Here is a 72,089-nt window from a genome sequence, read left to right as displayed (position 1 = left end):
TGCGATTGCAGGCCGGGATACAATAATTTTCGGAATATTACAACCGCTGCTTGTCTTGATCCATGTAAAAATGCTAATCCCATTTTATTTCATTCATGTTCAATTGCAATTACTGAGATTAATTCTAATTAGAAGCTGATTACTCTATTATAGTAAGTAATTGTGGCCATGGAAGGAGATGGGTTACCCAAGCCATTGATCCGGTGGCCCTCATCATGGATAGACCATACGCCATAAATCTCTCAAATTGAAAGATCCTAACCACCCAACTTCTTTTTTTTTTTTAACAGAATGTGGATTGTTGGTGTGGTGTATTTGTATGCCAACAATTGAAAAGTTTTGAGCTGTCCAATTTACAAGATTTTTTGGGCATGGTCCATCTATGATGGGATCCACCAGCTCAACGGTTTGGATCACCAAACCATGGGATTGTATAAACGCCATCCAGGGCGTGTCTTAAAAAAAAAAAAAAAAAAAAAAAAAAAAGCTGAAGCCAGGAAGCGGGTTAAGTGCAGCTCGGCCTCACCTAACACGGACAATGGAACTCACCTTGATGTATATTGTGTATATCCACACCGTCCATCCATTTCTCCAGGTCATTTTAGTGTAAGATCCTAAAAATTAAGGAGATCCAAAGCAGAAGTGGACCAAACCAAAGGAAACAGTGGTGATTGACCATTAAAAACTTCTTGTGGGCTCCAAAGGTCTTGGATCAAGCTGATATTTGTTTTTTCCCTTCGTCCATGTCTGTGACCTTAACAATGAGTTGAATGGAAAATAATAAGATAGGCATTTTGGTGGGCCCTTGGGGGTTTTTAACCGTGGGTGTTCAATCATCACTGCTTCCTATGGTGTGTTCCACCTGAGATTTGGGTCTGATTCATTTTTACGGTGTGGATATAGAAAATACACATCAAGGTGGGCCCCAACGTCAGGCCCGCACTGTGTTGGGTGAGGCTGGGGCCGCACGTAATCCGTTCCCGCATGCACGGGGTACATCTGACCATTGCCTAATGCGGACCCACACATTCGTGGGCCACTCCTACCAGAAATGATGGACGGTGTAAAACAAATGATGGTCTGGATGCAACGTACCGTGTAGCCCATCTGATAAGTAGACGATCATGATTGGATATAGTAATCTTCACGGTGGGGACCACCTTATTCACAGCTAACATGACAGGTTGGCACGTGTGCTGCATGCGAAAGTGCTTGTGGGACTACTCATACCTCTTTATATGCTATTCTTACACGTGATTGTTTTTTTTTTCCAATCACTTATCAGGCTCTCTTGGAGGGGACTGCTCTAACCTTGCGCTTGATGTTCCATCACCTCCGTCTGCTCCTAATCACCTTTAAAAAAATGGTAAGATATTATTATAAATTTAGGAGGTCCCACAAGCAACTACTTGAACGAAATCCAACCCGTTCAAAATGTTGACTCCACCATGATGATCTGCTAATAATAAATTGGGCTGCTCTATTCATCAATTGATCCAGACCATAGAAAAACAATGCGCAACTAGCGATCCGATGCAAAGTATACCTGATGGCTGATCGGCCTGACTTTTGAACTAGGTGATCTTCATTTTGGGTCAAACTTTTTGGACGGTTTAGATGTCATACAGGCGTGAACATTGGGTGAGTCCTTATTTTGGAGTATTTATTAAGCTTCTTAGGAGAAAAATCAAAACATTGATATTGTGATAGAGTTTGATGTACATGTCATTCAAATTAACCGTCCAAATCGTGGGACCCTCACCAACCAGAAATTACACCTAGAGCTGTACACGAACCGAGTTAGTTCGGTTAACTTGCTCGATTCAACTCGGTTTGAAACTGAGTTCGAGCCAAGTCGAGCTGATTTTTGGAGCTCGAAAAAATTTTGCACAAAGTTTGAGCTTGGCCTAGCTCGAATCAACTTAGATCGAACCTCAACTCAAATGTAACTAATTCGGTGACTGGATTATTTTGATATTGATATTGCTCACCAAGTGTTTGATGAAATGACTCAACCAAGTATTGTTTTGGGTGGATACATTTTCCGTGGGATCGGCCGGAAGCGAGGAAGATATGGATATGAAACAAATCACTAACAAAAAAATAAACATTACATGATAAAACTATCATTAGATCTTGATTTTGATGTTGACTGCTAAGTTTTTGATGAAACACCTGTAAATTACCGTGGTTGTTTTGCAAATTGCGAGAAATTGAAAATGCACTTCATTTGTTTAGAAAAATTGCACAGGCTCAAACTTGGCTTGGACTGGCTCGAGTTGAGTCAAGTTCGAGCTACGGTCATCCAGTGGCCGAGCCGAGTCGAGTTGTGCCAAGCTCGACTTGGTTTGACTCGTTTACAACTCTAATTACACCATGTTGATATTTTGACTGGTTGATGGGTGGTCATCTAATGGATATATATAGGCCAACATTCCTTTCTCTCTCTCTAGTACCTTTGCACACGTGTCATGGGCACAAAATCTAAACCGTCCATGTGATGTGGGACCCATTGAAACCTCACAAACCCAACTTTCAGCCTGATATGAAAACTCTGGTGGGCCATGGCAAAAGGAAACAATTTCCTCCCTTGATTTGCATTTCTCTTTTCTATGGTCCACTAGAGTTTGGAATTAGTCTGAAAATTGAGCTCATAAAGTTTCAAGGCGTGCCTCATCACGTGGACCGTTCAGATTCTGTGCCTATGACACGAGTACAAAGGTGATCACGAGTGCTCACGTAAGTAGGTGCTAAGGTGAGCAGTCCTCTCTCTCTCAGGTCCAGCTGTGTGGGCCCCACCGTGATGCGTGTCGAACATCAACACTGTGCATTTGATGGGTCCCCTTTAAATTATGGGATATCCCAAAAAGTAGCCATATACGAAACTCAGGTGGGCCATACCATCTAAAATCATGTGAAGACATGCCTAAAACATATAAAATCACTTGGTGGGGCCCACCTAAAATTTGTATGCATCTGAAACTTGGTCTGACCCCTCATCCAAGTGGGACACACATAATGGATGGGCTGGATTTGTGAACCACATCTCGGTGGACCCAACAAATGATTATGAATGTTTTAATGGGAGGGTAATCCCTCTTAACTTTTGCACGTGGTGTGGCCTACCCAAGTAATGGATTGACTTGATTTTTAAGCTCGTGGCCCACCATAGGATGGTGCATCTGAGTGATGGGGTAGATGTTCGACACGCATCACAGTGGGGCCCACACAGCTCGACCTCATGGGAAGTTTCCATGAGCTTGTGTGTGTGTGTGTGTGCGCATTTCAAATTTGTGAAGCTGATTTCAAATTTGTGAAAATGCCAACACTCAGTCAACAATCTGATCTTTGGGTCATGACCTATCTATAAAGGATCAGTAATTTGGACCGTTCAAATGGAGATAGTGTATCCATGTACGATTGCTGAGTGAATGAATATGTATGGCTGCAGTGGTCTGGTGGTGTATCAGATAGGTCTTGATTATATATTGTATACGCACATACACAAATTCATGCGTACATATACCATTAACTGATGACCTTCTGCATTATATGTAGTACGTATGGGTGGTAATGGGCCAGGTCTATAGCCCTAGCCTTACAGGGTAGCTGGGCCAGAGCTGAGCCATTAGGAATTTTATGCACTGTCCACTTTTTCAATGATAAATTCCATTATATAAATTGTTGTTTTTTTTTTGGTTATCCTAGAAACATGATCGGAATGCAAAATTACTTCTTGACTACTTAATAGATTGAATGGGATTATTTACAAGTGTCCTTGAATCTTTCATCTTTTTATAACAATTTATAATGACTTACTTGGTTATTGGATCAGTCCAATGAGCTGGGCCATTCATCATGTCAAACAACTACTTTATAACCAACCCCTATTTTTTTTCCTTTTATATAATTTATATAATATATGCCCATACTATTCTTCCTACATTAATTGTTTCGATAGATCTCGGGATCCATATTGAAAATAATCAGAAACTAGCTCAAACTGCCTAAGGATGCTGTGTGTGTGTGTGTATATATATATATATATATATATATATAAAAGGACTTTAACACTTCAATGCATCATTAGCTCTAGCTCAGCAAAGACCAAATGCTGGGCGATTTCTATATAAAACAATGTAGAAAGTGGGTACTCCCACTGTACAAAGTTTGGAGCTGTGAATCTTACCAAAAATTTCTAATCACATAAAAATGATTTGGTTTTTATGCCCTATGAAAGCATCACTGGCCACACATGATGGATGGATATGATGTCCCGCACCATCATAGTGTACCCCACAAACGATTAAGAAGATTTTTATAGTGGATATCTCATCCAAACAGTTTCCAATCTAATGAATCAATTGACCTATTTTATGGGGTCGTAGGAGAACATCAAGGGATGCACATGATTTATGGACATACATGATTAATGGACTGGATGTACTATCCACATCACAGTGGGCCTCACAAACAGTGCATGTGTATCAACCATTCTGCTGTGCTGTGTATAATATCATTGCAGGTGTATAAGTGATATTTTGTGGGTAATCTATTGAAAGTTTAGGATATTTCGATATTGAAAACTTTCAATGTAAATCAGCTATCGGTCATATCTCTTCATCATATCAATAGTTTTGATCACAAAAAATGACCCTTAAAACACATAGGGATATATTAAAGCACACCTCTCCTTTGGATGTTATCTACTATAGAGGTTCACCTGATGATCTAAAGACGTTTCTTTATTTAAAAACCATCTCATCTTGTGATATTTCATGCTTTAATAATCTCAAATAACTTATTGTCATAAAAATTTCCTCTAACTAAACTTCTAGTTTTAATTAAAATTCAGTTATTAAGCTTGGAACTTGAATCGCACTCTTTTGTTTATGTTCCAAATGTGCAGGGTCCCGTGTGGAGAGGAATATTTCAAGTGATCATCTATTGCTAGCTATTCTCTTATTTATATCCATATTTCTTGGATGGGCTTAGACAAGTTTTGGAGAACCATTGACTTATGTATGGAGATGTACTTTTATTCATAGCCAAATGGCTTTAAAATTTCTTTTGAGAATGATTGATTTACAATGGTGGACGGTTATATTATTAAAATTTATTAATTTAGGGCAAGCAAACCATTGGATGGCCACCACATGAATTTTAAGGTTTCTGGATGGTTGTTCATTATTTTTATAGGTGGGACTCATCTCATAATTTAGCCCATCAAGTGAACGATCTAAATCACCAGTGGACTAGCTTTGCCAGAATAAATTGTTATTCTTGTCTAAAAGGTAATTGTAAAGCAGTTTGAATCACTCATGAGAGCTTGTTTACACACGAGGAATTCATAGTATGAAAATGGATAAATGTAATGATTACTTTTCTAATACTAGCAGGTGATTAGGTGGATTAAAAAAGGGAATTTTACCCCAAAGTTTCTCAAGTATTTAGATTTTACTAAATAATGCCTCCAGGAATTTATTTCCCCGGGTAATGCTTTTTTGAGGGAGAAATTACATTATTGCCTTCTATTTTTCCTTACAACAAAGTAGACAATCGAGGTTACAAGGCTCATGTGGTTATGGCCGCTGGATCACGGGCAAATCACGTTCATGGGTGCCTTTTTTAAGCTTTCTTGTATATTTGTGGTTTGGGGTGTGTAATATATATGTTTGGCTTGAGTCACCACTAGCTAGTTATACCGATTTCCATAGTCAACTAAACCTTTTTAGAAACATTAAGCTGGAGAATTAGAAGATTCCCTACCTTAAAATGACTCTTGATCTACTATATGAGGTAAGGGATCACTATGACAAAAAGGGAAGGTGTTAAGTTACCATATTTGTCCATATTAATATATTATATCTACTTCTTAGCACACGGCGAAATTTAAGAGATTGAGTTAGTTCTTGTGCATAAATAGTATAAGATAGTGTGCGAAATGTAGTGTGGCAATGCGATGAATCAAGAAAGACTTTTCTACCCAAACTCACCCACGTGAAGAAGTGGTCGAGATCTAGTTAACCCTTTTTTTTTATTGGGCAAGATCTGAAATTCCGACAAGCTGCATAGCATACACTTGAATCGACTGGATGAATGGAGAGTTGAGAGTTGAGATAATGATGCATAATGTAGATGTAAGTATGAATGAAACTGATTAGAGTTTGGCAAGTGGGTGAACAGGTTGTCGCAAGGATTGATTTGGGTGGATTTGATCGGCCTTTTGGCGGCTCAAGTGGTATTATGACTTAGATAACCTAAGGCTAGTGGCTTTCTCTCTTTCTCTCTTCTTCTCTCCTTGGTAGATGGGTGGCTTAGGCCCTACTCTCATTCTCTCACTCTTCTCCTTCTTAGAGCTTTCTTAGTAATGGTGAGTAATGGAAGATAAGAGAGATGAGAAAGGGTTTGAAAATGATGAGAGGGGAGAGCATTAATTTATAGATGTTTTGGGTAGCATTTTGGTGATTTCTGAAAATTTTAGGGCCTCTATACGGTTCTAAGGGTTGTGATTGGCTAATAGCATGGGTGTGCTATGTTGCACGCTATGGTTGGTTGGATCGGACAATAAGAGGTGTAACTTTAAGCAAAACTAAGGTAGATGGGTCATTTCACCCTAAGCGGGCTTCACAAGGCACCTGTTAGCTTTTTCCCCTACCCACCTAACCCATGATAAAATATCGCGAGATTCTATGTGGAAGGTGACGTATCATGCCACGTGGATTCATCCTTTTTTTTGAAAAAACCGAGGGCCTCGATGGAGTGCCAATATACCTTTGGTCCCGTCCTTTCTATCTTATTGTAGTCCTAAAGCTAATGGGCTTGGGCTTTAGTAGTTAGGTTTTAGGTGTCCTGCAATCCTCTGACCAGCTTGTCAACCCTCAGTGGAGTGCTTACAGTTGTATGCGTTTCCCATCCAACAACGCATACTAACATTGTCATTAGACAAACCTAAAATATAGCAAATCCAATCATCAAGTGGGTCAATTCATAAAAAAATAATCTACACCGTTCAAAAGATCATAATTCAAGTGTAGCCCGTATGATCATGTAACTAGCCAGATGTTTTATTTTGGTTATCACCATGGTGGAGTTCATATAATGGATGGGTTGGATTTTATACATTTACGTTGTGGACCTGACAATCCCTGACTTTCACTACTTTTTAAAGAAAATATTTAAATAAGGTAATTTTGTAATTTCCTTCCTCAAAAAGCACTCAAATATACCTTCCCATCATCTTGGCATTATTTTGTAAGATAAGATTGCTCAAGAATTTTCTAGTTAGGGGGCATTTGAATCATAAGTTACTTATGCTTTAAGTAGCTTATCTTGATTTATACTTATTAAACTGAAGTGATTAAGTACCTTTAACTAAAAAAGCTGCTTATAATTGATCATAAAGCAAACTTACTTGTCCCAAATAAATTACTTATCTACTATTGTAATAGGGCTGAAAGTCGGGAGGGTCGGGTTGGGTTGGTGCTCAACCCTAACCCAACCCAAGGTTCTTATACCTCAACCCTAAGCCAACTCAACCCAATCTCGGGTTGGGAATTCTCAACCCAAGCGGGCTCGGTCGGGTTGGTCGGGTATATACGTGCTAATATTTTTGTTATTACATTAGTTTATTATATTTCAATATATGGCTTATTTTTTGTATCTATAATTTTATTAATTATATATGTGATTTATTTATTTTTTTACACACGCTCACACACCCCACACACTCACGTTGGTGGAATTTCACCACCTATGGATACTCGAACCCTTGACCGGGTGTTGAAACTCCTAAGAGTCTACCACCCGAGCAAGAGTAAGGATCCTAGGGCATGTGAGTGTGTGTAAAAAAAAAAAGAGTAAGGATCCTATATGTGATTAATCATTATAAAGAACTTCGTTTTTTTTCTTTAAAAAAACAAGCTAAAATATAAGACAACTACTCCTTTAAAAGTCATATAGCATAGCACGAAGTCTATTTGGGAGAGAGAAATCTAGCAAATCTTGTTAACATGAGTCCTTGGAAATGACATGGACAAATGAGACTTGACGTCACTAGTGTGCCTTCGACACAAATGATCCACACTCAATTATAATTTATAAGTAACTTATATATTGATCGGGTTCGGGTTGGGTCGGGCAACCCGAGACCTCAACCCGAGCCCAACCCAAGTTTTGTCAGGTTGGTGTTTGTATAGCCCAAGCTTAAGATCGGACCCGATATATCCTGCCCAACCCCAACCCAATGTCGGGTTGGTCACGGGTCAGTGGGGTTGAGCCCAACTTTCAGCCCTATGCTATAAGTAGAAAAAGTAATTTATTGGTGGCATCCAAACGGGCCCTAAAATCCCTAAAAAAAGGTGTTTTTGGATGAGAAGCTTTGCCATGCTGATCTCAGCAAAGGCGATGCAATTGAAGAATCAAGCCTAGTCTTAGCATCCCCCGCAATCTCCCTAGTGGGAGTGTAGAGGGCAGTTACCGGTGCTGGTGGAGTTGGTTCATTACCCCTTTCCGGTGGGCTTGGTGTGGTAACTGCAACAGATTGCTCCCCTGACCTCCTCAGTTCATCCAAGGGAGTCCCATAAGTAGTCCAGCATTCCAAAGTGTTGGCAGACTTTACTTGTCGAATGGGTTCTTCTAAGGAGATTTGCAGCCAGACTTGGCCGGGGGTAGGAGCATAGTCTCTCTCCACCATGTAGTCAATCCCTTGCTCAGGCCTATAGTTCTTCAATCTCGGATGAGCACCCAAACTGGATAATTTACTAAATGACGATGATGAATAAGATAGAATTGGTGAATCCACCATCGCATCCAGCAATAAGAATCTTGGACTGAGTGATTGTAGCCTGGCAAGATGAAGTGGGAGCCCATGAGTACGATTAGAAGTTGTTTCCAGATGAGCGCTCATTTATAAGGCTCGACATCATAGCTCCTCATCACACGGGTTACAACTCCGCAATTCTTAGGAACCGTCTGGTCATTGTTGAACTAGTGTGGCTGTTAGACCTGATGAAAATGAAGAATATACGCTCGCTCAGAGATAACGAGTTATCATCCATGGTGTCTATGTCCTCAGAAACGTTGGAGAGTGAAAATTGGAACAAGTAAATGGAATCGATTTTCTCAATTTTGTCCATTATCCAGTCGTAGGTTTTCTTGATAATCTTCCATTGTTGATAATGCCAGAGAGGGAGATGGTCTGGATTCACGTATGCCTTCTTAGATTCATTGTACGTCCAGGAAAAGTATATACCTAGCCATCCTGCAAAGTAATGCCAGGGTGCATAGGCCGAAGATGCTCCAACTATCGGGCTCTTGTAGTGTGTAGCCACGTCACCAAAAGTGTGGTACAATAAACAGAGAATGGGAGGAGCTAAAAAGTACTTCATGACTTTATCTAGTGCTCTCGCAACCACAAATAGGGTTAGTCTAATAGCATTGGCCCATTTCGAGCCGGGGAGTACTATAAGGCTGAGCCAATAAGCCAAGAAGGAAGTCGGCTCATCAGATTCACCATACTCAATAGGGCTTTTGATCTTTCGCCTAAGGTCGTCGAGTTCCTACGAGTGATTTTTCGTAAAGTTGCAAAACCGAAAGGAGTGATAGGGTTATTGAAAAGGGTGGTATGCAAAAATATTTAAGTAGGGCAAAAGGAGATAGAATGCATTATGCAAATCCCTGGTGAAATGAGCAAGCCAGGTGAGGTGTAGGATTTTACGAATATTTAGGAACTTTGCCATTTCCCTGAAGAGTTCGATGGCAGTTTCAAAAACTTTTGGCTGGCGGTTGGTGGGTGAGAAGTGTGCAAGCTCCTCGTTCGTGGACACGTACTCATAAAAAAAGCGACCTGTTATGGAAAGGCCCTCTATCCTGTAAAGTCCCATAGAGTGATATGCTGACTTCGCCCACAGGAAGGTGGAAGGAATTGGTCGTCGGGCACCAATAATTGAGGAAGTCCTTGAACACGGTCACATCTTTACAGAAATGGTCTGATGTAACATCGATTGCATTAAGAAGATGAATCTTGATTAGAATGTTTGAATGCTTCTTGATTATCACCTTGGCCTAGACGTTGTAGTAATTGCGAGTAGACAGGAAGCCGCGAGTTCAGAATTCTTCAGTGCCCATAGAGAATCCTGAGTGCGGAAGAGCTGCTGCATTGTCTCGAAAAAATGTATGCGGAAGAGGGTATGAGGGTTGTAACATGGCAACAAAAATCTCATTGGAGAGATTATACCAGTCCTCTATTTTGAGCCCTGGTCTAGCAAGAAACCTTCTGGAAGCTATGGCTCCTTTATAGCCCAGTTGGCGGTGTAAAGAATCCTATTATTAGTCATCCGATCTGTAGCCTTGTTATACAGGATTGAGAAATGACAATGCAAATTCATTGGGATGATGACCATCTGATCCTTATAAGGACTATTGAACTTGATCATCTCCAGATGAATTTTTATGCTGTCGCAGGAGTTCTGGAGATGCTTCTTGGTGAAATCTTTAATCTTCTCCTGGAGTTGTTGATCTCTACTCTTCAACTGTTTCTTTTTCTTATGAAAGATGCAAGTGGAATTGGTTCTTTGTCGGACGACCAAGAACTGTCCATTTGTATATTGGAGGTGGCCTTTAACCAGTTTTCCCAGTCTGTCTCTTGAACCTCTCGAGGAGGTCTTTTTATGTCAACCATGATTATGACATGATGAATAGGATTGGCCAGGAGGGCTATACAATCGAAAAAGTATATGATTGGAAGATTGGGCTCCTTAAAGAGGGTGGGATACTGTTTGGTTGTGGTCTTCACCCTCTTACTGGGACGATCCTCGGCTTCGGAGGATTGAGGGTTCTCAGGTTCAGAGACCTCTGAGGAGGGGTTGTGTGCTCTTGGAAAGTGTCAGACGGTCTTTTACCCCTTGCCATAAGATTGAAATGTGAGGGAAGAATGGGTTAAAATTTTGGCAGAGTCCGAGTACTTAGGAAAATTTCCGTCAAAGCAGAGGGGTGTTGCGTGGTCGCGCAAAGCGGAGTAGTTGCGCAGTCGTGCAGGAGAAGTCTTTTGCACAGTCGCACAATGAAGAGGCAGAGTCTCGGGTGTGTTTAAAAGCAAAGTGAATCAAATGAAAGAAGGGTTGCCTTATATAGCCGGTAGGACCTAATAGCCTCTTGTGTGGACCGGATCGCACAACACAGTTTGTACGGTCACACAACGGGGAAAGAAAGAATTTTTATGCGAAAAATGGTTGATCTCCCACTTGATTCACGGTAACTATCAAAGGAGGATCGAGGGGGCATTTGTTTGAGCACAAAAATTATTGACATTTTGCCTATGATAACCCTATTATGTGACTGCACAACAAAGGTGAGTTGCATGGCCGTGTAATGACTAAAAGGGAGTGTTAGAGAAGGAACATTAGGCAACCCGCCCAGTATAGACAAAGGCCTATTGTGTGCCTGCGCAATAACATTTAGTTGTGCGGATATGGTAGTTCATATGTGTGGAGGCTTATAAATACTTACCCCCTCTCTCATTTTAGGCATTAATAAGTGAGGAGCTCTAGAGAGAAAAGAGGAATCTTCGAGAGTCTTCAGAACCAAGAGTTGCAATATTCAAGTATCCTGTGGTGTGGCACGGGAGGAGAGAAGGAAGAAGATGCAAGGAGCAGAAGACCAGCCTGTTGCGCGACCACGCAAAAGGAATCGCAATATGTTCTATAATTAATCATGCATCTTTGTAGATTCATCCAGGATTCGATCCCTTATGGACATATTCTATGCATATTGGTGTAAAGTAAGGGTTTCAAACCCGCACAACTCTTCTGTCATTGTAATGAACGCGTATAAGCTAAGATGCTGTCGAAATTATTATTAAACTATTCTCAATTACATCAAATAAATGTACTTTATTTTAGAATCAAGGAAAATGCAAGAGATATAATAAGAATTCATATTAATGAAATAAAATGATGATGATTGTTCAGTAATTTTTCTTTGTTATTATTAAATGTGAATATTCCAATCCCTTATACTTATTTCTGGTCAAAACAACAGCCTCAACCCGTAGCTCCCTGCCTAACCTAGCATTTACTCAATATACTTCTGGTCATTTCCAAAAGAGTCATATTCATACGTTTAGTCACACCATTTTGCTCTGGTGTATACCTCACTGTGTTGTGCCTCACTATCCCTTCATTCTTGCAGTATTGATTAAATTCCCTAAAAGTAAATTCTCCGCCGTTATTTATCCTCAGAATTTTCACCTTTCACTTTGTCTGCTTTTCAACCATTGCATTCCATGCCTTAAAAGTGACAAAAACATCAGATTTATGCCTCATAAAGTAAACTCAAACCTTTCTAGAGAAATCGACAATGAATGTAACAAAGAATGATGCGACCCTCCTCCAGGAACAACAGGTAACGACCCCACACATCCGAATGCACATAATCTAACTGGCCTTTACTAATATTTTTTTCAGTTTTAAAACTCAACCTTAATTTTTACCATATATGCAATTCTCACATATATCCAAATTAAAACTTTTAAAGTTAGGAATCAAATTATGATTAAAAAGTATCTTCATACCGCGTTTGCTCATGCGGCCTAGCTAGGTGTGCATGCCACATACATATTGGCTGGAATCTGCTACAAACGTTGTAGCTCCACTCAATATGGTGTTTTCAATCAACTAGTAAAGATTTTCGCTCTTTTATGCTTTCATAATTGTGAGTGCCCCTTTTGAAACCTTTAGGACACCTTCATAATCGACGAACTTACACTCCCAGAGAGATCAAGTTCTTCTTTAGATTCGGAACATGCCTCACATCGGTCAAAGTAAGCTCCACCCCATCAAATATTTTGATGCGAACCGAACCAATTCTTATCATCTTGTAGGCATGATTATTGCCCATAAGAACCAGACCACCATCATACTTGCTAGATGTAGTGAACCAACTCCGATGAGGACACATATAATATGATGCCCTTATCCAAAATTCACTTATGATAAAAGTGACCGACTTTGGACACTGACAACATGTCACAACCACTCCTTCCTTCACCCGATTCCGGTGAATTGACTTCCTTCAGGGAATCATCTAATCTATTCTCCTTCAGAATTTTAGATATGTACAGTCCTTCTTCATATATTTCATCTTTCCATAATTCCAACACCTCAACTTGCTTTTGCCCTTTAATTTGGATCTCGATCGCGACTTTCCACTCTCTTGCTTAGACGGTCTTCCTTGAGCAAATAGTGCGCCTGTAGAAGTATATTCGCTTTTGCTATTCCTTCTCAATTGCTTCAACTGAAGGCTTGAGATAACGGTCTCGACATCCAAAGTATTCCTACCATAGTACAGAGTATCGACCAAATTTTTGTAGGATTCCATGAGAAACATGAACAAAATTAGGGCTTTATCTTCTTCATTGATCTTTACCTTTATGTTTGTCAGTTTGTAAATCAATTTGTTAAATGTGTTAATATGCTCAGAGAGATTTGACCCTTTTGTCATCCTCAGAGTATAAAAATGTCTTTTTGGATATAGTCGATTGGTGACTGATTTCGTCATGTAGATGCTCTCCAACTTTGCCCATAATCGTCTCATTGGTAATATTATAAAGGACTTCATCAGCGAAGTATAATTGAATTGTGCTAATCGTCCTCTGATCAAGTTCATCCCAATCCTCTTCTTTCATCGATTTCGGATATTTCACTTTTCCAAATAGTATGTGCTGTAACTTTTGATGATTTAGGAGAGCTTTCATCTTTAACTTCCATAATTCAAAATTATTTTTACATGTGAACTTCTTTGTCTCGAATTTCATATTTGATCCACTCGATGCTATGTTTTTAGATTCAATCTTATAACTTAAACCCTACGCTCTGATACCACATGTAGCGTCGCGACACTCTCCGATAACGCTTGTTGGGTGTAGAAGCAATATCAGAAATGAATCAAATAAGCAATAGAGAAAGAAAAATCCAAGCACACATAGAAAACAAAAAAAAATAAATTTATGTAAAAAACCCTTGCAGGTAAAAACCATAGTATAAAGCAACGAACAATCCACTATAATAAGAAAGTTAGAAGAGATGGAATAATTTACAAATGGAAAACCCTATAATTCCCTTTCAAAACCCCTTTGGCTCTCAAGCTTTAGGTATTACATGCCCTAATCTCAATTAGTGGACCTTATTTATACTCACATACTTGATTAGAAACAAAACCCGTACTTATGCAAAACTTGTGCAAACTGTCGATCGAATTGACAAGATTGAAGCACCATTTATCAAATCGACAAATCTATCAATCAAATCGATAGGTTGAAAAATCTCTAACGAGCGATCTAAAGTTTTTGGGATTATTTTGACGGAATCGACAAGCCTATTGAATCAAAAGCTCTGCTATTTCACCAAATTAAATGCACTCGATCAAGAAGATCTCGGCCTGACTTCTAGGGCCGATGAGAAATGGTCATGAGCCCGTGCTTGTTGCACCTTGCCGCCTGCCCGGAAGTATGATCCGGGCTGATAAGCAGGCCTCGCGAGCAAGTGAGCACGGTTCGTCAGCTAAAGGGTTTCGCTGGCCCTTTACTCAGCTTCTTAGTTCATGGGAACCATTTTCCGCCCTTGTTGCGTTGCCTGGGCCGGCTGGATAAAAACCAAAATAAAAAAATAAAAAAATCCATACACGAAGTTGACCCATTGTCCGCCCTTGTTAGTTGCTGCGTTGCATGGGCCGGCTGGATTAAAAATAAAAATAAAAATCCATACGCGAAGTTACCTCCCTCTCTCTCTCCGTCTCTCATAGCTTCCACCACCCAAGTCCGTCGTTTTTTCCTTCAACAATGCAAAAGCCTTATAAAGTTCTAGACCAACCATTCCTCTCTATCTCAGAGCCATGAGGAACTTGAACCCCAATCTCCTGCCTCTCTATTTTCTTCTCTTCGTCTCGCTCACTGGTAGCCTGAGAGCTGACGAAGGTGAAGTTACTTAGAAAAACTCCTGCTGTTGTCGTGTTTCTACTCGTTGTTGTTGTTGATGATGACGGCCGTGGTGGTCCTGTTTGTAGGTTTAGTGTGTTCATTTGTAAGTTGCGGACACGGAAAGTGTAAGGCGACGGAGGATAGCCCCTTCGCTTTTGACTGCGAGTGCAAGCCTGGACGGAAGCAGTACCCGCTCAAGGTCGAGTCCTGGACATATCCCCCATGCACCATCCCCGACTGTCAGTCTCTCTCTCTCTTTCTCTCACTCTCTCTTCGTGGTTTGACAATATTACCTTCGATTATAGGGCAACAACAAAATAAGAGATCAAGGAGAATATAAGTACTCTTTCCTACGTGGTTTGGCAATATTACCCACGATTATAGGGCAACAACAAAATAAGAGAGATCAAGGAGAAAATAATCTCCTCTCTCTCACCCACGCCATATGCAAAGAACTCTCTTGCAAAAAAAAAAAAAAAAGAAGAAAGGAAAATGAAAAAAGTTTGGTGATCTTGAATTTGTTGGATTTGCAGGTACAATTAACTATGACTGCGGCGTCAGCGCTGCTCCTTCAGGATCACCATGGACTCCACCGAACATAGACCTATCAGAAAATAAGGGCGCCGTAGTGGAATTTCACCACCTATGGAAACTCGAACCCAACACCTCGTGTTGAAACTCCTAAAGAGTCTACCACCAAGGCAAGGACACTTGTTAGAAAGGTTGAGGCCATAAAACACTACCCCACTAAGTAAATGGTTTGAGCTTTGGCTGGCCCCATTAACTGACCTGATGAGCTCATAAAAAGCTTAAACTTATTATATAGTTTCAGTGGTGGGCTTGAAAATGAGCTCCCTAGCTAAATGCATGGTAATTAATTTGTATTGAGTTGGGCCATGAGCTTAATTTCTGGACTTGTTTAATAGTTGAATTCTTGGCCTTCTTAGTAGATGGGTTTGAGCTTTGAATCAATTGCTTGGTGTTGGGACTCGGGAAACCACCTACAAATATTCAGATGACACGTTGGCACGTGTGGTATATTTGTGTTTAGCACTGTATAAAATGTTATATTCGATTGTATCAAACTCATGGGTATTTTCCTAATCTAAATTTTCTAGCTTAAGATAATTAAACATGAGAAACGCTCTAAATGCTTCCTAATCTAACTTTTCTAGCTTAAGATAATTAAACATGAGAAATGCTCTAAATGCTCTCAAAGCACTATATGTAATAGTGCCGGTTAGAACACATGGCCGTGGGGCCTCATTGTGTAATGCATGAAAATCCTCTCATTTAGTAACTTACCGAAATTGTTGGAAATGGTAAAAAAGAGGAATATTCCTTGATGAAAAAAAAAAAAATTCCAAAATGGTAGGGAATTCATGGGTTCTAAAAATCCAATGGATCTCTGGTTCAAGAAATATGAAAATCGAAACATTACCTAAACACGAAGAAAAGCATTGCTGTCAGCAATTCATAATCAAACGACATATCGCAACCCTTTGTTCTCCGGCGCCCTTAGTTCCATTTAGTTGCACTTAGATACTTGGAAATGGATCCATCATATGAACTGTCCACTAAGTTTAGAACACATTTCTCAGGCAATGATGCAAAAATCACACTGACTGGATTTCCTTGTTCCAAGCCATGGATGTTACCTAACAACAGTGATTCTTTAGAATCATAAGCAATCCATATAATGGTCTCCAACAAGTAGATGAATTAAATTATTGATTGACTAGACCAATATTTGTGTAAATTATTTTAACTATTCATATGGGCTCGTTTGGGAGCTTATAAATGGAGGTAAATGGGAAATGAAATTGGAGGTAAATGAATTGGGAGTAGATATTAACTTAGTTGTGTTTGGATGGGAGAAAATAAAATACATTTGAAATCCAAATATTATGTTTAAATGAGAGTAAATGGGAGGAATTGAAATGGCATTGAAAATTTTCAAGGAACTTATGTTCCCAAATCAGTTTTAATGTTTCAATTTATTGTGTAATTTTATTTATTTATATATTTACTAGAATGATTGTAATACATCCATTGAAATATATACCTTACCTAAAAATGAGGAAATTAATAGCATCAAGTGGGCTACAAATGTAAGGATCACAAACAAGTAATTTACCAATATTTTATAACCATCCATTTAGATAGCCGACTTTTGAACGGTTTGGATCATTTTATTAGTGTGATTTTATTGATGTAGTCAATAATTAAATTCTTTTGAAGTATCATCATCATGCCACAGGTATGTGTGTAGCAACACCTTTGTTTACTCCCACTACTCCTTAAGGAAGCTCTAAAGGATATTTCATCCCATTTACTTTCAAATCCTCCCTCATGGAGTTGATTTCTTTTACATGCCCATTTATTTTTCATTTAATTTCATTTTTTCCATGCATTTACTCCCATCCAGATATATCTCAAATGTCATTTACCTCCATTCACCTCCTTTTACTCTCATCCAAATGGTCCCTCAAAGACGACTAATCAAATGGTTAATATTTATCACATCGGCATAATGCTGTAAATGGTAGCTCATGAACTGTGAGCTGAACCAAATGTACAGTCTAGATTAATGGATTGGTCCGTCGAAGTGTCCCAAGCACTATAACTCATAGTGAGCACTGGACCATATCTATATCAATCATGATATATATATATATATATATATATATATATATATATATAATCCATAGATAACTAGATATATAAAACAATGCTCGTTTTGCAGCTTGTAGATACGTTTTCTGTGGTGATGGATCCTGCGTAGAAACCTCCGATGGATACGGGTAAAGATGCGATTGCAGCCCGGGATCGACTAATTTTGGGAATAGTAATGCCTCTGCGTGTCTTAAGCAATGTAAAAATGCTAATCCTATTTCATTTCATTCATGTTAAATTGCAATTCCTGAGATTATTGGTAATTAGAGGTTGATTACTGTATTAGTCAGTAATCGGGAACTCCCATGTTGTGCACCAAGTTCGTTAATGGGGGCCATGGATGTGGATGGGTTACCCAAGCCATTGGTCTGGTGGCCCTCATTGCTCCAGAAATCTCTAAAATTGGATGATCACAACCACCCAATTACCTTTGTTTTTTCCCCCAGAAAATGTAGATTGTTGGTGTGGTGTATATGTATGCCAACAATTGAAAAGTTTTGAGTTATCCAATTTACGGGATTCTTTAGGCATGGTCCATCCATGATGGGAGCCACAAGCTCAATGGTCTAGATTATCAAACCATCGGATAGTACAAATTCCATGCACAAACGAAAAGTTCACCATTAATCATTAATAGAGAACTCGGAGCTGTGCTATTTATATTAGTTGAATCAGTATTATTAATTAACCCCACATCTATTTTTACATGCGAAACACATGCAAAGGCATACATGGGGTACATGTGACCCAGGGGCGGCTCAAAGGGGTACGCATGTGCGGCAATCGCCTAAGGCCCCCTAATTATAAAGGGCCTATATCATAGCAAAATTAAAATTTCTTATTTACGAAGGTCCTATATGATAGCAAAATTAAAATTAAGAAGAAGAAAAAGAGCCTAAAATTTTTAAAATAAAACTCATTGAAAGGCTTATAAAATAGGAACATATAAAAATTAGTTTACAAATTTGAAATTGAAAATAAAAAACAAATCCTATAAACTAGCACCATCAATAATAATAATCTGACTCTTTCATATCTTTTCAAAATAATAGCATCATTCCCAATAAATTCTTCTCCTAAAACCTAGAACTACAACTATCTATTTTATTACTAATTAAGTTATTCAAAAATTAAATTCTAACATTATTTTTTAAAATTAAATTCTAATTTCATTTTTCTAATGGTTTGGATTTATTTTTAAAATTAAAAGTTTTAAAAGAAGTTGCAAAAACAAAAATTAATACTTCAATTGAAATACTTAATTTAATAAAAGAACTAGATTGTTTTCCAAATTGTTTTATTGCATATAGAATACCACTTACCATATCTATTACAGTTGCATTTGTAGAAAGAAGTTTTTTAAAACTAAAGATTATAAAAAATTATTTACGAACAATTATGTCTCAAGATGGGTTAAACGGTCTAGCAATTTTATCTATTAAAACTAATTTATTGGGTAAACTTGAATACAAAAGTTTAATTAGTAATTTTGCATCTAAAAAGGTAAGAAGCAAATTTATAATTTAATTTTGAATTTGTTAATTTTTTTTATTTTTTAAAAATAAAACCTCATTTTTATGACTTGCCTAAGAGCCCAAAAATGTTGAGCCGCCCCTGATCTGACCGGGCCACTCATGGACGGTGTAGAAAAAAATGGTGGTCTAGATGCAATTTACGGTGTAGGCCCACCCGATGAGTAGACGGTCATGATTAGATATAGTCATCTTCACGATGGGGACCGCCTTATACACAGCTAACATGAGAGGTTGGCACGTGTGCTGCATGCAAAAGTGCTTGTGGGACTACCCATACCTCTTTATATGCTACTTTGACGTGTGATTTTTTTTTTATTTTTTTTTATTTTTTTAAATCATTTATCAGGCTCTCTTGGAAGGGACTGTTCTAACCTTGGATCGCCTTCCGGAAAAAATGGTAAGATATTATGATAAATTTTAGAGGTCCCACGTGCAACTAATTGGACGATGAGGTACTAATTAGTGCAGAAGTGTCAATATGCCAACCGTTCACGAAATCCAACCCGTTCAAAATGTTGACTACACCATGACGATCTCCTGATAATAAAATTGGGCCGCTCTATTCATCAATTGATCCGGACCATAGAAAAACAATGTGCAACTACCGATCTAATACAAAATATGCCTGATGGCTAATCGGCCTGGGTTTTGAACTAGGTGATCTTCATTTTGGGTCAAACTTTTTGGACGGTTTAGATTTCATACAGGCGTGAACATTGGTTATCCGAAGATGGTTGGATGGTGGAATTAGAGGTCCAACTAGTAGCACGTAAGTCCTTATTTTGGAGTATTTATAAACCTTATTATGAGAAAAATCAAAACATTGATATTGTGGTAGAGTTTGATGTACATGTTATTCAAATTAACCGTCCAAATCATGGGGCCCTCACGAACCAGAAATTACACCAGGTTGATATTTTGACTGGCTAGTTGATGAGTGATCATCTAATCGACAGTTAAAAAATATATTTGCAGCATTTCAAATTTGTCAATCTGCCAACACTCAGTGGTTAGAACAGTCAACAATCTGATTTTTGGGTCATGACCTATCTATAGAGGATCAGTGATTTGGACCGTTCAAATGGAGTTAGTGTACCACGTGTACGATTGAGTGCATGAATATGGCTGCAGTGGTCTGGTGGTGTATCGGATAAGTCTTGATTATATAAGTCTAGATTATATATTGTATACGCACATACACAAATTCATCCGTACATGTATCATTAACTGATGACCTTCTGCATTATATGTAGCACGTAGGGGTGGCAATGGGCTGGGTCTATGGTCCTCGCTCAGCCCTGGCCGCTAACCTTACAGGGCAGCTGGGCCAGAGCTGACCCATTAGGAATTTTATGCACTGACCACTTTATCAACGATAAATTCTGTTATATAAATGGGTTTTTTATATTTATTTATTGGTTATCGTAGAAACATGATCGGAATCTAAAATTGCTTCCAGACTACATAATAGATTGAATGGGGCTATTCACAAGTGTCCTTAAATCTTCTTTCTTTTTATAACGGTGACCTACTATATCAAACAGCCACTTTCTTTGAAAGTTTGAGTCATTAGATAAATCAATGAATATCAAGAGACTTTAACACAACAACACATCATTGGCTCTAGTGCAGCAAAGACCAAATGCTGGGCCTGGCCAGGCAAACACTTAAAGTGATTACACTTTACATTTATAAAGAGTTTCATATATAAACTACTTACATTATGTTGGGTTCGACTTTAAGTGCTAAAGTGTTTACAGATATATATATATATATATATATATATATATATATATATATATATATATATATATATATATATATATATATATATATATATATATATATATATATATATATAAAACTAACAATTATAAGGTGTTTTCTATATAAAACCAAAAGTGGGTACTCCCATTATACAAAGTTTGGAGACGTAAATCTCGCCAAAATTTTCTATTCACGTAAAAATGGTTTGATTTTTGTGCTTTATGAAAGCATCACTGGCCAAATATGATGGATGTGTGAGAATTTTATAAGGTGAGCCTTTTTTTATCAACAACCTGGATTAATTGTCTTAAGGATTGGATGGAATGATCGGGAGTAATAGTGGACCCCACTTAGTTGTAATTAATTTAAAATCATGGAAGGGGTGGTGCGCTATAATTGTGTCACACGCACAATGCTCTAGTTGAATTAGGATACACAAAATTGTCTGGAGCCTAATTCCGTAAACATTTCCTCTCTAACTAAACTTCTTGGTTTTAATTAAAAATCAGTTATTAAAGCTCGGAACTCGAACTTAGCACTCTTTTATTTTTGTTCCAAACGTGCAGGATCCGGTGTGGAGAAGAATATATCAAGTGATCATCTATTGCTAGCTATACTCTTATTTATTGCCATCTTTCTTGGATGGGTTTAGACAAGTTTCGAAGAAACCATTGCCTTATGTATGGAGATATACTTTTATTCCTAGACATATGGCCTTAATTGTTTTTATTTTTATTTTTAGGATGATTGATTTATGATGATGGACGGTTATATAATTAATTTAGGGCAAGCAAACCATCGGATGGCCACCACATGAATTTTAAGGTTTATTATTATTATTATTATTATTATTATTATTATTATTTAATGGTAGTTCATTATTTTCTTAGGTGGGACTCATCTCATAATTTAGCCCACCAGATGAACGATGAATCACCATGGACTAGCATTGCCTGAATAAATTGTTATTCTTGTCTGAAAGGTAATTGTAAAGCAGTTTGAATCACTCATGAGAGCTTGTTTACACACCACGAATTCATGGCGTGAAAATGGATTAACGTAATGATTACTTATAACACTATAGCAGGTGAATAGGTGGATTAAAAAAGGAACTTTTACCCCAATGTTTCTCAAGGATTTGGATGTTACTAAATAATGCTTTGAAAAATTTATACGCCGGGGCAATGCTTTTCAGACTGAGAAATTACATTACTGCCCTTTATTTTTCCTTACAACAAAGTAGAGAATTGAGATCATGAGGCTCACGTGGTTGTGGCTGCTAGATCTCAGACAAATTATGCTAACGTGGGCCTTTTTAAGGCTTTCTTGTATATTTGTAGTTTGTAGTGTAATGTGTTTGACTTGGAATCACCGCTAGCTAGATATACCGATTTTCATAGTTAGCTAGACCTTTTAGAAAACTTAAGTTGGAGAATCAATGAATTTCCTACCTTAAAATGATTCTTGATTTGCGATATGAGATTCTGGGTAAGGGACCAATGCGATAAAGAGAAAAGGTGTTAGGCACCATCTCTACTCGTATAAATGTACCATCTCTACTTCTTAGGACAATGAAATTCAAGGAGTTGGACTAGTTTTTACGTATAAACAATATACGGTAGTGTGCGAAATTCAATGTGGAAATGCGATGCCTATTTCAAGTAATGAATTGGGAAATACTTTTCTACCCAGACTCACCCACTTGATACAGCGGTCGAGTTCTAGTTAACCTGAGTTTTTTATGGGCAGATTTGAAATTCTGACAAGCTATAGAGCATAAACTTGAATCAACTAGATGAATGGGGAGTTGAGAGTTGAGATAATGATGCATAATGCAGATGCAAGTATGAATGAAGCTTATCAGAGTTTGGCAAGTGAGTGAACGGGTTGTCGTAAGGATTGATGGAGGATTTGATCGGCCTTTTGACGGCTTAAGTGGTTAGTATTATGACTTGGTGAGGCTAACCTAAGGCTGGTTGGCTTTCTCTCTTTCACTCTTCTTCTCTCCTTGGTAGATGGGTGGCTTAGACCCCAGTCTCATTCTCTCACTCCTCCTTAAAGCTCTCTTAGTAATGCTAAGTAATAGAAGATAAGAGATGAGAAATAGTTTGAAAATTATCAGAGGGGAGTATTTATAATCGTTTTGGGTAGCATTTTGGTGATTGATGAAGAGTTTAGGGGCTACAAAGGGCTTTAAGGATTGTGATTGGCTAATAGAATGGGTGTACCACACGGCGTGCTATAGTTGATTGGATTGGATGGCAAGATATGTAATTTTAGGCAAATCTAGGAGGGGTCATTTCATCCTAAGAGGGCTTCCCAAGGCATTGTTGCTTTTTTCCCTCACCACCTAACCCACAATAAAATATATCGTGATTCCATGTGGCAGGCGATGCCATGTGGATGGGTCCCATTTTTTCTGCCGAGGGCCTTGATGGAGTGCCAGTATACCTTTGGTCCCCTCCTTTCTGCCTTGTTGCAGTCCAAAAGCTAATGGGCTTGGGCTTCAGTTAGGTTTTAGGGGTCGTGCAATCCTCTAACCAGCTTGTCAATCCTGAGTGGAGTGTCTACAGTTGTATGCGTCTCCCATCCAACCTGTCCAACAGATGCATAATAACATTATTATTAGCCGAACCTAAAATATACTAAATCCAATCGTAAGATGGGCCAATTCATAAAAAAAAATAAAAAAAATCTACACAGTTGAAAAATATCATAATTCAAGTGTAGCCCATCTGATCATCTAACTAACCCGATGTTTTATTCGTGTTATCACCATGGTGGAGTTTATATAGTGGATGGGTTGGATGTTATACATTTACCACGTGTAGGCCTGATAATCCTTGACTTTCACAGCTTTTTTAAGAAAAGATTTAAAAAAAAAGGTATTTTTGTAATTTCATTCATAAAAAAGCACCCAAATATACTTTCCAATCATCTTAGCATCATTTCGGAAGACAAAGGTTGCTTAAGACTTTCATGATAAGGGAGTGTTTGGATCATAAGTTACTTTTGCTTTAAGTAGCTTATCTTAATTTCTACTCATTAAATTGAAGTGATTAAACAACTTTAACTAAAAAAGCTACTTATAATTGATCATAAACTTACTTATCTCAAATAAGTTACTTATCTACTTCTATAGGCAGAAAAAGTAATTTATTGGTGGCATCCAAAAGGGCCCTAAAATTCCCTTTAAAAAAAGGTTGTTTTGTATAGCAAGTATCAATCCTAGATTCAGTAAACAATGATTACGTCATATTTTATGCTGTAGAAATGTCACGAAAGATAAGGACAACTATTACCATGTGAAATTTATAATTTTCTATGTAATCCAAACAAGAAACATCAAATTAAAAGAAAACATTATTTTCTCCGTGGATTCTCATACCCTTTTGACATGATTGTAAACTATTTTTTTAGGAATACTATCAATGATTATGCCCAGTCCATGCATCCATTTCTGCGCAAGATCCCAACTGTCCATTGAATTAGGTACACCCCACCTTGCATGTTGTTGCAGCCCAGGACCACGCAATTTCAGTTAGCAGCAGCTGAATTATATATATATATATATATATATATATATAGACATATATCTATATATATATATATATATATACATATATATGTGGTGGTTCCTCAGACAATTAATGTTTGTGGAATAATCTTCTCCTACAACAAAGTGGACCCCAATATGATTCTTTCTTGACATCCATTCCATCAATCAGGTGTGCCCCTTCTAATATCGTTGGAGGCCAAAAATCTTGCCTTTAAATGCTTAGGTGGGCCACACTGGTAAACTCATGCTTGAAACCACATGGTGTGGCTTGTTTGAGTCTTGTGATGGTCTAATATTCTAGGTGTCTATTCATCCAGATGGGGCATATATAAATAAATTGAAAGGCACATGCAAAGTACAATGGGCACTACATACAATATAAAAGTTTTAATTGTTGACGTCACGATCCCAACTGTTCATTGTGTGATCCACCTGTGTCTTGAATTGGACTGATAGTTTGAACACAATCTAAAAAGTTTCAATGGTGGGTGTGGTTGTCCCAACTGGTCCTTGTGTGGCCCACTTGTGTCTTGAGTCAGCCTCACGTGGAGTTTTATAAATGGAATGGACATAGACCCTCCATCATGTTGTGCAGCACGCTAACAACGTAGTGAACCGAGATCCAATTTCCGGTCTCACCCACAAACGATAAACAGAAAGAAATATAATGTAGAAGTAAAATCAAAACATACCAAGTAAATTACAAGACAAGATATATGTGGAAAAACTCCAAATAATGATAAAAAACCACGGATGCAAACTTCCACTATGAAGAAAACGAGATTATAAGTAATATACTAATCTTTTCCCTTTAAATGTATAGAGAAAACCCTTTGTCCATACCTTAAAATAACTCCTGCATACCCTAAAATAAACCCTAGGACCCCTATTTATATTTTAGGCAACTTCCTTTTCGCACCTCTGCGAAATTGACTTCAATTTTCGCAGTCCGTATCGCATCCACAAAACGAATCTACGTAACCTCGATTGGTCGAACAGGCAGCTCGACTGGTCGAGTGGACCCTCGACTAGTCGAGTAAGGGCCTCGATCGGTCGAGCACCTCGGACTTAGAAAATTGATACTCGCTGGACTTTGAGTCGAGCCAACCCTTGACTAGTCGAGTGGGCCATTCGACCGGTCGAGTAGCCTTGTCTAGATGTGACTCCACATCTCAACAATCTCCCACTTGCAGACACATCACCGTAAACCTTCATCTTTTACATCCGGAGTGCACCACCTCCCCATCTTCAAGCCTGAAGACCAATCAAAGCTGAACAGAGCTTCAACTTCTCCCTTGTGACCACCTTAGTCAGTATATCCGCAGGATTCTCACTTGTATGAATCTTCTCCAAAACAATCGATCCATCTTCCAATAACGAACGTATGAAGTGATATCTGATGTCAATATGCTTGGTCCTTGAATGAAATGATGAATTCTTAGTTAAGTGTATTGCACTCTGACTGTCACTGTACAACTTGTTTTGCTGCACATTATCCTTATGCATCACTTTTTCATTGAAGACTACATCTTTGCTTCGGATGATTTTCCTGTTTATGTATCTCAAAACCTGTAGCCAAAATCATGCTGCCCGTAGCCTATAAACGTGCACCTCCTGGACTTCGCATCCAGCTTATTTTTGTGTTCTGCATCAATGTGAACATATGAAGTGCAACCAAACACTCTGAGATATGCAAGGTTCACTTCTTTCTCAGTTTACGTTTCTTCTGGTAGCCCACCATCCAATGGTGCTGAGGGACTTATATTGATGAGATATGTGGCAATATTCACAGCATCTGCCCAAAAGGTCTTGGGCAACCCTACATGTAACCTTATACTCCTAGCGCGCTCAAGGATGGTCCTGTTAATGCGCTCAGCCACACCATTTTTCTGCGGTGTCCCTGAAATCGTTTTCTGATGTTTAATTCCATTTACTGTACAATATTCCTTAAATCTCTTATCACAGTATTCTGTCCCATTATCTAATCTGAGACATTTTGCTGTTTTACCTATCTCATTTTCTACCATTACTTTCCACTTCTTAAATATATCAGATTTATACTTTAAGAATAGATCCACAGTTTTCTACTAGCATCATCAATAAAATAAACAAAATAACCTGAGCCACCAAGAGATAATACCTGTGCCGGTCCCCACACATCAGTGTGTACATGCTTCAATAGATGCGACTTTGGAGCGCGTCCTGTCTTCTTAAAACTTACCCTCTTCTATTTGCCATACATGTAGTCCTCGTAGAATTTCAAGTCAATAGACTTCAGCCCTGATAGCTTCTCTTTTAACAATAGCACTTTCATTCATTTCTCACTCATATGTCCCAACCTCTAATGTCATAACTGCCCATTCACTCTAGTTGATACGACTACGAGTGAACTATACGATCTTGAAGTCACGTACAAAGTACCTTCCTTCTTCCCTCGAAATATCACCAAGGCATCTTTTGTGATCTTCCAGAAATTACTAGTAAAGGTCGTCATATATTCGGTATCGGCCTACTGCCCCACTGAGATCAAGTTTCGTTTCAAACTTGGTACATGTCTGACATCCTTCAATTTCAACGTCGTTCCGTCTTTTTGATTTATATGAGCATTTCCTTTTCCACAAATACTGCACGGCTCATCATCACCTAGGTAGACTCCTCCGAAGTCACCTAACACATAATCACACAGAACTTCCTTACACGAAGTGGTATGAAACGAAGCACCCGAGTCTATGACCCAAGACTCATTCCTCGCATCAAGAGATAAGATTAACGCCTCCGTGTCACTCTCCTCAGATAGATTCACTAAATCCTTCCTGCCTTGAGAGCTTCCTTCTTATTTCTTAACCACCCTGCAATCACGTTTCATGTTTCTCTTCTTCCTGTAATGCCAACACCTGTCTTTGTCTTTGGTCCCTTGAACTTCTTCCTTGGCTTAGAACGTCTGTGTTTATTGCCTCATTTGTTCAACGATCTTCCTCTTCCTTCAACGTTTATAGCATTTCTTAAATCCCTTGAAACCCCTGATGCCTTTTTTCTAGATTCTTCGCTGAGAATTAGATCGGCCACATCATCAAATTTTAGTTTTGTTGACCTTGAAGAATTGCTCACAGCAATCACCAAATCATCCTAACTGTCTGGCAAACTGGACAAGATTAATAATGCCCTGATCTCATCCTCAAAAATAATGCCAACGGATTCCAACTGGCTCATGACTGTATTAAACTTGTTTAAATGTTCAGCTACGCTCCCACCATCTGACATCTTCATGTTGAATAGTTGTTTCATAAGATGAACCTTATTGGATGCTGAAGGTTTTTCATACATCGTAAGTAAGGCTTCCATTAATTCTTTTGTGGTCTTTACCTTAGATATATTAAAAGCGACGCTCTTAAACAAAGAGAGTCGGATCGTTCCTAAAGCCTTCCGATCCAATAAATACCATTCATCATCTGTCACCTTTTCTGGTTTCTTTTCTTTTTCTCCTAAAGGAATATAGAGGTCCTTTTAATACTAATAATCCTCCATCTGCATCTTCCAGAAGACAAAGTTTGAACTATCAAACTTCTCAATTCTAGTATTCCCTTCTTCCGTCATTGCTCTCAATAGAACTAAACCAATAGCTCTGATACTAGTTGTTGTGCAGCACGCCAACAACGCAATGAACCGAGATCCAATCAGTCTCACCTACAAACGATAAACAGAAAGAAATATAATCTAGAAGTAGAATCAAAGCATATCAAGCAAACTACAAGACAAGATATACGTTAAAAAACCCTAAACAAGGCTAAAAAACCATGGGTGCAAACTTCCACTATGAAGAAAATGAGATTACAAGTAATATACTAACCTTTTCCCTTTAGATGTATAGAGAAAACCCTTTGCCCACACCTTAGAATACCTTTTGCATACCCTAGAATAAACCCTAAAACCCCTATTTATAGTTTAAGCAACTTCTCTTTTGCACCTCTGTGAAACCGACTCAAATTTCCGCAGTCCGTATCAAATCCGTAAAACGATTATGCGTAACCTCAACTGGTCGAGCAAGGGCCTCGACCGATCAAGCACCTCGGACCCAGAAAACTGATACTCGCTGGACTTTGAGTCAAGCCAGCCCTCGACTGGTCAGTAGGCCACTCGACTGGTCGAGTAGGGCACTCGACCGGTCGAGTAGCCCTGTCCAGATGTGACTCTACCTCTCAACACATCATAATGGTCTCACTAACATAGATATAGAATAAGCTCATGCGTGGGCGGAAAAAATCGGTGAAGCCACGGGGCCATGGGTCAAACTCATGCGTAGAAGGCATTCCAGGGACCTCGGCCCTGACATCCCTTTGTAGGCTTCGCTTAACTCCTCCCCCTTTTCGAAGAGGATCAGGGAGCTCATCCCGATTCTGAATGAAAATGTTCAATGACATGTTGGCCGAGGCGAGTTAAACCTCTGGAAGGTCAATTGGTTGGGCAGGGGCCCACTCCAACACTTTATAGATAGCCCAATCCTGGTGGAGCTACAAGATCTAAAAGTCAGGAAACTTCTCGACAATTCTGGCCCACTACCCCCTTCTGGGGTGTACACCTTTCTTCCCCAAGAGATCATCAATGACCTCTTCCACAGAGGCTATGCTACTTCGGATGAGGATGCTATCTGTTTTTGGCCTCATGATTCGTCAGGAACATTCTCCCTAAAATCTGCTTGGAAGTTCATCAGAGGCTATTCCCCTGAAGTTCGGTGGGCTAGTTGGCTATGCCACAACTCTCTCCCTCCAAAATTCTCGGTCTTCATGTGGAGGTTTCGGCAAGAGTCAACCCCAGTAGATGGCAGGATCCAGGCAAAAGGAGTGGCGCTGGCATCAAAATATCATTGTTGTACTGGCAGCAATCACGGAAGCTCGGACATGAAATCGATTGCATATTTATTCCTTTCTGGTCATCTTACAGCGTCCTTATGGTCCTTCGTCGGTACGTTGTGTGGAGTTCCCAATCTGCCTCATTTATCTTTAGAATGTAGACTGCTACATTGGAGACGGGTGGCAGCCCAAGGCAGTGCCTCCCCTCCAGTCAGATATCTTCTGCCTATACTCATTCTCTAGGAAATTTGGCGCTTGAGAAATGAGGCTACTTATGAAGACAAATCGGTGAACATCAGGGGAGCTATTGCCCGAATTAGATGGTGGGCCAAGCTAGTTATTAGTTCAGACTATGTTGGTGATCTTTACCTTGCGGATTGTAGAGGCATTCCCAAGCAACCAACAGCAAGTCAGAGGCGTCCCAACACAATCCTGGTCAAGTGGAGATTTCCGATCCCTGGTTGGGTCAAACTAAATATAGATGGATCGGCCATTAGGAATCCCAGCCCCTCGGGTGGAGGTGGAATTTGTAGAAGTGATAACGGGTCATTTATTTTCGGCTTCTCCTTTGGCTATGGCGAAGGTTCCAACAACCTGGCGGAACTTCGAGCGATTCATGATGGAATGATGATTTGTATTCAGTAGGGGCTAACCAAGGTCATGGTAGAATCGGACTCCAGATTGGTGATTGGCATTCTGGTGGGCCATACAAAGGTTCCGTGGAGAAAGAAACCGTGGATAACTAGAATTAACTGCTTAAAACAGCTAGGCAATTTTTCCTTCTTGCACACGCTTAGGGAAGGCAATGGTCCCGTGGATGGGTTGGCCAGGGAAGGGAGCCAAAATCAGTCAATTTCGCTATTCATCCACTTACCTTCGCTCCCGCCTCAGGTCCAGGGTCACATCTTTCTGGACAAAGTCAGATTAGGGATACTCATATACGTTTCTTAGTTTCCTTTGGGTGCAGGCTCCTTTTTGTTGTTTCTAGTCTCCTTGTATATTGGTGTTTACCTTACGATAGTCTCCTTGATTTTTTTTTGTAGTTGGGGGACCCAAATGACACCCACTAAGGAGAAGGTTGTATATCCTCTTTTTAATGAAATGAAACTCTCGTTCCCTTAAAAAAAAAATTAAATTAAATTAAAAGAAAAAAAGATATAGAATAAGCTTATTTTGTGATAGTTGTGCAGAACCAACCTCATAAAAATGTACATGACATATTAGTAAAATGACATGGAAAACCGTACAGGGAAGAGCTTAATCAGCCTCACCCTGACCTCAACCTAAATATTTGGAAAAGGCTTGCATACATTGCACTGGGTACCTACTGTGGTTATTTCTTCTAATGTGGGGAAACTATTTAAAGTGCATTAAATCCACACCGTCCATCAGCCACATCATCCCTTATTTGGTCTTGACACCAAACATCAAGATGATTCAACAATCAGGTGAACAACCCCAAAGAATTGTACCTAAAACCTCAATTCACATGGCATGGCCTACCTCAATTTGGGCCTGTTTGGACCGTGGGATTAAATGATATGGAATTATATTAGATGGAATTAATTCATAATGATTATGTCAGGAAATACCATGGCATTTTGACGTCCAGTCCTATGTTTGGGATCAAAATTTTCTGTTGGGAAATGCATTTTATTAAATGAAACCTGTGTTTGGTGGACCATGGAATTGTAATTAACAGGCCACAATTCACAACTGACACAGGTCACCCATACACATGCAACTTGAATGTAACGTGTAAAGGGCACATATGGATGGACAACATGGATAAAACACCGCATCAATCGTGGGGCTCACAAATATAATCCATTTCGAAATCCGCCAAAATTCTGGTGGTATTTACTATTGGCTCTGAATGATACGATACCTGTATTAATCCAATCCTTCCCTTTGTTTTCAAACAAGGGAGGGAATTTGAATGGGAACAAATGCAATTCCATACTAATCCCACCTAACATTATGCACCAAACATGCTTTGAAATACTGTGACTTTTGGGTAATTCATTATTCCAGTTGAGCACATTAGCTGAATGGATTGGATGGCATATAAGCACTATTGTGGGCCCTACACAGAACTAATGGTGAGAATTCTATCCCAACTGTTTCCTACATTGTGGTGGACTCAAGAGTTTTAGATTATTATGACAGTTAAAATGAGATAGCATACCTGATAGACAGGGTAGTCTACGAATTGCGAAAGTAACCCAAATAGATACCACCTAGCACAAGCTAGGGTACTGTACCATATATTAAATGTTGTTGAATTTTAAACCCCAGAAGCAGCTTTTCAGCCCAAGCCCAGCCCGGTAGCGGACCGGGTTTGAAGGCCACGGGTCGCCTACGGCCCGTTTAGATACCAGGAAATAAGTTACTTTTCTACATACGGCATTAATAAGTAACTTATTTCAGATTAGTATATTTGATCTATGATTAGTTATAAGTAACTTTTTAACTTAAAAGTACTTAATCAGTAATTAATTATTTTAGCTTTCTACCTTTCATAGGTTGTTGAAGAGAGACGTAAGGAGATATGAAAGGGAGAACCTGATAAGTATGTTGTTTACGGAACATATTTATCTTCTTAATAAGTAGAAACTTGGATAAATTACTCGTTGCATAAGTAACTTATCTTATGCAACTTAAGATCTAAATGCCCCTATGGACACCCATCATTAGCTATTGGTCTGTGCTCTATAGCCCTACCATGATGTAGGTGTTTTATCTAGACCATCCATCTATTTTTAGGCATGAGCACAAAAATAAGGCAGATTCACATCTCAGGCAGGCTATACCATCGGAAAACATTGATGATTGAATGCCCTAAGGGCCACACAAGTTTCGGATCAAGCTGATATTTGTGTTTTCCCTTCACCCAAGTGTGTGACCTTATCCACAGGTTTGGATATAGTGGGCCCTCATGAAGTCTTTAATGGTCCCCATTCAACCACCACTGTTTCCTGTAGTGTGGTTTGCCTGAGATTTAGATCTACCTCAGTTCTTGGCTCATGCACTAAAATGATTCAGAAAAACTTATAAATGGCATGGATAAAACATATACATCATGGTGGAGCCAAATATCACCAATCATTGGCCACCTCGCCACCTACAGTGAACCTCAATTGTCAATGGACGGATTGCCACACTTGCGCTGCCAGCAGGAGTCACCATCGCTGCTGGTCGGTGCTCTTTAGCCCCATCATAATGTATGCATTTTACCAACTCCATCTATCCTTTTTTTTTTTTTTTCATATCATTTTATAGCATGAGCTAAAAAATGACCTATACGGACCACACCATAAGAAATAGTTGGAATTGAAGGCCTACAGTTAAAAACTTGCCGGGCTAAAGAATTATTAGATCAAGCTGATATTCATGTTTCCCTTCATCCAGGTCCGTAGAACCTAATCAACAGATTAGATGACAAATAAAAATTACAATAGACCTTAGGAAGTTTTTAATGGTGGGTGTTCAATCCCCACTGTTTTCCTATGGTGTGGTCCACTTGAGATTTGGATACACCTCATTTTCAAGTTCATGCCCCAAAATTATCTGAAAAAAATAGATAGATGGAGTAGATAAAACACATACATCATAGTGGGGTCCACAGAGCACCGATCAGTGGCCACCGATCAATCCGCATGGCCATGGATGGCTCAACACGTCTTGATATTTTTACTTTCTGATGGAGGAAGTTGGTGGGCGAAGTAGGCGAGTTAGGTTTACGACATCAACTCAACGGCACGCCGAAAGAGAGAGAGGGATGGAAAGCAAATTCCACGGCAATGCAATTAATACTAGCGCTAAAAAGGCGTTGGTAGCCATCCCCATTCAATGCTGATGCCATCACCACCGTAGAAAATGTGGAAAAATCCCAACTCTTCAATTCTAGTATTCCCTCTCTTGCTTCTTTTTAGTTGATCCATACAATGATGGGTGAACCACTTATGTCTTAAAAGATGGCCCCATATGAATAAGGCCCATATATGGTGATCTATTTGCATGCCAAGAGCCCTTGCGAAAAAATAAAAAATAAATACTACGTGTGGTGTGGGCGTGATGCCGGTGTGACATCCAACTCATACAACAGTTGTGACAGCTTAAAACATTAGCTAAAATCTTAAGTAAATAAAAATTTAAGTGAACAATACCACAAAAAGTAAGAATGAACACCTTTACCGTTGAAATCTTTGTAAGGTTTACACGCCCTTTAACCCATTTATACAGTAAGTCTCAGCAAGGTGAAGTAAAAATACAAAGATTAGCTAAATAAATAATTAAAAAAAAAAAAAAACTTTTTCTGGATCCAAAAATATTCTAATGGTGGGTACCTCCATCCAAATCATTCCTTGTAGAGTGGCCCACTTGACGGACAATATTCCTAAGCTTTGTGAAGCCTGTCGTGATGTATTTGTAATATCCACATCTTTATTTTGCCAACTCATTTTAAGACATGTCAACTTGATCGATGACTTTCGTGGCCCTTGGGCAAGTTTTCAACCGTGGGCATTCAAGCTTCCCTATTTCATGTGGTGTGGACTATGTGAGCTTTCGTTCCACCCAATCATTTTTATTTATTTTTCGCATGTCCTAAAATGAGCTAGTGAAATGGACAGGTCGAGTGGATAGCTAGATTGTCGTCTATATTGTTTATTTAAAAAAATATTGATAGGGACATTAGAGAACCTACTTAAGTGTAGTAGAAATGGATGCGACCATCCACTTCAACGTAACTCTCTTTGTGACTGGGAGATGAGTTTCAGATGGGACTTGCCGGGTCATTTTAAAAAATCCATATGTATTGAATGTGTATCAGAAAAACCTCACTTTAAGGTGATATATATGAGCTGCTCAGGAGACCATTTTGATCATAAAATAACACACATACATCACAACATAGTTTATGATTGCAGGAATTACTTGCAACCTCCAAAGCTAAGTCCGACGTGACTTTCAATTCCACCTGATTTTTCGACTTATTTCCTAATGCACTTAATGCAACTAATGAGCCTGGTCAACCTCACACATGATGTGCTCCACATAGCTTTTTGTTGTAAGTAGAGGTGGTCTGACTCGACTCGATCCGATTTTTCTAATAACCTGACCCGAACTCGATTCGATCTGGACCGAGTCCAGTAGGGCTAACTCGATCCGATCCGAATCCTTGCTGGCCTGACCTGAACCGAGTCTGATTCGGTCAGGGAAACCGAACCGAGTCGGATCGAGTTGAGTCTGTCTAGTCGATTCGGACTGGGCTAAATCAAGATCGGGAGAGAGAGAGGGAGAGAAAGAAGGAGAGATGAGAAAAAAAGGAGAGAAATAAGGAGAGAAAGGAGGAGAGATGGGTGGGCTTGGTGCCATTCGGGTAGAGAAAGAGAATGGATGGATTAGGGCCTCGTTCAGATGAAGCAGATAGTAAAAAAATAAAAATAAAAAATATTACTTATATAGTACCCGATCGAATCGGATCGGATCCATTCGGATCGGATCGGTCCGGATTGACCACGATCCGAACTCGATCCGATGTAAGATCGGATCTGAGTGGTCCTACTCAAACCGCATTGATCCAAGCCTTCAGTTCAATTCAATTCCGATCAGGTCGGATCCACCAGATCGGGTCAGATTCTGCCCAGCTCTAGTTGCAAGGCTCCCTACCAGAAACTCCTTATGACATTGACAAATGTTCTTGGTAGAGTTAAAGTGGACTACACCTTAGAAATCAATGCGCAACCAATGGCCTGACTAAACACATAGGTGCAGCCCCACCTGATGAGCAGACCTGGTTATGTTTTGTGCCAGGGAATCTTCGTGTGGGTCTTCCATTTGCATGGTACAATGTCCTAGCAACAGGACATCTACGTCACTGTGCTCCGCCTTAATTGTAATCCAGACGGTCTGAATTATTATCTAGGCCTACTACCATAACTATGTGAATGGGTTGGGGAGCTGACCCACTACCTTGACTTACATAGCCACGTTGTAGCAGGAGATCTTCATGAGATCCACCTCGTCCATCAGTTGCACAACCTCATGTTCACCGTGGAACCCAAAAATCAGGCTGATCCAAAATTTAGGTGGGCCACACCAAAGCACTTGGGATGGAGACACCCATCCATAGCTGTTCATGATGCCCACCATGGTGTGTACATGCCATCCAATCCATTCACCTGATGTGCCCTAACAGGATGAAGGGATGCCCCAAAATTAAGGCCATTCTAAAACTAAAGTCAGCCTTAACATTGTTCCTTATGTTGTAAATCTATATTTTGGACCGTTCTAATTTATGGGATCATGGCCTAAGATAGAGGTCACACATAGTAGGCATGATGGACCACATTCATATTAGTTGTTATTCCATGTAAGATTAATATTCTAATGAAGGAAACTTTGATGGTCCACTCATTAGAGTGTGAGTGTGATGGATGACGCATATGTATTACTGTTGTACATTTATCAAGTTGTACGACAATCCAAACTACATAGTTGTACATTTATTATTGTAACTGTAATTATGGTAAAATAATCATACATAGAGGCGCTATTTACATTGCAGCATGACGTGCCTAAAAACAGATGTTTGGATCATATGCAATGCGGCAATTGAATTGAATTATTATCACAGTTTAGTTTAGCTGTGCATTCAAATGTTGCTCTAGTCACCTTTGAGTGTGACACACGTGACAACCTGGCAAGTGTGTGAGACATCTGAGCCATGCATGCACGAGGTGGGGCTTAAATATTAGGTGGGCCGATCTCATAGCTTGGGTGTTTTGGTAAGTTGGCATGATCGGCCCCTTTATGCAAACGTCCTGAGCCCTCCTCAAACAATCCCACATGCAATGGGCCCTGTTGGAGAGTTTCTTTTAAACCATCCATTGCTTTTATACTGGATGACCCTCTTGATGAGCTGATTGCGTTAACCAAAGAAAAAATAACTTTGATTTCTTTGGTTGGATTTTTTAATATCATATCACAAATCTTTTCTCCCTCATAGATAATAAAATAGAAAGTAATTGATATTTTTTAAACAATTGTTAAAGTGTAACACCCCGTACCCTTGGTACACGGGTGTTACATCTGAGAACCACATTTATGAAACTAAAATCAATTAATGAAGCGACTTAAACTTTACACGTGTAGGTTGAGACTTCCAGTCAACGATAAAGCTGACCACCGAGAGCTGAAGGAGCCAAGTGGAACCCAGCACCAGTTCAAGAGGTAAAACTCCACCAACACTTAAGTTAAGGCAGCTTATAGACGAGTTAACTAAGTCACATTGGCACAATACACCCACTAGTTACCCGGGAGTGATAAATTATAGCCAACCAAATTATCAACATACTCTAGGCCCCCATTTAACCATTGAGACCTATTATCAGGCCAATCCAGCCATTGGTCTAGTATACACTAGCCAGATAAGGCCAAAAATTGGATAGTACGGCCCACTTGGGCCTCACATATGCCCCAAACTGGGCTGAAGCCCCTACATAGAGACCCCAAACCAATTGGACGGAGTATATTTGTCGGAAACATTGCAGAGGGCCCCACATAAGGTGCGTGTGCACCTTGGGCTATAGTGCAAGACGTGCACTGAACATAGCTGCTCGGTCAAACAACCTTTGACCGAGCAAAAATGCAAGAAGCAGGGATCTCTCCCGTCATTTCAAAGATTTGAATCTGATAGATTTCAAACCCCAAAGTGGACCACCCTAGCCACTTTCCGGACAATCCGAACAGTTCATTTTCCTCATGGGGTTCATCCGACCTAAACGGTATAGGGGTTTGGGCTCGTGCATAGGAACGAAGGAGATGGGCTCAGACCGTCCATTCCTTTTATATGTGGCTAGGATCTGAGGGAGAGGACCATCGGATGGCTTCTCTTGCAAGCCAACCTCCACATTACCCAGGGGATCCAAGCCTTCCACAAGCACAGCTGGGGAGGGTCCTTTCATGGCAAAAAATGGCTAGGAAAGGCTTTAATGGTGGAAAAAGCAAACTTTCCATTTTTTCCTGAGAAGAGCTGGCACTACCATCGGAGACGCCTCTCCCACACAGAAAGAGAGGGGGAGGAAGAGCCTTCCACTGATTGAGTGAGCACCACCGTCCGGCCAGGTAACGGGTCCTAGCCTTCTCCTTTTTCTTTCCCTTCATTTGTAGTAGACATCAGCCTGCTGTCGGGGCCGAATATGGCCTGAGGACGAGCTCTGTTTTGAGGCCGAATATAGCCTAAGAACGTGCTCTGTTTTGAGCTAAAAGTTAGCCTAAAGAACGACCTACAAATAAACTCCAAAAGTTAGCTAAGATCGCACCTATTTAGGTCATTCATCAGGCCATATGTGAGACTGTATCCTAGCCCGCATTGTTCCGTAGGCTTCCGCAGTCCTCCCGGTCGAATTCCGGTGACCTACGATCTGTAACCAGCGTTTGCGCGCGATCCTAAGTCATATCCCACATTCCAAAGTCAGCTTGACCCGAGACTTGTACCTTGGCGACCACGTCGTCGCCGCGGTTCCGATGCCGTGTCTCGTACGCCAAGGCGATACCGAGGCCAGGAGATGTGGGCCCTCATTCAGTTCGAGGAAACACTGCACATTTGTAAACCCAAAATAAACATGTCAAATCAATCACACCACTAGTCAAAGTACAACACCCATCCACAAATACAACCACCCTCCCCTAAGTCAACTCTCTCTCTTACAACCAAGTACACCCATCACTCACTCATCTCTCTCTCTCTCTTACAACCTCTCCCTCTCATCTCTCTCTCCCTCATTCTCCAAGCAACCCACGTCCAAGCTTCTATGAGAGAAGCTAGTGTAGCCCACCTTCCTACCTCCCATCTCCACCATCCAAAGATCATCTCGACCATTGAAATCGTTCCCTTGGAGCTCTAGAGGCTATAGACGGAAGAAGGAAGAGGAGATCAAAGGTGGGTGTTCATCATCTCGATCTTTGATGATTTGAAGGCCCACATGTAGTGGGACCCATATTGATGTATACATTGTATAAGGAGGGCCTATAGTGGTGGGGTCCCTCCCCTTCTCTCTCTCTCTCTCTCTCTCTCTCTCTCTCTCTCTCTCTCCTTCCTTGTTAATGTGGCCCACCTATTTTGTGCATGTATGATTCAGACCGTCCAACCATTGGCCCAGCCCCACTGCCTGATTTGGATGAAGGGGAATCATAAATATTAGCTTGATCCCGGCTCGGTTGGGCCACCACATGGACCTCACTTTGAATTATATACATAATATATATATACATATATTATATACACCTTTCATCCACTGCAGGCAGCAGTGTTGCTGACACCATGAATGAAGAGAAAACACAAATGAGAATTCACCCATTAAAGAAGCAAATTGGCTGGTCTACCACACCAGCTATATAACTGATGATGTCAGCTAGCCTTGTGGGCCCCCTCATGATGTATATGTTGTATCCTAGCCGTCCATCATTTGGACGGTGGTCCCCAGTAGCGTAGCTACTATGCAGAAGGACGTCAGCAAGATCCATGGAGCCTACCTGATTTATGTGTTATTTGCACCGCCTATTGCTGGACGGTGCTATTCAGGGACCATCGTGATGTACCGGTATGCCACGCCGTCCATCTGCAGGTCCCGCCCTGCATGTGTGAAACCCCACACCGTTCATCTGTTCTGTCAGCATCTGGATGGTGCTGTGGGACCCACCTTGATAGTGTTTTTTATCCAGCCGTCCACCCGAATTGGACTGTAATGGGTGGGGTCCTCTTGGTATATGTATTTTATACATGTCGTCTATCCATTTTATCTGGGTATGGGACCCACCCACATGTGTTGCATGTGTGGGGTGGGGCCCTACGATGTATGTATTTTATGCCCACACCGTCCATTTCTGGACAGTGGCATGTGGTGGGCCCCATGTGGGGCCCACTTGCTGGATAAGTTGGTTGGTACTCACACCAGCAATATAGTTGTTGTACCGCATCAGTAAGGTTCTGTGGGGCCCACCATTGATGTATGTAATTTAGGTCCATGCCACCCATCTGTCGAACCCTCAGTGATGTATCTATTCTATATTCACTCCGTCCATATGCCGGACGGGTGGGGCCCACCTTGAGATGTGTATATATCCATACCGTTCACATGGAAATCCCACCTGTGATGTATATTTGAGACCCACTTGCGATGTATTGAGGCCCATGTGTAGGGCCCACCTATTGTGTATTTGAAGCCCATGGGTTGTGGGCCATTGTGATGTATTCGAGGCCCATGGGCGAGGCCTAATGTGATGTATAAGGTCCATATGATGCGGCCCATTGTGAGGTATTTTTGGCACATTTGGTAAGGCCCAATGAGATGTATATATTGCGACCCATTTGACATATATGGGGCTCATGTACTTTCAGCCTATATGTCGTGGCCCATTGTGATATATTTTCATCCCATATGTCGTGGCCCATTGTGATATATTTTCAGCCCATACAATTAGGGCCATTGTGATGTGATGAGGCCCATCGTGATGTATATTAGGCCTTTGTGTGAGGTCAGGGGCCCACGATACATTTTGCTCTATGTGGGCCACTCCTTGGGAGCAATGATGGTTAAATGTCTACATTGATGGGCAATGTTGGTTAAATGTCCACATTATAACCTTCCCTTAAGCGCATTGATAGGCCAATTGTCGAGGCCGATTATCGATACTAGTTACCGATGCCGATTATGAGTATGTGACAGCATAGCATCTACATGTTTGTTATGAGATGCGGATGACCATTGCATATGTCATAGGGTATGCTGTTTATGGGACTCCTGGGTCACGGCAAGTCGTTGTTCACTCCCCAAGTATAGGGTTGTGATGTAGTAATACACTCGGTAAGACCGAGGTCAAATCCCAAGAGACTGAAACCTTACGTAATTTAAAACTAAAATAGAACTAGAACTAGATTAAGATGAAATATAAATCGAATGAATTTGAGGAATAATTGTGAAATATTAATCTAAAACTTAAGGAATTCAGAGGAAGGAAACTAGGGATTCAGAGGATATCTACTTATAGAGATCAGGGAGATCTCATACCTGCTTCAAGAACTCAACTAGACTTAAGAGTCTCATCTTCATCCAGTTAAAGGGTGTAACCATGAAAATCAAGACTGAACTTCCTTTGATATAGTTTTCAAGAGATGAAAGGTATATGAATTAGAATGGATTCCATCACCAAACCATGCCCAGGAGACAAAGTAAACAACAGAATTAAACTAATTACCAACCAATCAACAATGTATGAAGGTTAGGAAGGGTACCGTCATCCGACCATGCCCAGGAGACGATGGTGAACAACAGGGCTTCCTGACGTCATAAACATAAAAAGGAAAGGAACATGCTCAAAGCTATCGCAGACCCATTGTAATTTTAGTCACAACAGACCATTAAAAACTAAAAATATTCCCTTAATTAAACTAAAATCAACATCAGTTCAGTCTAAACAAAAGGCACAAGCAAAAATCTCTCATCATGCTACAAGCTTCACCTCTTCGCCCTAGCTAAGAGGTTTAGCCACTCATGAACATGATCAGGCTAAAACATCTCAAATAACATAAGAAAATAGAAATAGAAACTACTCTCTCTCCCTGCTTCACGTCCCGACTGCGAATTGAATGATCCTCTCACGTTCTCTGTCTTCACCTTCTTATAGCTAAGAGGGTCGGTTGCTGTGTAAGGAGTTATGCACTCCTTTTGCAGAACGTGCGCACGTGAGAGCCCGGGATTGTCGCTCGCTCTGGTCTCCCTGGTGTTCAGCAAAAGAAGTCAAAACAACGCCCCTTTGGACGGTTTTGGACTATATTCAAGATGGACGGTCTGGATTAGACATCTGATCAATGATCGTGGCCCACCTGCATCGACCGCAAGTCCTTGTTGCGAAACAGAGTTGCCGTAAGTCGACTTTGTTTTGTGCGTTGGACCACTTATTGAAGACAAATAGAAAATCCACTCCGTCGATTGGTTTTAGGACAAAAATCCATCTAGAAGGAGTATTTTTGGAGTGAAATCAGTGTGGCCCATGAGCTTGTCTACTCTGCCGTCCATCCTGTGTTTAACGGCTAGGATCTTGTAATAGCTTGCATGGTGGCAAAAAGATACCTAGGAGAGAGTAATACCCACCTCCTGAGACAATTGAACGGTTCAGATCATCGAACCGGATAATGGGTGGGGCCTACAATGCAGATCAGCATCGGCACCTTGTGGATGCTGTGTACGTAAGAAACGGATTGGGTCAGCGCCTGCTGACCCGTCGTCTCAATCCAGTGCACATTGTGCACAGTCAAGTGCAGGTGCGGTCCACTGTGATGTTCACGAGAAATCCGTACCGTCCATCCTTTTCCCCAATCCAATTTAACGTGTTGAGTCCAAAATTGAAGCGTATCCACCAATCATGTGGGCCCCAAATCATTAATTTATGGGCTGATCTGTCCATTGGGCTACTTCCACAAGGATCCAACAGATGAATTTTGACATGTACGGTTAATATATGGTCTTCAGACCCTGTATAAAGTTTCGAGTCAAACGGATGGTTGGAACCCTGTGATCTTACATTCTGGACCAATTGGGGCCACTTGAGCTTAAGTTTCTCGATTATCTCGAATATCTGGCGTGTAAATCTGTCGATCTTGGTCCCTTGGGGTCCGTCCCTTACCTTAGTTATTCTAGAGCGTTAATTTCATGCTTTTAGTACCCTTTTGCAATCCAAGCTCGCAGATACACCTTGCAACACAAACATAATCAAAATAGGGCATTAAACAGTATCATGTTTGTAAAATCAAGTAATAACTGGGATATAATATACAATATTTGACTCTCAACACAACCCCCAACCAGCATCTTGCTAGTCCCAAGCAAAGTATGCGAAAATTAAGTTGAGAATTACAGGACAATTTTTTTAAACTCGAGTGATTTTTTTTAAAAAAAACAATCCAGATATACTAGAATTCTAAGATTCATGAATATTGGGCATTATTTTCTCCTGGACTCAAGCGCATGGTAGACTTCATAATCAAGAACAAAGTATTAATCTATCAATTAGAAAAAATTCTAAACTTTAGGATCCATGAGTGTATAATGAAATCTCGGCTTATCATCATTAAAATTCACTTCTCTATTTCAGGATATCATTAGTAATTAATGAGAGAATTCATGAAAACCAAAACTTGTCTCACGGATCAACTTTTCATTCTTCCAGCTTTTGATTTTTTCATTAAAAGTAACGCCAAGAAGGTGAATCAAATCCTCACCTATAGGGAGCAAACTTATGGTGAAGACCGCACACCCAACCCTTTTCACATATCATCCATGGGGAATTAAATCTACACCTATAGGGAGCAAACTTATGGTGAAGATTATTCGCTCACCCTTTACGAAGGTATCTCTTTTTTTTTTTTTTTTATAGGTATTTTCTTTTTCTTCAATTGATTATGACGGGCAAATTTTTCAGGCTAGTTCCTTACATGCTTAGTGATTACCAAGTTAACCCTTCCATATCAAACTGAAACCTTTATGTGAAAGCGAGATGTGACATGTGAAATCATGACTCAATCAATGTTTACAACTTCTAATTCTGGATTAACAATTCAAACTTGACTATGAAATCAATAGATAACTGAATCTAAGAGTCATAAATTATCAACATCACGTATCTTGAAATTCTAAGTGCCCTAGATGGTTGTCAAAATCACTTTAAATTCATAGGAAATTTTAGAAAAATTTAAAAATTTTCACAATTTCTGCTTAAGACCAAGAAAACACTGATTTGGAAACCTAATCTCCCACCCCCAACTTAAAATCTACATTGTCATCAATGTAAAAGATATATGAGCATGCAATGCACATGGGACAATGAAAGTAAATGAGAAGTGATGGGAAGATAATACCTGGACGAAGGAATCGAGAAGGACATTTCCACAATGATCACAGCAAAGAGATTGTAGTGTGAGAGGGGGTTAGCACAAGAGTGAAACCACGAAAGAGAACTAACCTAATGGCATAAAACCAGCTAACCTAGAACAAAATAAAGCAAACTACCCTAGTCCTATAAAAGTAATAAATTCTAATCCTCAACTGTGAAGGCATGAAAAATCTACTCAATCATGCATCCGGGTTCTTCTGTCGGCCAGTATCTTGGTAAATTTCTCAGAAGGTTTTTCAATAAGATCATCCAAAAGCCTGTTTTGCAGTAGGCTTGGATGTCTTAGAGCATGAATGTCTAGAGAAATTGAGGGAACTCAACATAAAGTTTTCTTTTAATCGTCTGAAGTGTCAAAAGTATATACGATTCACTTGTGGTAGAAAAAATTTCGAAGTTAGTACACCATGGTGAATCAGAGACTATAAGTAGATGAAATTTAAAAAAATTTGTAGTAGGTGGTGTAGTCTCAACACACGACGAAGTTTCACTCTTTAGTTCAATTTTCAATTCCTCCTACTTTAATGGTAAACATTCACGATCTGGGGGAGGAGGTACTTCAGAATAAGGGTTCTCTCGGTCCGTAACAACTACCAAGGTATTGTCTTGCGAGACATCCACTATTTCTTGTATCATGAGATCGTTTGAATCTGCAAAGTGTGTCAAGCCATCATCCAGAAAGTCGAAACATTCAGTTGAAAGGAGTTCATTCATCCTATCGAGATCTGTGATGATATATCCAATAACTCCTTTATCTTCTTCGATAGTAGAAATGAGCATACTATCTTGTTTGTTCTCAAGGTAAGATGAAATCACCACTGGGTATGTCTCTTCTTGACCTAAATGGACATATTCTAAATCAGAGGCTAAAGGTTTTAGGTCAAGCTTCGGTGGCTTGAGATTAGATGATAGAGGCACAACATCAGTTTAACAGTTCAGATGGTGGCCTCAACTGGGTGGTTTCAAATTCTAGATTCATATCGAGTAACTCATATATCCCTAATCATGTCATCATCCAAGTCATGGGAGTGTGCCAGGCACATCTCTAAAGGGTCAGAGGATAAGATTAGAGGCGTTCTATCTTCCACGAAAGAATCAATCATGTTAATGTCGTGGAAATCGTCATCATCCTCGGAATTTCTTCCATTATTGAAAAAGATGTTTGACTCCAATGTCATATTCCCAAAAGACATGCTCATGACTCCATTCCTGCAATTGATAATTGCGTTTGAAGTGGCCAGGAATGGGCGACCAAGAATGACGGGAATCTGGGTGCTTCTATTATTGACGGGTTCAGTATCAAGGATGATGAAATCTACAGGGTAATAGAAGCTTTCAACTTGAACTAACACATCCTCAATTATCCCTCTTGGTATACGAACAGAACGATCAGCAAGTTGTAATGTGGTTAAGGTGCTTTTCAATTCACTTAACCCTAGTTGTTTGTATATCGAGTAGGGAATTAGATTGACGCTCGCTCCTAAGTCAAGAAGTGCATGCTCAATGCGGTAGTTATTGATCATACATGATATGGTTGGGCTACCAGGATCCTTGAATTTCTGTGGCACGTCTTGCTTTAAGATGGCACTCACTTTCTTAGTCAAGAAGATTTTTTTTTGAATACTCTGCCATCTTTTGGCCGTGCATAAGTCTTTCAGGAATTTGGCATATGAAGGTATTTGTTTCACGGCATCAAGTAGAGGAATGTTAACTTTTACTTCTTTCAACACCTTTAGAATATCCCGAGAGTTAGATAGAGGTTTTGGTGCAACCAACCGTTGGAGAAATGGAGCAACTGGCTTCTCTAGAAGTTCCGGTTCTAATTTTTGTGGGGCATCACTAGATCCATCATTGTTGTCCTCTTCTGATTCTTGAGGCTTTTCGGGCCTAACCGGAAGGGTTTTATCAATAATCTTCCCACTCCTAAGAGTGGTGATGGATTTAGCATGCTCCATCTGATTTGAAGAGCTTGGGTTGCCAACTTCATATTGCAGCTTTGGATTGGGAAGAGGTTGAGCTGGGAGGCTCCCCTTATTCCCAATCGTGTTTTCAGCCTTAAGTCCTTGTAGTGTTTTGTTAAGGTCTTGCAAGGCTTGTAGCATACCCTGATTGAAATGATCTTGCTTTTCAAAATGTTTTAAAATCGGATCCTCTTGAGGTTTCTCTTGTTGTTGTTGTGAAGTTTGATTAAAGAAACCTTGAGGGGTAGCAGTTTGTCCATTCCTCCAACTAAAATTTGGATGATTTTTCCAACCAGGATTGTACGTATTAGAGGTAGGTCCATTGAAAGGTCTTTGATAGTTATTTACGGCATTGGCTTGTTCATTCAACACTCCTCGAAAGGCAGGTATTGTAGGACAATTTTCAGTTGTGTGAATGTTATAATCACAGATGCCGCAAACAATTTCATTAACCTTATCCTTCTTTCCTTCCATGGCCTCAAATTTTCTTATGAGATTAGTCACTTTATAATTGAGATCATCCTCTTCTTTCAGGAGATACAATCCACCTTTCTCCTTAGATTGAGTCAGCCTAGATGTGGTGTTCGATTTTGGGTAATAGTCCCATGATTGTGTTTTTTCAGCAAGTTTATCAGGGTAATCCCATACCTCATCGACATCTTTATTCATGAATTCCCCATTACACATTGTCTCGACCAATTGGCGCATGGAAGATGTCAGTCCATTATAGAAAAAGTATGTAATGATCCACGTTTCAAAACCGTGTTGTGGGTATGAACTGACAAGATCCTTGAACCTTTCATAACATTAGAAGAATGTTTCATCCTCCTTTTGGTCGATGTTCATGATTGAATTTCTAAGGGTGTTCGTTTTATGATGTGGAAAAAATTTCTTTATGAATTCCCTCTACATATCATTCCATGTGCCAATGGATCTAGGACGCAGTGAATGTAACCACGTCTTAGCCTTCTTCTTTAAGGAAAAGGGAAAGAGTTTCAACCTGACTGTATCCTCAGATACATTAGGAAAGTATAAAGTGCTTATGATCTCATCGAACTCTTTCAGATGTAAGTATGGACTTTCTGATTCCAGCCCATGGAATTTAGGAAGGAGTTGGATAACCCTTGGCTTGATGTTTATATGTCTTGTATTTTCAGGAAAAATCATGCATGAAGGTGTACTCACCCCCGCCGGTTGTAAATAATCTCATAAAGTACGAGGCCGGGGTGCTTAATGCACCTCATTCTCATCCTGAGTGTCCTCTACCCTAGGTGGAGGTAGTTGATTTGCAGCCATTACTTCAACTAACTCTGGGGATCTCGAGCGGTGTCTAGTCCTACGATGGACAGTCAGCCCCTCAACTAATCCTCCTTCGATCAAGAGATGTCGAGTGTTATCACGAATCTACTTGGGCATGAAACACTCACAACCCTCAATTTAGATTCCAAACCTAGACCTAAGAGGAAGAATGGAAAGGAATTCTAAAAATAAAGAGGAAAGATGGAAAGAGGTTATCGAATTCGAAGTCCTAAGTGAAGATCCTGCAAACCAAAACAAACCAAGTTAGTTTATAGAAGATAAAACCGAATCTAAAGGTTAGGGAAAGTAAGGAAATAAGGACGAGTTTACCCAATTAGAAGATCTATCAAAAATCCTACAAAACAAGAAAGTTAGTTTTAGAAATCAAATAGAATGAAAAAAAAAAAATCTAAAACCAAAGTTAAAAATCCTAATCTTAAACTAATTCTAAAACCAATTAATTTCAGAGGATCGTACCATCAATCTCCGGCAACGCCGCCAAAAACTTGTTCACTCCCCAAGTATAGGGTTGTGATGTAGTAATAAACTCATGGAGTCCAGGTCGATCTCCAAGGACTGGACTGTACGTAATCTGAAACTAAAATAGAACTAGAACTAGATTAAGATGTAATCTAAATTGAATGAGATTTAAAAGGAGTAATGGTGAAATATTTATCTAAATTGTAAAGAGATCAGAGGTAGGAAACTAGGGATTCAGAGGATCCACTTGTAAAGATCAAGGAGATCTTATGCCCGCTTCAAGAACTCAACTAGACTTAGAGTCCCATCTTCATCCAGTTGAAGAGTATAACCATGGAAATCAAGACTGAACTTCCTTTGATATAAATTTCAAGAGATGAAAGGTATATAAATTAGATTGGATTCTATCACCAAACCATACCTAGGAGACAAAGTAAACAACAAAATTAAACTAATTACCAACCAATCAATAATGTATGAAGGTTAAGAAGGGTACCGTCATCCGACCATGTCCAAGAGACGATGGTGAACAACAGGGCTTCCTGACGTCATAAACATAAAAAGGAAAGGAACATGCTCAAAGCTATCGCAGACCCATTGTAATTTTAGTCACAACAGACCATTAAAAACTAAAAACATTCCCTTAATTAAACTAAAATCAACATCAGTTCAGTCTAAACAAAAGACACAAGAAAAAAGTTCTCCCATCATGCTACAAGCTTCACCTCTTAGCCCTAGCTAAGAGGTTTAGCCACTCATGAACATGATGAGGCTAAAACATCTCAAATAACAGAAAATAGAAACTACTCTCTCTCCCTGCTTCACGTCCCGGTTGCGAATTGAATGATGCCCTCACGTTCTCTCTCTTCACCTTCTTATAGCCAAGAGGGTCGGTTGTGTATGAGGCCGTGGAAGAGTCGGTTGCTACGTAAGGAGTTACGCATTCTTTTTGCAGAACGTGCGCCACTACACGTGAGAGTCCGAGATTGTCGCTCGCTTTGGTCTTCCTGGCGTTCACCAAAAGAAGTCAAAACAACGTCCCTCTGGACGATTTTGGATGATCTTAAAGATGGACGGTCTGGATTAGACATCCGATCAATGATCGTGGCCCACCTGGATCGACCGCAAGTCCCTGTTGCGAAATAGAGTCGGGCATGTCGACTCTGTTTTGTGTGTTGGCCCACTTATTGAATCTAATAGAAAATCCACTCCGTCCATTGGTTTCAGAACGAAAAACCATCCAGGAAGCAGTATTTTTAGAGTGAAATCGATATGGCCCACAAGCTTGTCTACTCCACCGTCCATCCTGCGTTTAATGGCTAGGATCTTGCACTAGCTTGCATGGTGGCGAAAAGATACCTAGGCGAGGGTAATACGCACCTCCTGAGACAAGTGAATGGTTCAGATCATCGAACCGGATAATGGGTGGGGCCCACAATGCAGATCAGCGTTCGCACCTTGCGGACACTGTGTACGCAAGAAACGGATCGGGTCAGCGCCGGCTAACCCGTTGTCTCGATCCAATGCACATCGAGTGCACTGTGCACAGTCAAGTGCAGGTGCGGTCCACTGTGATGTTCACGAGAAATCCGTACCGTCCATCCTTTTCCCCAATCCAATTTAACGTGTTGAGTCCAAAATTGAAGCGTATCCACCAATCATGTGGGCCCCAAATCATTAATTTATGGGCTGATCTGTCCATTGGGCTACTTCCACAAGGATCCAACAGATGAATTTTGACATGTACGGTTAATATATGGTCTTCAGACCCTGTATAAAGTTTCGAGTCAAACGGATGGTTGGAACCCTGTGATCTTACATTCTGGACCAATTGGGGCCACTTGAGCTTAAGTTTCTCGATTATCTCGAATATCTGGCGTGTAAATCTGTCGATCTTGGTCCCTTGGGGTCCGTCCCTTACCTTAGTTATTCTAGAGCGTCAAATCCATGCATTTAGCACCCTTTTTCAGTCCAAGCTCCTAAATTCACCTTGCAGCACAAACACGATTAAAATAGAGCATTAAACATTATCATGTATGTAAAATCAGGTAATAATTGGGGTCTAATATGTAATATTTGACCACCAGTCATCCCACATGAGCGCTCAGTATGCACAGGATTGATGCATGATTGGACTATGTGACTCATGTATCTCGCATTTACGTGATATAACTACTGTACGCCCTAGCGACATCAAGGCCGTAGCCTCTACAGGCATGTCGTGGATGGTCAGATGGGACACCAAGAATCTGTTACTACCATCGGGCCACCATAAATGGCCTTAAGTGAAAATTCCTAAACCTCCGTGGCCAGGAGACGCTCCAACATCTAGACTGAGTGGATTACATGAGTGTCGAGTGTCAAATACCAGTAGGCTGCGTCTCCCACTGTGTCATGGTCGGTTGGAAGGGGGTGTGGCCTTATCCGCCTGATTCGTAGTGGGCAAAACTAGGCTGAGTTTGACCAGCTCATAAATGGGTCCGCTATCGACGTGTCGGGTAGGTATTGGCTGACTACTGGCCAGGCGGATAGTGAGGTCTCTTTCACTCACCTGGTTACGCGTGATGGGGCAGCAATCTGGTTTGGAGTGTACTAGACCCCGGTGATGATCCCAGAGATGTACGGTATTGATATGTAGACTTATTGAGAATGAGTTGTATACTTATTCATTCATTCATTCACTATCCACTCGAGCTGGTGGTACGCAACTATTTATTATGTGTACCTTCGCGATGGTCAGGATTCGGTTGAAGCTCGCAACTAACCTGAGATCAGGAGTTTACCACATTAAGTTTGATTATCCAAATTTAGGTATGGGACTGGTTTGGATAGAAGTCCATTGTGGTGGACCCCTTAGCCTGCGATACTACGTACTATCATCCCGACTTCACACTCCAGCTTGGTCATTTCATTTGCATCGCATATTGCATTACATCCGTGGCATATGGCATTTTGGGTTGCTAAGTTTCTATACTTATATGACCTAGACAGACTTAGCAGGATATATATATTGCATTGCATCCGCAATTATGATATTTGGCTTATTATGATCTGCATTGCATACTCTGATATTATATGACTCGTCGACTCACTAGTATGTTTTCGTTTACTCTGATATCTTATGATTCATGATCTTGCCAGTATTTTCGGCATTATATGATTATGGCGTTGTATTTGTGCGCTTGGCACTTATCTTGCGCACACACTTTCACCCTCCTCTAAGCTTTCTATAGGTTTATGCACGATAGATGCGTGCAGGTGGCGTTAGGTTGCAACAGCGTGGAGCTTGGAGCATGTAGCTGACTTCTGGAGCTTTAATTTCGATATATGTATTTTCCTTTCAGCATTGTATTCAAATGTTTATATTAGTAGATATGTGATGATAATGTTGGCTTTGTGATTTGAGTAAACTTGTGGTTATACTTATTACGAGATAAAAGTACATTGAAAAATCCTCCTAGTACGATCCCAGGATCGGAATCTGGCGTATGGGCGATGGGAGCCAAGAATGGGGTACTACAGAGGCTGTCGACACCGGATTCAGTGATTGAAAATTTTGTGAGCCCGGTTTTCGAGTTTGGAGTGTGACACCATAAACCAGGTTGTAAGAAGCCTTTGGATGGACGTCTGACCTCAACCAAAGTCGGGCCGTTTTTAGGCTGGAAAAGTGGCAACAAACAAGTCTCTATTTTAGCTCTAAAATGGACTGAAAAATGGCCCAAGAGTGGGCCACATTTGAAGTAGAAATCTGACATCCAGCAGCCTTGTAAATAGCTAGTTTCTCAGCTGAAAAACAACTGGAATGCGTCTTGAAAATAACTGATCTTTCAGCTCGAAATCAGATGAGAATGCAACCTGCAAAATGGCCTGAGAATCAGACCATTTTGGGCCAAGAACGGCTCTAACCGGACTATGAAACCAGCCCCCCTGCTAGCGTGAATAGTGCCAAAGTCGGGCCTTCATCAGCCCTCATTTTGGGCTGCAAAATGGTGTGACAGATGGGCCACAATCCCAGCTAAAATCAGGCCATGAAAACAACATTCTGTTGTTATGTGAAACAGACTGAGAACAGCCTCATTTGGCCGTGCAATCTAAGCAGAAAAACCAGCATTTTGATGGTGCTTGCTGGGCCGGGAATGTGGTTGACCATGGGCCATGAATATAGCTAAAAATAGGCCCCCAACTGGGCCTTAATTTGAACCAAAATCAGGCCTCAAGTAGGCTCTGATTGGAGTTGAAATGCAAGCCCTGGTTGGGTCGAGAATCTGCAGCAGAAATGAGTTTTTGGTGGGCCACATATGGGTGGAATCCAGCCTTAGGTGGGCCCTAGATCAAGCAGAAAGCCCGCTGTCTGTTGGTGCGTGTGCTGGACTGAAAATCAACCCAGAACTGGGCCGATGGCAGGAGCAGCAGATGGGTTGCACCTTGCAGAGCTGTGGGCCGCACCACACTGGCCAGCAAGCCCTGCTCGTTGCAAGTGGGCCATGTATATAGTGGCAGCAGGGTTGGCCACACCTGACTACCTAAAACAGTGGGCCGCACCATCAGAAAAATAGGGTGGGCCTCACGCCAGCAGTAGGCGAGCCTCACCCCAAATCACGGTGGGTCGCACCACACACACTAGTGAGCCTCACCTTGTATGGTGCAGGTGGGCCACCCTTAGAAGCTGGGATGAGCTAGGCAATCAGCCCAGCCATACCGTGGGCTGGACCAATTGACCCAGCCACACCGCTGGGTCAGTATGTGCCCAAGCCCAGCCAGTTACTGGCCCACCATTGGATAGTGATGGGTGGGTCGAACCAAGCCCAGTTCGAGCCTAAATCTTAGTCCATTTCAGGCCTAGCCCAAGCCTCATTGATCGGGCCATGGTCGGTGGGCCTGGTCACCATGAAACAGGCCCAAGTTCCCTTGATTATCGGACCCTTACAAACCCCATTCATTTCATGGGTTTGAATGCCTTCTAAATGCAAGCTATTATGTTGGAAATGACTCTAGGAAGTTTCTTATGTGACTTTGGGCCGCAAGGTTCACACGAAGATTCAGATTAAGGACAAGACTACAACTCTTCAGGTGATGATTTTCTTCCCCTTGAGCTTTTTATCCCTAAACTAGACTAGAAGTAGTCCTTTATAATAGTTGTAAATGACCTCATAGGGAGCTGATGGTCATTCAACTTGTTCAACTAAACATCTATCTCATAGTCTTATTTAGCCATTTAATTGTTATTAAACGTACATGTCAAAAATGATCAAGTCCATATTCTATTTCATCCTACGTCATATTATTGAATTGTTTACTCTACCATATGTTTTTGGAATTCATTGAATTACTAATTGTTACCTTAAATGCATGAGTTGGATCTATAGAATACTTGATTAATTACTTGAGACGCATGCTTCAGGAATTGATAAATTAGGGACATATGATTCTTGAACTGACTGTGCGCATGAGCCATATTCTAAATATTAAAGCATGTATGAATCTTCATAAGATTGTATTGCATGTGAGTCACACATTATTGGAAACCTCTCTATAAAAACTCCTATTTTAAAGAGAGTTCGTACTTAGGGTATAACAAGATTGGTTGTGACAAGAATAAACCCTCAACATGGAGGTTATGACATGTGGAACTTGAATTATGGGGACCACTATTTATGGAGTGATTCCACTTAGCTGACTATGGAGTGAACCATACCATGTTTTACCCACTGTTGTTTACTCACTTTAATCCATACATGCCGCCTCACTTTGATCGCTAAATTTCATGATTTATATATTTCATTCCTGGTCAGCATACGATGGTAGTTCCCTAACACTGGGAATTGATTGGCCACGTGTTGATGGGTTCTATATACACCCTAAGGCGGTAGCCTCATGATCCAGGGATGATGGTATGGGACCTATGCCTGAGCTATCAGCCTACACTGACAACTAGCCCCATAGTGACCTTTGAGCTTATTTAAATTGGCTGATTGTAACTAGACTAATAATGATTTAGATAACATGCATACATGGCATAGACCAGCGCATATCGCTAACGTACGTGATGTACGATAGGCAGTCGTTATATTGCACTTAGTATGCTTCTATAACAACTAGCCTCTGTCCGACTGGATATTTTTCTCAGGTCGATGATTGCATGAGTGACGAGCCCAACTTCCGTACGGATGTGCATCCCTGGGACGATAACTGCATTCATGCATCCATGCATATAATAAGACTGCATTTGCCATGTTTTGAATTGCCTGTATGTTTTATGTTATTTCTTGTCTAGGACGGCGGTGTGTAATCTTGAGGGGAGATCACACTGAGCTGGCCACTCATCCATCAATGTTCAACCGTACAAATGAGCCAGGTACAGGGCTGAAGAGCGCGGGGCGAACCCGGAACCTGCTACCGTTGAGGAGGAGTACTATAACGAGGAGTCGCAACAGGAGACGGCTACCTACTTTGGTTTAAACCAATAGCTTAGTTATCATGGTTACTTTTTGGACAATTATATTTTATTTTTTAAAAATTTTGTATATGACCCTAACTGAGTGGCCTTGAATATTCACTTGAGTTGGGATATATCTATGCTATGCTTGTTTCCACAAATCGCACTTTGATAAATTATCTATTTTAACCATTAATTAACACCGGGTTTTCGAGGACGGGTCGAGTACTTGGGTTTTCGAAAACCGGGGTGTTACATAAAGCCCCACCAATTTAAAAATAATAATAATAAAGCTAAGTAAAGTTTAAAAAGAAGATAACAAGTGTAATTTTTAATTATAAATCTTAATTTGAATTATAAATTATAGGATTCAAAACATAGAATCATACAAAAACCATCTAAAAAAGGATTTAAGGTAAGATTCTAATCCTTTTGCTTAAGGGCTCGATTGTGAGTGTTGGGGATTGTACTGCAGAATCACATAGAGATGGATCTAGGATAGTAATTCAAGAGCACCAAGCAAACATAAGAGAACACAAAGATTTAACATGGAAAACCCTTTTGAAAAAAATCACGACACAAGACGATAGATCTTCACTCTGAAAGCATAAATTACAAAGTGAACGGACTTACCCGATTTGAACAACGTCAAATTTCACCCTTTCTTCACCCTTTGAAACCCTAGAACCCCTTCTAGAAACCCTTTGAATACTTTTAGAAAGCCTTAGCATATTTTAGAAGAGTCTTAGGAATTCCTATTTATATTTTAAGAAACCCTACTTTCGCACCGACTTGAAATAGTTCGAAAACCGCCTCAAATTTACGCGGTCCGCACACAATCTGCGTAACCTTCGACTAGTCAAGGCAGAGCAAAGGGTGCCCTTTGACTAGTCGAGCCGGAGCTTGGGCTAGTCAAAGGGTCCTTTGACTAGTTGAACCTGTCCTTCGACTAGTCGAAGTACTCGAAAATTCCACAATACATTGTTGCTGGACTTTGAGCCGAACTTTCTATGAGGTAGTTGAATTTCTTCAGATTTAAGACATCTGTTAACAACAATGAGCTTGTAAATGGAAATAAATGGGAAATGGATGAATTAAAAGTAAATAGATTACTCAGTTATGTTTAGACGGAGGTAAATGAAATGCATTTAAAATCTAAATGTTTTGTTTACATGGGAGTAAATGAGAGGAATTGAAATACATTGAATTTTTAAAATATATTCACATGAAAATATGTGATATCCGAAATTAGTTTTAATATCTCCAATTAGTGTACATATGTGGTATTTGATAAAATGATTGTAATAAGCCCATAGAAATATATACTTTAGTAAATTTTGAGAAAATTTTGAGCCTTGGATGAGCCACAAATGTAAGGATCACAAACAAGCAACTCGCTAACGCTTTTTAATCATCCATTTAAATGGCCAACCTTTAGACAGTTTTGATCATTCTATTGATGTGATTTTTGTGATGTATAAATTAATTGTATTGTTTCAAAGTATTTTTAGAATGCTATGTATATGGCGGACATGTGTGCAATGCCAACTTCGTTTACTCATGCAATTCTCAAGAAAGCTAAAAAAGACATTTCACATAGGGGTGTACACAAACCGAGCTAGCTCGGTTGGCTCGCTCGACTCAACTTAAAAAAGCTCGATTCAACTCGATTCGAAGCTGAGTTCGAGCTGTGTCGAGCTGATTTTTTAGCTCGAAAATGAGTTCGAGCTGAGTTCGAGCTGGCCCTAGCTCGACTCGACTCAGATCGAATCCAGCTCGATTCGAACTCAGATCAAACCAATTTAGTGACTCGGTTACTTTTCTATTGATGTTGCTCATGAAGTGTTTGATGAAATGACTCAACGAAGTGTGGCAGGTGGCAAGGAAGGTATGTACATGAAACAAATACTCTTTTTCTTGATTTTTATGTTGCTTAGAATGTGTTTGACGAAATACCTATAGAACCATTGCTTCCGTTTTACAAACAGTGGGATTTTGAAGGTGCAGTCCAGGTGTTTGTGGAAATGTTGCAATGGCGAACTCAGCTCGATCTTGGCTCGAAGAAGGCTCGAACTAGCCTGAGCCGCTGACCGAACCGAGCCGAGCTGGCCAGTCAAGCTTGAGGACCGAGCTGAGCTGAGGTCAGCTAGTGGCCGAGCAGCTCGACTCGGTTCGACTCAATGTACACCCCTAATTTCACCCCCATTTACTTTTAAATCCGAACTCAAAAGGACATTTTACTCCATTTACTTTCAAATCCTCCCTGTTGAGAATATTCCATTTATATGTTTATTTACTCCAACTTTATTTTATTTTCATGCATGTACTTTCATCCAAACATGCCTCGAATGTCATATACTTTCATTTACTCCCTATTCATCTTCATTTACTTCCATCCAAATGGTCCCTAATAATCAACTCGACTCAAATAGTAAATTGTACATCACGAATTCATTGGATTTTGACAACAATGGTCTAAACCCGGATTTGGGGTCCAGCAGTAAACATCCAAGTACAGTCTAGGTATCCCATTAATAATCGAGTTGGCTCGGGTCGATCTCAATCATAACCAAATCTGACCGTTGACAGTGCTATTTCATCAATGCTAAACAAATCCAACCGTCAGAATAAAAGAAGGTGATTGAAAGGGAAAGATTTTGCTAGTAGTGAATAAAATCCAAGTAACGAGTGGTAGATGAGCATAAAAGAAGGTTAGGTAGCATAAATGAATTTCTTACTATAATCACTCAATGCAACAGTATAAACAGGTCATTAAGAAAATTGATTGCAGGCTTTTCTCCTGTACGTCCACCCACATTCGGTCACACGTACCATCACGGCCCGAGATTTGCATCAGATGTTCTCAACGGTTTAGATCTCCAGACCCAAAAAATCAGGCTATTCAAACCTTAGTTGCGCCACAGCATTCAAAATAAATAAACGGTTGGAAACGTTAGTTTAGATGTATATATGCTGTGGCCCCATGAGAAGCGAAACTCCCTGAGTTTTTAGCCAATAAAATGCCAAGCGTAGTTTTCAACCGGATGGATTGGATAGAAATCTTAGATTTCACACACGTGTTCCATATTGTCACATGCGTGTGCATGTGGATGGACAGGGCTGCACGCGCACGTGGAATTGGCAAACCGTGGTGCATGCAACAGATCAGGGACAGGGACGGTATGTGGATCACATCGGTGTATACACCAAGGGTGACGTCTTTACCTCCCCTCCATTGTAAACCGTCCAAGGAGTATTATACCGGGGCCAGTTGGGATACTACCAAAAAAAGTAGCTTTTTTAACTTATTTAAGTTGATAAGTTATTTTTCTTAAATAGTTTACGGTTATTAAACTTAAATAAATAATTTTTTATAAGTTATTTTTTTATTGTTATTCAACTTCAAAAGCAACTTATTTCCTTCGCTTTCATTAGTGGCACGGCCATGAATCCCTTCAAAGTTCATGGGATTTGAAAACCATATGTGTAATGGGTAGATGATCTAATAGGCCCCACATAATGATGACCTATATCGAGGTGGCCCTACATGATGGACAATTCACATCAAAGGTTCTCCCCTAATAATGAATGACCTACATCCAACGCGAGCTCCACATGATGGGCAACCCACATTGAAGGTGGGGCCTACATGATAGGCAACCCACATCAAAGGCGGGCTCCACATGATGGATAATTAATAATGGTGGGCCCCATATGATGGATGATCCACATCAAGGTGGGCCCCACATGATGGACAATTCACATCAAAAGGTCAGCCTAATGATGAGTGGCCCATATCCAAGGCAAGTCTTTCATGTAGACAGTCCACCTCGGAGTTCTCCCATATGATGGACGGTCCACATTAAGGTGGGCTGCACATGATGGGCACCGGATATTCAACATGTGCCTCACATGATGGACAATAACATTGATGCTGGGCCTCATATGATGGAGGAATAACATCAAAGGTGGGCCCTACCTAATGAACCATGCACATTAAAGGTCGGCCCTTAATGATAAATATGGCCCACAACCAAGGTGGGCCCACATGATGGATGACCCACATCAAAGGTGAGCCTTCAATGATGAGCCACACAACGAATTATCCACATTAAAAGTTGGCTCCACATGATGGAGGATGGATGTGAGGGAACCAAATAGATTATTGAGATGAGTACTTATGATATTGAAAACCAAATATGTTTTTTTTATTGTTTTTGGATTATAAGTACATTGTTTATCAAATATACTTATTAGCTAATTAAGCATAAACCAAGACAAGCTACTTATGACATTAGTAGTTTATCTAAAGTTAACCTACGGTACAAACACAAACACCTGAATGACAAAATACCCTTGCTTGAGTAGTTGTTTTGCCTGCCAATGCACAGGGCTCAGTGATCTGGCATATCCATCCAGTAGAGTTACTATTCTTTGGGGATGTGGATTTGGTGGATCCATGACTGTGGGGCCCACAGTTATATACGTGTTTTACATGCAAGCTGTCCATCCATTTTGTTATCTCATTTTAAGGAATGAGCCTAAAAATAAGGCAGATCCAACTTTCAGGTAGACCACGCCACAGAAAAGAATAGTGATTGATATCCCACCATTAAAAACTTCCTAGGGCCCATTTGTCAACCTGTTGATGAGGTCTATAGACATGGATGAAGGGAAAACACAAATATCAGCCTTATCCAAAACTTTTATGGCTCCCAAAAAGTTTTTAATGGTGAGAGTTCAATTACTACTGCTTACCATGGTGTGGTCCACCTAAGATTTGGATATGCATCAATTTTGGCCTCATGGCCTGAAATAAGCTGGAAAAATGATGGATCACATGGATATAAAACACATACATCATATCCTAGATCCACATCCACCAACCTAGATGATTCCTAAGCCACTTAAATCCCCGTTCAAAAATGAAATACTACAAGATATCAATGTAAGGATGCTTATTTGGCATGTAGGATTAAAATTGAACGGTGAAATTTCAAAAGCTAAGGAATGTCCAATCACTATCAATAGACTATATATGTTTATGGGAGAACATTATGGCCTATAATTCGGCAATGTGGTTTTATGTGGGATACAACTAGGGGTGTACACGAGTTGATCTGAGTTGAATTGGGCTCAACCCGGTCACCAACCACACCCAGCCCGAACCTGGCCCGGCCCGATCACTGGGCCAACATGTCCAGCTCGAACCCAGCCCGATCAGCAATAGAGTGAGTTCGGGCTGAATTCGGGTCACTTTCAAACCTTACAGCAAGTTCATAAGAAGAGCTTTGGCAGGTAATCCGTGTCCCATTACAAAGCCCTTGAGTATTTCTTTTTGTATTTGGATGAATCTAGGCCATTTAAGCTATACGTCTGTGAGGTAGATGAGTCACTGTCACTTCGAAGATGGGCGATGAACTATCCCAGAAGGGTAAAGGAGAAAGGGACGGATAGGGTTTTGAAATACACACACACACACACACACACACACACACACACACACACACACCACTTGACCAAGTTAGGTCGGGTCGGGCCGAGTCGGGCCAGGTCGAGTCGGGTTTTGGGCCGGGTCGGCCCGAATTGGGACCTATTCAAACTCGGCCTAAACTTGGCTACGGGCTGAAGAAAATGTCCCGTCCTGACCCGAACTCAGTTCCGAATCGGGCGAGTCGAGCTTTTTCAGGCCGAGTCAAGCGAGTTAACCAGGCTAGCCCGATTCGTGTACAACCCTAGATACAACAAAATACTTGTATACACACTATATAAAATAATAGATGATTATTTGAAATCTCCAAATTCTTGTGGTAGGCCACCTAATGGTTGGATCATCCTAATTTTTGAGGTATCCCATGTCCACAGTGGAACGATCTTGCTGAACTGGTTGGATGACATATATGCACTATAGTGAGCTCACATGTCTGCAACTAGTTGCATTTTGAGATGGGGATACTATGGCCAATTGCTCACACTTGAAGGTAGATGGAATTGACCCATAATTCAAATCAAATAGACATGTCTATTAAGATAATAGAACATGCCATAAGATAAATAAATAAGAAAGCTGAGTGAGGCCCACCGTGATGTCTATGAGTAATCCACCTCGTCTACCCATTTTGTGAGCTCAGTTTAGGATACGAGACTAAATTTAACCTAAATGTAAGACCCAAGTGAGCAAGATGAGAGGAAATTCTAAGAAAAAAAAATGTCTATTGTTGACACCTTCCTAGGCTCCACCTTGATGTTTATATGCCATTCAGACTGTTTCTAAGGTCATTCTCACTGGGATGAACTGTAAATACAAAAAGCTTATCCCGATGTAAAACTTTTATAGCTATACAAATATTTCAACACTGGTTGTTGGATCCTTGTTGTTTCCTCTGGTGCAGCCCACTTAAGTCTTGGGTTTTGCAAATAACAGATGAATTATTTTTTCAAAAGTTGTGGACCCCAATATGATGTATGTTGTATATCACATCATCCATATCCATTTTCCAAGGTCATTTAAGGGCACGGGTGCAAATACGAGGCATATTCAAATCTCAAATGGACCAAACCACAGGAAATGAAAAGAAATAAACACCTACCCTTATAACTTCTTAGGGCCAAACAGTTAGATGGCAAAAATGAATTTTAGTAGGGCCCTTAATTTATAGTCCAGGTCATCCGGTGAACAAGTTGGATGAAAAAAGGAATTATATTGGGCTTAGCATTTTTTACTAGTAGAATTTAATTACCATTGTTAATCCTTGTGGGGTCCACTTGAGATTTGGATTTTTATTTTATTTTTTTATTTTTTTGACTCATGCTTCCAAACCATGATGTACAAAGGATAGGTGGCATATATCAAACAAACGCATCATTGCGAGGCCATGGTGTAGTTTATGGCCGAAGTGGACTCCGTGACCCCCCGTAATGATAAAAAAATAAAATAAAAAAGACTAATAGTCTTTTTGTAATAAGACAAACGGAATTATGTGATTTTTGTTAATCAAAGTTAGAATGGTTTAAAAAAAAAAAAAAAAAAAACCTTATTTAAAATCTTAAGGCGGATTTTAGAACAAAGTTTGAAAGCAAGCCCTTTTTTGAAATTCAACCAAAATATAGGTTTTTATACGGCTGTCTCAAATTCTGCTGCACTGCTTTTTCAGAGTGGTAATTAGTAAAATTCCCTTGTTTATTTTTTCTTTTAAAACGTGATGGTGCATCCCATCTCATGATTGGATGTGTCAGTTTTTTGCCCATCTGATCATCATGGTGGAGTGCATTTATTGGATGGATTGGATTTCATATACATATGGCTTTGGGCTTCAAAATTCTTAAGTTCATCACTATCTCATCCATTTTTAATTTTAGTCATTGTATTCTGAAATTATCCCAACATAATTATCAACTTTATTTAAAATTTTAAATAATTGTTACATATATTTTATTTTAAAATGATCTATTAATTTAATATATTCATGGAGATTTTTCCAATAATATACCCAGTAAAGACTCAAAATCTAAAAATCAATGAGAAACTCCCCAGCAGCCGAGAAATTGCTCCAATAAAAATCACAGTTGATCTTGCCCATTGGATTGGTGGATCATCATGGATGGACCATGAGCGAAGAGAAAATATACCCCAATAAATCAAGATGATTTTCTAGATACTAAATGTCACAAGCCGATTTTCGTTTGTACAGGTGATCCTGACCGTTGATTTCAACACTATTGTGTGTATTCCTTATCCCTTTTCTGGTTGGTTCAGGCAAGAATCTGTACAATACTTTCATGTTGGCACTTTGAATTTTTGTTGAAGATTTTTAAAGAAATTATAAAAAAGATTTAAATCCATTTATTATAAAATAATAAATTATTTGAAATGTACTTGTATTAGAGGTGTCCAAGTCCAACAGGTTGAATTGTAATTTATAATCAATCCAACGAATAACGACATCCAACCTGTCGTGTACTTTTGACATCCATCCATTCTAATAGATCTACCCCACCATTAAGATTTTCCTTTGTAAAAACCATCCGCATCCACTCATCATGTGGAAAAATCAGCCCACCATCCAGCCATTGATAAATAACAAAATACAAGTGCCGTCCAACTCGGGAATGGATTTGGCTGATTTTTTTTTTTTAATTTTAAATTTTATTATTTATTATTATTATTATATTTTGCAAAGGACAACCCTCACCCAGGGACAATTGATTGGAGGATGCAGATTGCGTCCTACCCCCGCTTTTACAGTGGGCGGGCCCACCATGATGTATCCATCCCTTCATTTTAAGGAATTAACACAAGAATGAGGCAGGTTCAATACTCAAGTGTACCACAACAAATAATCATCTTACTTGGTTGCATTAAATGCAAGAGTCGTGTGTGGTATGATCTAGTTGAGCGTTGGATCTGCCTCATTTCCGTATTAGTGCCTTAAAATGATCTAAGAAAAGGGATGAATGGCTTGGATGTGACGAGAATTGTCTCTTACCCTTGCCCATCTCTAGCCCCAAACGGGTAGTTATGTGGGTGGGCCCACCGTGATGTATTTGTACATTCAAGCCATCCATACCTTTTCTCAGATTATTTTAAGGGCTATTTGATTTTCCAAGTTTAGTGTAAATGCCTCAAAATAGCTAATTATTAGAATTTCACCTATTTAAAATTACGATGGTGTTTTTGTTTCTAAAAATGGTTCAAAATAATTAATATAAATTTGTGGGCCCCATCATCATGTATACAATATATCCATGTCGTCCATCCATTTCACCAAAACATTTTAACCCTTGAACTGAAAAATAAAACAAATCTAACATTCAAGTGGCCCACGCCAAAATAAACAGTCGGCCAATAAGTTTTTAACGATGAGTGTTCGGATCCATTCTTATCGTGGCATGGTCCAATTGAACTTTGAATCAACCTCATTTTTTAGTCCATGTCCTAAGTTCATTAGGCATGATGTATGGTGCTGATGACTTACGTACACCACGGTGAGCCCCACATATATTTGATAGCATCTTTGAATTTAGCATTAGAAAAAGCAAGAGTCAGATCAACCACAAGGAACGGTGGGTGATTACACGGGCAAGTAATTATTGCCATGTATTTACTTTTATTTTAAAAAAATCAAACATACCCCCGAGGAGTTAATACAAAAATGAAGCAGATCCAACGCACAGCTGGATCAACCCACTTGACTTTTGCATTTAATGCAACTAGCATTTAATGCTCAGGGCAATTAATATAACCATGCTTATTATTTGGTGTGGTTCACTTGAACGTTGGTTTTGCCTCATTTTTGTGTTAATGCATCAAAATGATTTGAGAAAAGATATGGACGGCTTGGATGTACAGATATAACACGGTAGGGCCATCCACAGAACTGCCCATTCGGGGCTAGTGACCGGCGAGTAGGCCGCAACTCGCGTCGGTGATTGGATGGGTGGGATGTCTCACGTGAATGAAAAAAGCTAACTACCGTGAAGGTACGTAGTTTATCCACGCCGTCCATCCGTTTTTTCATAACATTTTATTGGTTCGTACAAAAATCGAAGCATATTAAAAGCTCAAGTGGACCACACTACAGGAAATAGTAAGAATAATATTCTCCACCGTTGAAACCTTCCTAGAGCCTACAGTGATGTTTATTTGTCATCCAACCTGTTCATAAGATTTTTTTTTTAAAAAAAAGACAGCGACAAAAGGGAAAACATATATATCTTCTTGATTCAAAGCTTCAATGGCCCTCAAGAATTTTTCAACGGTAAATATTCAATTCACACTCTTTACTTTGGTATGGTCCACTTGAAATTTGGATTCGCATCATTTTTGGGATCCACATACAAAATTATCTGCTAAAATGGGTGGATGGAGTGGATAAAATACATAAATTACGGTGGCCCACATAGTTCCGCTTCCCTAACTTATGGTCTAAATGGCTGTGTTTGAGGCCTATTATTTATTATTTATGTGAGTAAATTGTTTTGAAAATCAGGCAATAATTTGAAAATCTCACATACTTTAAATTTCGGCGATATTTCTCGCACCGTTGGGATGGGATGGGACGTGGATTGCATAACTATCACGCCAGCGGCGAGTAGCTACTGGACGGTGATCTGCGGGCCCCACCATGATATATATTTTTTATCCAGCTGGCAGTGTCATTGTACAATCTGCGTCCGTTTGGATGGCGACAAGACGCAATAAAGATGTATTCCTTCGTGTCTTTTCCTTGTCCGATCTCCTCGAAACTTTGAGAAATGACCCAACTTGTATGGACGCAGATTAGCTACTGTCCGATCTCCTCGAAACGTTGAGAAATGACCCAACATGTATGGACGCAGATTACCTACTGACGCATTCAGTATGGAATTAGCTATTGAAGTGACGTCACCAAGTTACGTGGACCCACCATGATGTTTATGTTGTAACCACACCGTCCATCCATTGTTAGAGATATGATTTTAGGACATGTGGCATAGACCAAGGTAGATCCAAAGCTCAAGTGGACCCCACCACACGAAACAGTGAGGACAGAGATGCTCACCGTTGAGATCTTTCTAGGCCCACCATGATGTTTATTTGAGATCAAACCTGTTCTAAGCTAAAACATACATGGACGAAGGGAAAACACAAATATCAACTCGATCGAAAACTTCTGCGGCTCTTAAGAAGTTTTCAGTGGTTGACATTTAATCCCAACTGTTATCTGCGGCGAGGCCCACTTGAGCTTTAGATCTGCCTCATTCTTTGTGTGGTGCCTTAAAATGATGTCTTCAAATGGATGGACGCTGTGGATACAATACATACATGATGGTGGGGCCTACAGAACTTAGACATCACTTCAGTGCCAATTCGGTACTGACTAGGTAAGTTGTTCATCCGCGTCCAACTTGTACGGAAGCGGATTGGCTGATGTATCTCACACCGGATATATATAGCTGATGTATTAACGTAAGCAAGTACCGTAGGTCTGATCACGAGTCATCTGTTATATCCAAACTGTCCATCCATGGCGAGCTTGTCTTAAGGTTTAAGACGAAAAATAAGACAGATCTAATTATAAAGTGGACCACGCTGCAAAAAGCAGTGGGGGAGTCAACGTCTACCATTGAAACCCTTTTAGTGGTCACAGATGTTTTGGATCATTATGAAATTTGTTTTTTCTCTTCATTCAAGTATTTGTTACCTTATGAATAGATTGGATGGAAAATAAATGCTATGGTGGGCTCTATAAATTTTTTAATGGTGAAAATCATCATCTCCACTGCTATTTATGGTGTGGACCAGATTATCTTTGGATATGATTCTTTTTTGGATAATCCCCTAAAATGATCTCTAAAAATAGATGAACGTTGTAGATATAATAAATACATCACTGTGGGGGCCATAAAACTTTGATCTCCTTTGAACCGTTTTGAACCGTTCGTACAACTCGGAGCTCCAAGAGCGTCGGTGCTCGTCTTCGCACGACACGTACCTACAGCAGCTATATAGCTGCCGTGAGGTACACCAGCCAATTCGCTTTCAACTGTCGGTGTGTATAGACCGTCAGTTTAGAAAAGGAAGGGAAATTATAGCGGTGGACCCCACGTCTTTATTTCGTCCCACATGCTTGTTTGACCATCAGATGGAGTTGGGTTGGACACAAACGCACGGTTGGGTCATCTCTCGTCGGTCTACATTTAATGGCAGCACTCTTGGGTAGATAGGATTTGATTTGTAAAACCATCATGTTGCTTTGTCTCGGGAAATATTGAAGAGGCAAGATGTGGCCACGTGGCAGAGTCGGTACATATGCACCCTTCATTAGGTGGGGCACACGTGTAGAGCCATAACTACCAAGTTCCAACATGCATCAAAAGTAGATATATCATGATAAATAAATAAACGCAGTTGACAATCTGACGATCGGGTTGGTGGACATTTATTGAACGGTTAAAATCGATAAATATCCAATGCTCTTATCTCCCCAAATACATATCCAATATTCCTATCTCGGCGATAATGGTACAGTATCTAGTGGTTTAACCTGAGGTAATAAATGCCACATGTATAATTTTTTAGTGCCTGTGTATCAAGTGTGTACTTGAGTACTGGTCATGAACATGTGTGGAAATGGACTTTTCGGTGCTTTTCAAACAGATATCGTGTGCAGTTGCCTTGCTTTCTTCGATGGAAGCTTTGTTCACGTCAGCTAAGCAGGTAAAAAGTATCGTAACATAGCGTTGTGTCTATGACATGCTGTCCCGTGTTCCAGTTAGACTTCCCATGGCCTGTCAAAACCATAGTTCAGGAACTCCAAAACTCAAGTGGACTCACACTCCGTTTTTCAACTTGGATTTAGTCGTAAATGGGTGTATTTCAAATTTAAAAGTTAGTTTATACAACTTTGGATTTATAGGTAAATGAAATTGAAAGTATTTCAAATCTTTTTTGTGTGTGTTTTAAAATAACGATAAAATGTTGGGATTCTGGGGTAATTTAAAGGAATTATCTTTTTCGCCTCTTTTTAAGTACGACAAAGATCCGCATTTAACAAAGGTGTCTCTAAGCTATTAATCCATTGGACACATGGCATGTTAATGATATCCTAAAATAATTCAGTTATAGACTATTGCACTAAAATCACAGTAATAAAATGATCTGAACCATCTAAACATTGAGCATCTAAATGGATAGTTAGAAAGTGAGTTTCTTGTTTGTAATTCTTGTATTTGTGGCCCAAATAAGGCTTGAAATTTTATTTTATTTTTTAAACCAAAGTATATATTTTAATATGCTTATTACAATCATTCTATCAAATATCACATACCTTTACTAATCTAGGATATGAAAGTTGATTTAGTTAATCAAATCTAAGTCATGTGAATTTATCATAGAATTCCAATGCCCTCCAAATAAAAGCTTCCACATGAAAGATTTGGATTCCAGTGCATTTCAATCAAATATAAATGAGGATTCAAAATCACATTGATTCCAATGTTATTGTAATTTGGTTTCTAAATCCAAGCTCCTAAATGGGCCCTCAATGTACAACTAGATTGGATCAACTCAGAGACCGAAACAAATCTTAATCAACTTGTTATTATCTCTACTATGTGTGTGTGAACACCTGGCCTCCACACACGAAAACATGGAATGCCCTCACTTCATTAGCTTTCTCTCTTCGTTTTTCTATGCATTTGATTTTATTAAAATATGGGGTTGACTTAGAGGTAAAAATGTATAATTTTTGTAGTCACCATTAGCTAAATGAAACTTGGAATATACAGTCAATTAGAAATAGTAGATTTTCTTAAAGGTCAGAAAATCGTAAGATTCCCTATCTCAAGTGACATCTATGGTTGGTCTGCAATCGTAGATTTTGAGTAAAGGTCTCAATTGCGAAAAATGAATTGGTTATAAGGCACCATTTTTCTCCTGTACGATTTGTGGTCTCTACTTTATAGGATTTTATGATTTTTTAGAGAATTCAATAAAGTTTTAGCGTCAGTACATCAAGCCATGCTTCGCGAAATTTAAGACTCCAAATAGAGAAAAAGAAAAAATAAACGGCACCTAGCCTTATTGTGTAGGGTTTAAGACCCTAGGCAGGCAAACAGAATGAAAAAAGAGGTAGACGTGAGAGAGGATCGTATAAATAAAATAAAATGTAGGTGTGTGTTCTGCTGATGTGTTTGCGGTATGTGGACTGGAGTGTAAGTTGATTTAAGATGTGAGAAAGAAAAATGGAGACCTAACACTTTTTTTTGTCAAATGGGATGGTTGGAGGTCACGAATTCCAACTCTACCTGTTGACTTCGGTATCTTCTTTGTCCTCAGATGATTTGTACCTCAATTGGTCAAAATGGCTTTGCAGGAGGAAACTTTTCTAAGATGACAGGGGATCAAACTAGTTTAAGCACATTTAGTTTTAAATAAGCAACAACACGCCGCAATTGCAACTAAGCTAAAAAATTGGTTCTAAAGTACCTCTACAACGAAGTTTAAACTTCGCATAGCCTATGCCTCCTCTGGCACTCTAAGCTACAACAAATATTAAACCATTCCACACCTTTGCCTACTCTCACACTTCACCCCCACGTTGCCCGTCTACAGGAAGCCCTTAAATATGTTTGGAAAAGCCTAATGACAGCCCTTCATGGGGTCATTTTTAGGTACTTTACCTTTTACTTGTGCACTGCAGAGCCCATAGCTTCTACAAAAATGTGTCACAACTTATGACTTTTCCTTTTAGGAAAAGCCTTTTCAAGGCTTTAGGAATTAAACACTTGTTGTAATGCTTTGTCGATACTTCAAGTATAGGGTTGTGATGTAGTAATAATCTCAGTAAGATCGAGGTCAAATCCATAAGGACTGAACCTTGTACGTAATCTGAAAGTAACTAGAACTAGAACTAGGCGAAGATGTAATCTAAATCAGGAAAATTTAAGGGAATAATGGTGAAATATTAAACTAAAACTTGTGAAATTCAAAGGTGGGAAACTAAGGTGCCAAGGATCCACTTGTAGAGATCAGGGAGATCTATGCTTGATTTACAACTGAACTTAGAGTCCCATCTTCATCCAGTTGGAAGATATAACCTTAAAAATTAAATTTGAATTTCTTTTGATCTAGTTTTCAAGAGATGAGAAGGATGAGAACTAGACTTGATTCCATCATAAAACCATGCCCATGAGACAAAACAACCAATAGAATTTAACCAATCCACATCCAATTTGAGAGAGTTATGAACATAAGGAAGGGTTCTATCATCCAACCATGCCCGTGAGACGATGGTGAATAACAGGGTTCCTATAACCATAACCTTTATACATGCATAGAAAATACTCAAAGCTATCGTAAATCCATTGTAATTTAAGTCACAACAAACCATTAAAAACTATGAATATTCTATGTAATCAAACTATAATCAAAGAGAGTTCATAAACAAGAATCAAAGCCGTAGAAACTATCCATCATGCTACAAGCTTCACCTCTTAGCCCTAGCTAAGAGGTTTAGCCGATCATCACCATGATCAAACTAAAGATCTCAGGAAACATTAATAGGAAAGAAGAAACTAAAGAAGAAGAGGAAAAAAAACTCAATGGAGACGGCCTGCTCCACGGCTCTCCTTCTCTCTCTCTCTTTGCTCTTTCTTCCCATGTGCATGGCCTCCACAGCTACCCTGGATGGCCTCCTCTCTCTTTCTCTCTCCCTTTTATAAAGAACAAGGGCAGTGGAATGGCTGGAGTCGGTGGGAGCAACTCCTTTACGCAGCATCGTGCGTGCGCAGCGAGAAACGCACAAACAGCTGCGTTCAGAACGAGTATTAGGACGGCTGATGTCCCTGAACTTGGTTCTAACTCTGTGGTTGTGTTCAAGACTACCTGATCGATCGTGGACGGTCCAAATCATGGATCCGAACGTGCCCTTGATCACAGAATGGCCCACAGCATCCGGTTTTTACAAACGCAGGGCCTACGAAAAACAGAGCATGTTGCGATGATCGGTGGGCCCCACAATGATGTTTCCATAAGAATCTACCCCGTCCATTGAATTCGTGGTGAAAAACTAGTCTGGGATGGCCACTTTTTCTCGAGTTTTATACGGCCCATTGAATCTTTGCTTCTACCGTCTATCCTGCGTTTGAACTTAATTTCAGTTTGTGCACTTGCATGGGACCAATAGAAGTCCATGGGTACGGTTTTCCCCACCGTACGGACAAAATGGACGGTTCGGATCATACTTTTGAATCAATATGGTGGCCCACAATGTGATCCTAGACGGTGTCGTCCATCCGCTGAAACAAGAAGAGGAAGAATCCCTTCTTCGGTGGGAGTTATCGGGTCAAACTCAATTTGACCCGATTTTAGGTACAGTGCACCCTTGGTGCACGTGCATTGTGTACCTTACGGTAGCTGTGGGGTCCACTTGTGATGTTTTTTTGAGAAATCTATAGTCTAATCGGTTTCTCATATAATTTAAGGGGTCAAGACCAAAATTGAAGCGCATCCAAATATCAGGTGGGCCCCAGATCGATGATTTATAAGCTGATCTGTCCGTTGGTCTACTTCCACAAAGATCCAAGGGCTGAATTTCGATGTGTATAATTAATTTAGGGTTCTCAGGCCAGATATAAATTTTTGAGCCAAGCGGATGTGGGAACCTTGTGATCTTGCATTTTGAACGATTCTCAGGACTCTTTAGTGTGAATTGTCTGATTTTCTCGGATCTCTGGCATGTAAATGCTTCGATCTCGGTCCCCTGGGGTCCGCCCCTTGTCTTGGTGATTTCTGAGCGTAAAATCTAGGCTTTTAGTACTCTTTTAAGTCCAAGCTCCTAAATTCACCTTGCAACAAAAAACATGATTAAAATAGGACGTTAAGCATTATCATGTTCGTAAAACCATGTGATAACTGGGGTCTAATATGCAATATTTGACCCTCAACACAAATCCATGGTACTCTCTCTCTCCCTGCCACCCATATGCTCCAGTAACAACCAATCAAATCAGCAGTTGTTTCCGTGAGGTATCGGGGATCTTGTCGGCTAGCCTTTCTTGGACTATTGGTATCATCAGAATTGGGAAAACATGCCTTAATCAATTTGTAGCTTACAGTTACCTTTGGGCGAGCGGTTAAGATAAAGCCGAACTAGTCTTGCTAATCTGTCCTATTGATCATTTCCAGGTTGCGACGAGGGCCTCCTTAAGCTATCCCTTTGGGCTTTTTAGGACCTTCTGGGTTATAGCTAAGATTGATTTTATCAAAATCATGTATGTTTGAACATACTGGAAGCCCTAACAATTTTTTATGGAAACAGGTTGGCGGACCCCTTGATTTGTCAATCTAGCCCGTTGGTGACTTTCGAAACTTACCATAGGTCATATCCTATCCAACTTGCACGGCCATATGATGAGTGTCGAGCTGTATAAATACTTTTGATTAAAGCCTAACTAAAGTTGAAGAATAGTACTTTTAATCTCGTTTAAGGTGTAGTGTCTACAGATGCCCCCCGTTTGTAGAGGTTGTAGGCAACCAAATGCCAAAGTAAGTGGACACCCCACATTCTGAGTTAGACATAGATATAGTCTGGTCTATTCTAACTGGAGTGTCAATGTTCAAATGCTCGTCTGGTTAAAAATTAACTCGAGCATCTGTAACATCCCGGGTTTTCAGGGGCCATGTAAGAACTCGGCACCCGAATTTTCAGGTGTCATGGGTGCCCTAATGGGCTTCATATTTTAATTACATTTGGATGATCTCATAAACAATAAAGGATTTAGCAAGGCATGAAGCATAAGTACGTCATAAAGCAGTATCAATTGCTACTAAAGATAAATATATCCAAAGTACAAATCCAAAGTCATCTAAATAGGGAACTAGTCCCACCCATAGATGACCCAAAGCGACTAGGGCCCTCGTCCATACCCCGGGGTAGCCCGAACACAAACTAAAAGGGTCCACCGAAAGTCTGGAAGTAGGGAAGTCCTCTTCCCTATCCTTGCTCACCTCGCTCGGTTCGTCGAGCTCCGCGTCACCTGCATCTAGTAAAGGGTCTAGTTGGTATTTTAAAACACCGTCCCAGAGTGAGAGTGAGTAGCTAACTCAGTGGTTACTATTAGCCTTAAGTTACAACTAGCAGCAATTATATGATGAATTTAATGAAAGGCATACATTCACAGATCCCTAAATAGTCTTGTTAATGCATATGCATGTATTATGATATGATACATGACCTCACAACAACACTCCCTCGAGCGACTTCGTCTAACGATCGCGTATGACCAACACTCCTTCATTGTGACCTCAACTGTCGAGTCGTCAAATTATATCTAATATGATACGTGAATAATGTTAGCCAAGTATTTAGTTAATTTCGTTCATCCAGCAGATCGAGGTACTTCCACATATCATTGCTCTCAACTGGTTGCGAGGCCAAGGCCCCTCAACGTGCGAGGTCAGGACCTCGCAATCCTTAATCCCATCAGGTTCTCCATCCCCGATTTCAAGTACATGGGGAGTGCTAAGAAGAGGGATCGCTCGCGGTCACTACGGGGAGGCTCATCACCTCAGAGTAGGCTAACAGCTCGGACACAATGTCCCATTCCACCATGCCCGGCTCTCGAGTTAATCGATCGGTTTCAAATGGTTATCAATAGGCTTCAGTGGTTGAAGGGTGTTCCAGGTTCCATATAGACGTGAGCAGACATGGTTAACGAACACAGTTGATCAGTAAGCGAACTAGACCGTACAAGTTCATGCGAGAACATGACAGACGACATCAAGTACAAGTGACTTATGTAGTCCAACTACTGTCGCCCATTCACATTCGCCCAAACCTGCTCGTTTAGCCATATAATGGTCCTACCAATGGGACCATCTTCTCCCACTTCAGTTCCCTGACCATCCCAGGGGTTTATGACCTTCAACAATATTCCAACAATTCCGAATTCACCTTCTAACACTAGTAAAGTCATGCACTCATATATCAAACATAAAAATTCAGATTTTCTACAATGCAACAACTAACAAAAAAATATGAAATTTATGTGTGTGCGTGTTAAGTGCGGTTATCGAAGAGATCAAGAGCTATACATCATTCATAGTACAGACATACAGC

This window comes from Magnolia sinica, chromosome 13 (genome assembly GCF_029962835.1).
Source record: "Magnolia sinica isolate HGM2019 chromosome 13, MsV1, whole genome shotgun sequence".
In the NCBI taxonomy this organism is placed as follows: domain Eukaryota; kingdom Viridiplantae; phylum Streptophyta; class Magnoliopsida; order Magnoliales; family Magnoliaceae; genus Magnolia; species Magnolia sinica.
This window is presented reverse-complemented; position numbering follows the sequence as displayed.